Source organism: Lepeophtheirus salmonis, chromosome 13 (genome assembly GCF_016086655.4).
Source record: "Lepeophtheirus salmonis chromosome 13, UVic_Lsal_1.4, whole genome shotgun sequence".
Classification (NCBI taxonomy): Eukaryota; Metazoa; Arthropoda; class Copepoda; order Siphonostomatoida; family Caligidae; genus Lepeophtheirus; species Lepeophtheirus salmonis.
This window is the reverse complement of record NC_052143.2, coordinates 23436305-23488458: the sequence shown is the minus strand read 5'-3', so window position 1 is coordinate 23488458 and position 52154 is coordinate 23436305. Positions and strand designations below refer to the sequence as shown.

The 52154-nt window shown below is 31.5% G+C and overlaps 4 protein-coding genes and 3 long non-coding RNA genes across 9 annotated transcripts; 5 read left to right on the top strand and 2 right to left on the bottom strand.

Moving 5' to 3' along the window:
• The first annotated feature begins 3878 nt into the window (after positions 1-3878).
• LOC139906956 (uncharacterized) lies at positions 3879-5043 on the top strand. The gene is made up of 3 exons (XR_011783223.1): positions 3879-4567; positions 4620-4759; positions 4822-5043. It is a non-coding gene; the product is annotated as an uncharacterized lncRNA (long non-coding RNA).
• A 7941-nt stretch (positions 5044-12984) lies between these two features.
• On the top strand, positions 12985-17128 carry Aldh7A1 (aldehyde dehydrogenase 7 family member A1). The gene is made up of 4 exons (XM_040722718.2): positions 12985-13599; positions 15414-16637; positions 16695-16914; positions 16971-17128. Exons 1-3 carry the CDS (start codon positions 13333-13335, stop codon positions 16905-16907), a joined length of 1704 nt encoding a protein of 567 aa, XP_040578652.1. The 5' UTR covers positions 12985-13332; the 3' UTR covers positions 16908-16914; positions 16971-17128.
• LOC121127382 (heparan sulfate glucosamine 3-O-sulfotransferase 1-like) lies at positions 13831-15384 on the top strand. Its single transcript, XM_040722720.2, has 2 exons — positions 13831-13965; positions 14102-15384. The coding sequence occupies exon 2, from the start codon at positions 14214-14216 to the stop codon at positions 15045-15047; it is 834 nt and encodes a 277-aa protein (XP_040578654.1). The 5' UTR covers positions 13831-13965; positions 14102-14213; the 3' UTR covers positions 15048-15384.
• Positions 17129-17533: 405 nt separating the features above from the next.
• LOC121127799 (urocanate hydratase) lies at positions 17534-22409 on the top strand. The gene is made up of 12 exons (XM_040723317.2): positions 17534-17755; positions 19663-19947; positions 20014-20376; positions 20437-20589; positions 20677-20941; positions 20991-21123; positions 21177-21292; positions 21358-21533; positions 21610-21709; positions 21778-21859; positions 21925-22035; positions 22094-22409. Exons 1-12 carry the CDS (start codon positions 17630-17632, stop codon positions 22230-22232), a joined length of 2049 nt encoding a protein of 682 aa, XP_040579251.1. The 5' UTR covers positions 17534-17629; the 3' UTR covers positions 22233-22409.
• A 9289-nt stretch (positions 22410-31698) lies between these two features.
• On the bottom strand, positions 31699-38560 carry Set1 (SET domain containing 1). 3 transcript variants are annotated; one of them, XM_040724235.2, is made up of 9 exons: positions 37772-38560; positions 37586-37693; positions 36287-37526; positions 35158-36219; positions 34764-34899; positions 34464-34703; positions 32600-34216; positions 32256-32513; positions 31699-32199 (listed from the first exon to the last, which is right to left on the bottom strand). In XM_040724235.2, exons 3-9 carry the CDS (start codon positions 36982-36984, stop codon positions 32026-32028), a joined length of 4185 nt encoding a protein of 1394 aa, XP_040580169.1. In that variant the 5' UTR covers positions 36985-37526; positions 37586-37693; positions 37772-38560; the 3' UTR covers positions 31699-32025. The 3 variants fall into 3 exon arrangements, with proteins under 3 accessions (XP_040580169.1, XP_040580170.1, XP_071749158.1); XM_040724236.2 differs by having other exon boundaries at positions 36287-37523; positions 37772-38428; XM_071893057.1 differs by having other exon boundaries at positions 37586-38462.
• LOC121128647 (uncharacterized) lies at positions 38502-39608 on the top strand. Its single transcript, XR_005868231.2, has 2 exons — positions 38502-38632; positions 39059-39608. It is a non-coding gene; the product is annotated as an uncharacterized lncRNA (long non-coding RNA).
• A 1750-nt stretch (positions 39609-41358) lies between these two features.
• On the bottom strand, positions 41359-42521 carry LOC139907075 (uncharacterized). Its single transcript, XR_011783392.1, has 3 exons — positions 42387-42521; positions 42035-42263; positions 41359-41978 (listed from the first exon to the last, which is right to left on the bottom strand). It is a non-coding gene; the product is annotated as an uncharacterized lncRNA (long non-coding RNA).
• Positions 42522-52154: the final 9633 nt, after the last annotated feature.

The following is a 52154-nucleotide window of genomic DNA, read 5'->3' as shown; positions in this document are numbered from 1 at the left end:
TTTTGATAATATACTCGTGTGATAAAGTATAACTTGCCTTGGCGAAATCCACAGCCATTAACGTCAGCTCTTGTTCACTTTCTCTATGCGTATGTAGAGTGAAAGAAATGCAGTCCATTAGCCTATGTTTTAAGAAGCCATACTGAGATTCACATAAAATTTTATCCAAGACGTTGTTTATGCGATTTAGAATAATGTATATAAAAATCTCGTAAAGACAGTTTTGCATAGTAAGAAGCCTAGATTTTTTTATACATTTTGCAATTTTATTTTTTCGAGGAATCAGTATGATATTTCCTTCAGATGTATATTCAGGAAAATATCCGACGCTAATTATCTTTTCGTAAAATTGTAATTAAATAGGAGTATATATTTTTTGTAAAATTCAAAACCAAAGGGTCCAGGAAATTTATTAGATTTAGCGTTTTCTCTCGTTATGATTTCTTGTATTGTTAAATGTTTATCGAGGAAATTATGATCATCAGGAAGAATTGTGAATTTACATTTCATTTCTTCACAGAAGTATGCAGATCGATGGGTACATCTAGATATTTCTAAAGAGTTCTGTACAGTCGAAGCATTGATACAGCTCGGAGAAGAAAGTTTTTATTTCTTTACATATTTCTTTAAGATTTTCAGATATTTCTCCACTTGCTAGCATGATTGACAAATCCTTACTTTTGTTTCTTTTTTTCTCCATCATACCACATTATAGTCTTGATTTAGATAAGTCTTCGATGTTGTTCATTTTTAATCAGGTTCTAAATGCTAGGTCAGAATCTAGAAAGATTTGATCCAGTTTGAATTTATTATCACGATCTGAAATGTCCTCTTTATTTATATTTTCAATTATATTAATTTTCCTATTCTTATTGGCGACTTCTCGGGCTCCAGCCTGTTTGCATATAGCTTTAATCTTTGACAGCATCTTTTGTACTTCATAGAAAGACTTTGCATCCTGTCTTGACATTATATCTCGTGGTCTCAATTATTTCTACAATCTCATCATTGACTTTGGGTATATGTAATAATGAATTGAATTTCCAAGCTTTTTTATTTCTATGATTGAGTCCCTGTTAGTTTCCAATTTTATATTAAAGTCCCAACTCATAATTGTTGGCCTGTGATCCCAAATTGGTAAAAGTTTTTACTATCATGGATAATCAGGGATGCCCGAATTTGGGCCATACATTCCCAAAATATCATAAGTAATTCCTGAGAGGTTGCAGGATACCTTTATAATGTTCCCATCCGATTCTCGAAATTGAATTGTTGGTTTGAAATTCTTGTTGATCAGCAGAGTGACTCCTCGTTTCGGATTTGAAAGTTGTTTGTCGAAGGCACTGAAAGTTAAATAAAAGTCTGGAACACAAAAATGGTTTTATAAACAACGCCTAGTATCGGACAGTGTTACTATGTCCGAGTAATCAAGAATAATAAGAGTTGGGCAAGTTAATGCAACTCAACTTATCTTAAATAACTTAAAAAGTTAAGTTAATTAACTTTTTACTTAACTAGTCAATTATTTCAACAGCATTATTTTAACTTCAACTTAACTACTCAATTTTTAATTTATCAAAATTAACTTTGAACTTAACTTGTTAATGGTTTAAACTACATTATTTTAACTTGATTAAGCAGTTAATGTTAAATTTATTTTGTTATTCTCAGTTGAAATACTAAAAAAACTATCTTTCAGTAACCGTTAGTTCTCCGATAATTTAGTTAAACACTGTGTCGACACTATTTGTGTTATTTAACCTTTCAATTGGGTCATTCCACATCAAATCGATAAAAAGTGTCGTAGAAAATGTCGTTTTTATATTATCTCCGATATTTTTATAATTTTACATATAGTTTAAAATGAGATAGAAACTCAAAATCTAAAATTATTTGACTTCCATTTTAGTAGTAACTTGAATATACATCTTTTTCTTGATTGTTCAATTGGAAGTTGAGAAAATTTTAGCCTGAGAAACCGGCAGAATAATCTTTATAATAAACACTTGACCAGTTTTTCGATTAACATTGATTCATTAACTTGCTTGTAAAATATTATTCACTTCATTCATTCTGTTTCCAACACTATGCAAGAGACTTTTTACACCTCATTTTTATTATATATACTCAAACTATATATATATATATATACTATATTTAATTATGTTTGTTTTTGTGTAATTTCATGTTATACTTTATTTATCAATCATAGTGTAGAAAAAAAATATTTTTTTAATTTTATTATTAACTATGCTATATTTCCATAAATGTTTTATTTGTTTATCTTATTTATGTAATCATTAAATATTTACGTTATGCTGACAAACTCTAATAAAAAGTTAAATAAATGCTTGAATATAACAAATGGCAATTTTTACATATTTCTTCCTGTTGTAACATGTCTAATCCTGCCCTGTACCATGTATCCTCCTGGTGTATCAAGTATCCTACTTTTAGTTAGTTTCGAAAACACCAATAAATGGTTATTAATTATTGCACTGCATCAAAAGTACTTTGGAATTATTTGTCTTAGCTATTTGTCTGAGGACCGTGGCCCAGTCCAGTCCCTCTTGTCACTCCTTAAAGTAGGTAAAATCGATTTCTTATAACGTCATTGGTAGATTTTTTCCCATTTTTAATTATTTTATATAACTAAGTGCTCTAAATATATTATCGACTTTTTTAGGACCAATCCCAAGGATTGAAAGTCTTAATGACTGGTCTTAAAACTAGATTGGACTAAACCGAATAGATGAGTACCTACACAGCACTACCTATGAGTCCTGACATCCACAAACTAAAAATACGCGAATCAACGAAGAAACGTTTTCTTAGGCAAAACAGGAGTCAGTGGGACTAGAGGCGACTAAAAAAGATATACTTAATGCATTATTTAATAAAACACTTGACTTCTCTCCCCATTGTTCCATTTAAAATGTGATTGGAGGCATTCCAGGTCAAGTGTACACACCCTCACGGTATGAGCATCGCCGATTTTGATTATTTTTGGTCAACTGGCTTTTCTTAATAAAATAAGAGAGTATGTGAAGTATTATGGTTATGTGAATCACCTGGATTGTTCTAGGCCTGATCAAAGTTGGTCCTAATGCGTTGGAGTGGTGTTGTTTAGAAAATCATAATTCTACTTTTAATGGCTTGATGTTAACAATAATGACGGCAAAAAATGCACAAAACACAAACTTTAACTTATATTCCATAATAATCGTATTTTAATCAAAAATATAACATTTGGTGCTCTAGTGCGGCTCTTAAAATGGTGCCATTGCAAAGAAGGAAAACTGATTTTGTTTTAATTTTGGTACAAAAAGTCATGGTATATGTTTTCAAACATATCCAAAATTCAGAGTTGGGTGTTAATGAGAGCATTAACTATAGTATGTAGGACCGCTTTTATAGTATATTAGTATTATTGTTCTATATTTAAACTCATATTTGATATAATATGCATATTTTCCGTAGCAACACATAGTGATTTTGTTATTTCTCAAACTCTTATAATTATTCTTTCATTTTTGAGAAGAGAAGACGTCACATGACTGATGAGTACTTTAGTATTTAGCGCGCTGACTAGCAAAATTCATTTTAACATAACAGTATTTATATTTTGTTCTAATCTTAGCATGTACTGTAAATGCATATGAATTATGATAGACATAAGGTACCAATAACAAAAGTAAAGAGAAACTGTGCACTTGTTATTTATGTACATGCCTACAATATTTCATTAACACGACTGCATTTTTAATTTTTATATCAAAATATGTTTATGATATACATCTTGGAGTATTATATACAGTGACTTGTTGTCTCATATATTCTAGGGGCACCCGCAGGGTGGGACAGAGCAGAGCCCTATAAGTAAGGGTGATAATTTTGGTAAGAATAGAAAAGCGTGCGAGGAGAAGAGAAGAAATACTTATGGCATCATTGATTAAATAATATACATCTTCTTCTATCAATCATGAACGTTATCATTCCCGCCTTTATTATTCAATATTAATATAATAATATTGGATGGGGATAGTCGATAGAGAACTGAATAAAATGCCTAAAATAACGTCGCCTTCTGTCTGGATTTCTGAAAATGGAGGCTTAGGAATTTGGAAAATACTTACCGGATGAGAAACAGATGGTTTGTCGGATTTGTCGATATAAATGTGCCTTTAGTTCCCTGTCTAGAATTACACGCCACTCATTATCCTCATCTCATAACAAGAGTATGGATATTCATCTAAAAAATCAAGTTAATGATGAATACATCAAGTTAGACTTTAACTCTGATCTCACAAAGATGCTTATTGCATGTAATATAACCTTATCCATTGCTAATCATCTACGTTCAAAAAATTTATGGAGAAATACAAGGGTAAACATATCCCTTCCCAAGGAACCATCATTAAATTAATGGAGGATGTTGTTACTGATGTCATTTATAGAAATACATATAAAAATGTTTTGAGTCATCCACACCAAATGACGATCAAGTTATCAGTAAAAAGTATTTACGAATATCGAAATGGAACTCTGAATTTTGTACTATCTCACAGTAAGTATTCAATTTTTTTTAAATCTAACCATAAAATATGATTCTATTTTAGCTTAACATATCAAGAATTATGATACACAACTCAGTAAAGGGCAAAAACAACTACTTAAATGGTCACAACAACGGGGGTAGTAGCTTTGGATGGTTTGCAACTAGTTTGTCTGAGACTACTTACTTCGCTTTAAGACTTGGGTATGATAATTAGGTTTTCCAATATTACATAGTCAATAAATATTACTTTTTTATCACTTAAGGCTTAGCTATGGTTGATGGGCTCCAAGAAATGGTGTTCAGAAAACTCATAAAAGGCAAAAACAACTGTTTAAATGGTCACAACAACGAGGGTAGTTACATTGGGTGTTGCATTATAATTAACAATTTTGTATATCCTTCATGATAATAGTATGTTGTTATATAAGCATACCTAAATAACGGGGGGAAATCTTTTTTGATACTCTTAATAGGGAGTAATATCGTCGGACATTACTACATAATTAATAATTAGTTAGATCTCATCGGTAGAGATATATCTATCCTGTGCACAATTGTATATAGCAACTTCCACATGAAGAAGAGGGGTGATTATCTTTTTGATTAAACTCTACGTCTCGCTTGTGTATTGCAACCTAAAGTTATGACATATTTAACTGAATTCCGATGTTAGAACAAGAAAAAATTATCTGGATCAATCTATTATTTCAATATTCTGTATTTATAATTTATTATTATTAATAGTTATATGATTTTAATTGTTTAATTTTGTATATTTAACTTAAATGTTTAATGGTTTATTTTTAGTATGTAGATTATATTTAATTAAAGCCTTCTTTTTTAAACTTTGAGCTTCAAATATATTTCAAATACTCTACTTTGTCGTTTCATTAGCTATTATTCTGAGAATAAGGTTCATAATGAATTACAATTTCATGGAGTGTGACGTTTTCAAATCTACTGTAACGGATAAAAAACGTTGAAGTCAATTATACGTAGTATATCTTCATTAAACATTTTGCTAATAAATACATTCGTTATACCCTCAAAAATCATAATAAAGCAGGCAGATGATAATCACATCAGCATTTTAAACAATGATACCATATGACTTTTTTCCCCCTCCTCCTTGCACGCATTTTTCTCTACAATATTATCAACTATACCTATAAGAAGAGTTACGTCACGAGATTTCAGCGCCCCCTTGTGGCCCAAAAAGAACTTAACACAGTAAATGGATTCTAAAAAAATAATTTTATTTTGCTTAATTATTATGAAAAAATGGAATAATAACTTTAATAATAATATCTTTAACTTACTTAATTTCCATACACATTCTTCGTCTTCCGAAAGTAGAAGAAGCTATTCTATTTTCTTTGATAATTGCATTCTTATACTAACATACACAACTAATAGACACGGTAAAAAATAAAATTTTATAACATTTGGCGACATTTATAGACGACTTAATTAATGGAACCTCTTCATTTATTGTGCTTACAATTTTTTTCATTTTTTGAATTGATATACATAAGATTTGAATAAAGCCTCTATTTTTGCAAATTGATCCAAACAGTTCTTGGTGCAATAGATTAATTCCTCAACAAATCTTAACTGTATTGAATTTTCGAGGGTTTCATTAGACCAAGGCGATTTTTGAATGTGAAGACTTGAACCTTAAAAATTTTCTATGGTTTGAATTAAATACGGAAGAGAGGCGCAAGACTTAAACTTTGATTCTGCGTCCCAAAATTTGACATCTTTCTCCTTCAACTTCTTAAATTCCTTTATTTCTGATCCATAGACTCTAAGTTGGATTTTTATGTTCGTATTTATTTCCTTTAGATGTTTTACCTCAGGAGAAATATCTGTAATACATACAATTATTATTTTCTAAGGATAATGTAACTAATGCAAGAAAAAAAAAAATATATATATATATCACTTTAAGAGTTTTCATCTTCTATTGTTGATGAAATTAGATTCGTGTCCACTAAGTATATTTCTCTATTTTCGGAAGTAGGAGGTTCCAAATAAGGAGTAAAGTATGTATGATCCTGAAATTGTGGAGATCTTTTTTTACCTGAAATGCAAAATAAAAAAGTTGCTTGAGATTTCCTTAATTATTAAATTTTCTTAGCATCAGCATTGTTCTCTCGAAGGAAAATGGGTTTGTTGGAGTTTTTGGTGAGCCTTTAGGTTTTAGATGTTTAAAACATGTTGGAATGGCTTGAGAGTTGGGATTCCTTATTTCTTCAAAATGTTTAGATCACAATCGAGTATTATATTATGGTTCCAAAAGATTTCATTTCATTTTCAGGACCCGTTACTTTCCAAGTAATTTGTCCCTTGGAAACGAAAAAAGTGTCATCCTCTCAGCTCTGGAGCAATTCCTGCAATCCATGGCACTAGAAGAGGGTATACTTGGGGTATTTTAACAAAATATATCGCCATGTAGAGTTTTTCGAACGAGTGATATTTTAAATTTAAATCAACTAATTTGAAATTAGCCACAACCCATGGATTCAAAAATAAATAATTCCAATTATAACTTTATAAAAAAAATTAGGCTAAATCAATACGTTGAATCAGATTTTAATATACAAAAATGAATTTAAAAGAACCATCTGGAATAATCATAAACATATGTATTAAATATTTACATTCTATAAAGAAAAAAATAGTAGTCAAATTGATAGAAAGTATGAGTCAAAAGTATCTAATTAAAAATGTTTTGAAATTGACAAAAAATTATTATAATATCAATATTTCCTTTTATTGCACAAGGGATCCGTGGGATCCGATAAACATAGTATTTAGGGTTCTATAAACTGTATGCAGAGAAAGTTTTGATATATATGCGTCTGTTGTCGTTGCTTTTATTTAGGAGCTAGAAACTAATAATTCCTAAATAAAAATTATATTGACTTTCATGAAAAGAAATATTGGTCATTATTCTGAAAGCTCATCAAAATGACTGTCATGCAAAGAGCTATATTTACATTAATTACCCATTAATGCATGTAATAAGTAGTAATTCATGAATGGACTATATTAATTTAATATTCTCTTGAAAGGTTGTGAGCTCTTCGTTATATTTGTGAGTCAGTACTTGATCGCAAAACAGAAAGATTACGAGGGCTGAACTTCTTTGATATGACCATCTAAATGAGGATGTGAGCGAGTACAAACTCATCTAAGAACTCCGAAGTAACAGGGGACGAATGAGTGAACTCCTCCTGGTAGTGTAAGGTCGGTCCATTATCGGCCTGAGTCTATCACGTGATCAACTCACTCGGTTTTTCTAAAAAATGAACCGATAACAACCCCCAAGTGACGTGATTCGGTTCTACACCGATCTGCAGACTGAAAACGTAGACAAAAAAAAAAGCTTTTCAAATTATACAAACGGCCTTCGGAGACAAAGGAATAATGTCCGATTTGGAAATAGCAATTAAATGAATTATCATAATTCATAAATTATGTAATATTTAAAAAAAGTGTGGGACGCCACATATTTTCTTTTTCTAATTTTTGTCGGTCCAGACCGTGGTCCATCGACTCACTCAGTTTAGACCGATGGTTAGTCGGTCCAGTTGATTCAGTGCACACCAAGCCAACACTACCTCCTGGGAAGTGAAAAATTAATTACAAAAGATAGATTTCTAAATAAAAAGTTTCAGTTAAACGAGAGCTTTGGATTTGTAATATCTATTAATGTACAATTACTAAGATATAATTATATTACGTAGCAAACTCCACCGTCCTTCTGGAGACTTCCTCAGAAATATTATTCACAAAATGAGCCTAAGGCAAATAATTTAAGTTAGAAAATTTTCAATATTAAGCCTTTTAAAACCTTATAAAACAACCCATCTATTTTATTTTTACATCCCTCACATAGTAAAAAAATAGTTGATTTTATTTTGTACTCAACAATCTCTTGAGACTTTAGTTAGAGTCCAATTAGCAAGTTTGGTAGCATTTATTCACAACTTCCTTCTATTTGTGTTTCTTGACATTTTCATAGATGAGAAGCCTGGATACTGTAGCAGATCTATTTATATAATACGCTACACATTCGACATTACCATTATGAAAAATATTTAGAAATTATTAACTAATTATAACAACTAATTAAATTAAGACCATAAATAGTAAATAAAATTTCTCCAAGAACTTTCAAATAGATATTATAGCACCTCACAATTTTAAGCCAATCGACAACGAGAAGGAAAAAACATGCCCTTCTTCTACTGAGTATCCGCTGTTAAGTTGAGTCATTTAGGGTAATATAATTTAGACAGGAGAAACTTCTCGTATCTCTGGAAATTTTGTTTTAATGTGTTGAATGAGTCTTAACAAAAAGTTATATCTAATTTTTTTTGTTTGATTTTTAGTAACTTTCATTTGAGGGATTTTTTCTAATATTTTTTAAAACATTTATTGCCCTAAAAACAAACAATTAATTATATAAATTTGATGAAACCTATACTGTTTTATAGCCCATTAGTATAGGCTACATCTAAGTTTTAATAAATAAAAATTATAATATTTGAAACTGAACAGTTATGGTTCAAAAACTAAAGCAATTCATTGCAAGCAATTTGATCATTAGGATTTGATTATGATACAATTTCTTAACAACCAATTTGATAATTTTGTGCAATTTTATTAAATTTATATTTTATTCAAACTATTGTATGATAAGAAATTGTCACGAGATATAAATATACTTAGGCCAACAGGTTGTGCAAGTGGACAACTAGTCCCCCAGGGTCATCAAAACCTATCACCCCCTCCCATTATCTTAAGTATCAAGGACCTAATTATATACCCCGCCCTATGGATTGTGCAAGTGAACTTTTGCATGGAAACCCCATATATCACAACCTAAGGAATCATATGAGAGAGCCAATCGAGACATTCAGGGCATTCTTATGATGTAGCATCGTGACAATAAGGCAAGTAATTGGACTGATTGACAGTGGTATGTTCAGTATACCAAGAATCACCGTTTTCACCCTGGTATTGGGCGAAATCCATAACAAGTAATGTATGCCCATCGATAAAGGTCGGGGTTTAGGGCTTACATTCATCCAAAGAGTGTGATATAACCACGGAGCAGAATAGGATTAGAGATATATGGAAAATTCAGACCAGGAAAGTCCCAAAGTGGAGTACAGAGAGAAAACATCGGTTGATGACAAGAAATGTGTATTCTGTATCCAGAGAACAAAATTGTTCCATCTGCAGCCTTAAATGTCACACTTCAGAGCTTTCCAGCGTTGCCATGGAGGAAAATGAAGATGATTGGACATATCTAAAGTGCTCACATTGCCAATCAGCTCAAGACCGCCAAGAGCAACAGAGAGGAGCTAATCACATACAAGAAGAACAAACAACAGGCACATGCAACTCTCCTCACGGTAGTTTAAGGAGGCTGAGGTAGGACAGCGTGTCAAATTTCAAGTCCCAAGTATCGATCGTGAAAAGTATATCTCCAAAATGTATTGCCTGTTGTGATCCATGTAGCAGAAAACGGATATTATAGATTAGTGACAAGAAATGGTGTCTCAGAAATAGCTCAATGTAAGAAATCCGTTTATATCTTGCAAGGAGTCATTCCTCAGTGTTGATGAAGTTCCCAAAGAGAAGAAAGGTACATTGTAACTGACCGCATCCATTCTGTTGGATGGAAATGGACAACGCTTTAAGCGGTGCAATTGCACAAACTTCAAACAAATAAGTTTATCTGAAAAAAAGGGACACCTCTACAATAGCAAGTGCCCTAATAGCACAACATGCTACAAAAGTAGTTTATTTCGTTGATGTGTTGATCTTTAGGATATATTTTGTAAAAAATTAGGTATTGTTAGGTATATTAGATATGCTCAAAAATGTGATTTTTTTGAAATTATTACATTTGATGCGGAAAAACATTTTTAAATAAGTTTTTTGTTTTTGTCTATTTTGAAGAAACTAATAAAATGTATATGAAATATATAACCAATTAGTTCGAATATTGTTAAATAGAATAAGAGATTCGAATGTAAATTTTTCTTTGATCATTACTTGTTACTTCAATCATCCTGATATACCCACATTTTATCAGATTAATTCAAAATGCTCACGTTTTTGGCTTGTATTTTAGAGATACAAAAAACTTGAAACCTAGGGTTGCAGAGGTGGCGTATGACGTTCATTAACCATCACCAAAGTTACAGATACTTTTTCAGAGCTCTCTATGTATAATACGAAAAAAAAATTCAAGCCCTTGAGTTGTGAGAATAACGAGGGTCCTTGATGCTCAGGGAAGTGGCAGCAGTGGGTAATGACCGACCTTTTAGACCATCGGTTCACTAGCACAACCCATGGGCCGGATGTATTAAAAGGGGCCCTTGATGCTCAGAGAAGCGGTGGCGGTGGGCAATGACCCACATTATGCACCAGTAGTTCACTTGCACAATTCCTGGGACGGCGTGTATCATAGGATATTAGAAGGGGTCCTTTAGACTCTGGGAAGCGGGGGATATAAATACATATTTAATTATAACAGAAATTGTTCCTAAAAATATATATTCAATACTTCATGTAATTATCTAATTTTGTTAATTGGGGTACGTATGGTTAGGACCAACTCTATGGCATGGTTACAGGTGTCTTATATTTTTCTAGACGGTGTTTCATTTTAGATTTTTTTCCCCTTGCTCGAGCATTTGTGAAACTGTTTTATCTATCTTATACTAATTTTACCTTCCAATCATAAAGAAATACGATCTTTTTTATTTCTTTTGATCATAGGTGGTGTTAGTTTATTTTTGGGAATTTTAAACATCCTAATCATTTTTCAAAGACCCTTAAAATTTTGTTTCGTGAATAAAATAATTATCATCAAATCAATGATTTCGATCATTATTTTTTTTCCATATAAATATCTAAAAATGAGTGACGTCACTTTTTAAATGCCAAGTTTGTCAATGTTTCACTGAACTTATGTAATTAAAAATAACGATGTATGAGAATAATACAATTCAAACTTTCATTAATTATTAGTTTGGTTATTGTATATGAATTAAACTGGTAATATTGCGACTAAACAATTATTATGATGAACTTAAATCAAAGGAGTGTTGTTTATCAATTCAGCTAAAAAATAAGCTTAAAAGGCAAGATTCCATATACTTATATACCTACATCAAATCTCTATATTTGCTTTAGGAATAAATGAGTACAAACATCTACTCAAAATAAGATCTCACGTAAAGAATGTATCATTCATTTTCCAAGAAAGAATCTATTCTATCATTAAACTAAATATTCGATTAAACTCTTAAGATTGTTTAAGTTTTCAATTTGACAAAATATATGTGTACAACATACATTTACAATAATATATACTAGTATAGTTATAAATATGACAAAAAAAAAACTTGATATTAAGAGTGATATAGAAGGTCGAAAGTTCATGAGCCAACAGATGTTGTAATATGAATAAAAACAGTTGTTTCCTCTCGTACGTATGTATCAATAAACAATAAACTCAATTAGCTGTTAGAAATGGTCGGCAAAATGTTATCAGTAACTTGGAAAGATTTTAAAGTATGCATGGTTCAAATTAAATTTTTCCATAATTTGTTGAATATCCGTCCAGATATTCCGCAAATAATATCAATCTATAATATTCTTATAATTTGTATCTTTACAAATACAAGCATATACAAGCTATATTATGACTGAGTTATGTTATGTAGATAGTTATTAACTACGCAATATAGGATTGCAAAGGAGAGTTGCGTGATTCATTACTAAATGTTTCGTAGATTTTTCTGATGTGCACAATAGAGAATCCTTAGTAGTCAACATGCCTTTGAGGTTCAATACTACTACGTATTGTTAGCTATTAAGAGATCTGTTGTTATAATAAAATATGTAATCAAGAATTTGCTTTAGTATTTTATGAATAATTTAAAAGTTTATAAATTGAGAGTGTTGGGGAGAGGAGAAACAAATAATATGAACATTGCATAAAAAAGTGACTTGAAGATATATTTATCTGATAGTTTAAAAATATTCCATGTTCATCCAAAAGATAACCAAGATTTATCTTCTTATACTCTATAACAGGGGTCGGGGAAAAGGGGTAAATTAACCAAAATGGGGTAATTTAGACAATTTTGGGAGTATTACTTCCTAGTGTTAAATGAAATAAACATAATAAATAACATGCCATTAATTTAGGCTAAGTTAATTTTACTACAAGTTATTTTGGAATAACGTTTAAAAAAGTTACCCGACCCCTACTCTTTAATATAGCAAATTAATTTACACAAAGGAATAAGTCGTGGAGTTTCATAACACATTTTCCTGCGTCATATTCCACCTAAAGGGGAAAGCAGGTTTTAACTCTTTCAAAAAATTTGGTCATTCTCCAACATATATTGCAGTGTTACCAATTCCCATTGTCCTGTTTTCTTTGTGTTTAATATGTTTTTGTTGGTTTTTCTATAACTTACGCTTTTAATAAATTAATACTTAAGTAAATTAGTCAATTAGAAGTTGGCGTATGTGTGTTTTTTTGTTAAAAAGGAGAGTCCAAGTTGCAAATAATGGCAAGTTATCCCCATTGATGTATCTACAATTTTCCCCTTCTCCCCCTACATTTTCCCTTTACAACTCACTTTTTCCCCGGTTGTGATTTTATCTTATTTAGGACATAAGATGAGGAAGTTAAGTCAGTTTCCAACTATCTGTAATAGGAGCAAGGGCTGAAGATGATTTTAACAAATTCAAATAAAATAAAGCACATTATGGGGCGTGCGCTGACTCGTCACCTCTCCTTGCTTTCCTCTAGCTCTAACAGTTCGTTCACTCTCACAGGAAAATTCCTTCAAGCCGGTCCATCTACCACTTACTGCATCCTTCGAAGTATGTCTTCATCATTCCTTATCAACGATCCCAAATATGCTTTCCTCAAGGATTTGAAACTTGAGGAGATGAATCATGGAGCGTATGATGGACAATGGTTCGGTTCAGATAAGGTAAACGTCGTATAAACAAACATATTTATGTCATTCATTCTCTTCCAACGAGAGTGTTATTTTAATATTACGATTTAATGTACTACAGTGTAGAACGTAGAATTGTTTCTAATTGGAATTGTAAACCGGTTTCTGTTCTTGTTTTTTATTTTAAAGAAGAGGCGGGGATCTCTTATTAATAATATGCACATAAAAAATATGTAAATATTATCGCTCCTTAGGTTCCTGAGATGTCAATCGGGAGTTCAATATATTAGAGAATGAGAGGAAGTTCAAGAGTCTTCTGCTAATTTTTTTTTCCAAGGCACCCACGGCCGGGTGCGTGGGTGAAGGGGGAAAAGGAGTGAGCAATACTATCCGGGGGAGGTAGGGAAACATGTATTTCCAGAGTAGATCAGTTGAGTACCAAGATGTGTTCTCCTAGGTTCTTTTTCCTTCTGTGCTTCCTTGTATTCTATCTTCCTTTAAATGAATCCTGTAAAAATAAACCTTCTCCTCCTAGAACAACCACCACGAGCACTGCTCCGCCCCCACCTCAAGTGGCTGATGACGATGAGAACGAGGAGGCTCCCGATGAAGATGAAGATGATATTGATGAGGAGGACTTTGATTTTATGTGCGATGATTTCCGTACTCCAATTCGGGAAAAGCGTTTGCCAGGAGTAGTTGTGATCGGGGCTCGAAAGGGAGGAACTCGTGCACTTATTGAATTCCTTAAGTTACATCCGTTGCTAAAGTCGTCAGGTCCTGAAATTCATTACTTTGATTGTCCTAAAAAGTTCTCTCTTGGTCTATCTTGGTATAGAGACCAAATGCCCATCTTGGAGGAGAACCAGATTGCCATGGAGAAAACCCCGGGATATTTTCACACACCCCATGTTCCTGATCGGATTAAACAGACTCTCCCTGATGCTAAATTTCTTTTGATTGTACGAGATCCTGTGAAGCGACTCGTTTCGGATTACAATCAATTTCGATCTCAAAACATGGCTAAGGGAGAAACGTATCCCAAATTGGAGGAGTTCATATTCACAAAGTCTGGAAATATAAATACAAAATATCCTCCTCTCACGAGATCGATCTATCATCTCCATCTCGCTCGTTGGTACAATGTTTTTCCAAAATCATCCATCTATGTAGTTGATGGGGATACATTTATAAGGGAGCCTTGGGAGGAACTTAAGAAAGTGGAAAGATTTTTGAAAGTTTATCCTCATATCGAGTCTAGGAATTTTTATTTTAACGAAACAAAAGGGTTCTATTGTGCAAGAGACATACGCTCCAAAGGTATTTGGGAATGTGCAAGAAATAAATGCTTAAGTAAATCCAAAGGGAGACAAAAGCCACCCGTAGATCCTCAAACACTCATTACTCTCCGCCAATATTTTCGCGCACATAACAAAATATTTGAATCTATGATTAATAGGACTTTTACATGGGATGATTGAATTATCCATCATGTTTATCCTTTGCATGCTAATGCTGATTATTTCTTCTCTGTTAAATGAACAAGTTACTCTGTTTTAAGAGTAAAAATATCCTATAATTGAAAAAAATATTTAAGATAATATATTGTATTGTTTCATTTTGTTTTTGTAACTGCTCATTTTTAATAGAATCTTAATTAAACTGTTTCTGATTACGTAATCTGTACACGCATTGAAACATGACCATTTCATCTTTATAGTATTTGTTTTACCCCTTTTGAATTCTGAATATTACGTCGTTTACTTTATGTTGATTGTATAACAATAAAAGTTGTCATAGCATATTTTTTTACAAAAACTTGAATTTATGTTTTTGTATGAGTTTAGGTAGTGACATCTGTATGTCCAGCAAACAATCAACCCATTGCTCAAGTTAAAACGGGTTCTGTTCAAGACTTTGAACGATGTGTAAAGTCTGCTGAAGAAGCATGGCAAAAGTGGGCGGATCTCACCGCTCCAGCTCGTGGAGAGATTGTACGTCAAATTGGTGACGCTCTTCGTGAGAAAATTGTACCCCTTGGAAAATTAATTAGTATGGAAATGGGTAAGATTGTTCCAGAGGGTGTGGGAGAAGTCCAGGAGTTCGTTGATATCTGCGATTACGCTTGTGGACTCTCTCGTATGATTCCTGGTAAATACATTCCATCTGAACGTCCAGGCCATGCACTTATTGAATCTTGGAACCCACTTGGAGTCATTGGTGTTATATCCGCTTTTAATTTTCCTGTCGCAGTCTATGGGTGGAATAATGCAATTGCTCTTATTGCTGGTGATACAGTTATTTGGAAAGGAGCACCGTCCACTCCCCTCACATCGGTTGCTACAATTAAGATTGTAACCGAAGTATTGGAAAAGAATGGTATTCCCGGGGCTGTTTGTGCTCTTTGTCAAGGTGATGCAGATGTAGGTCAAAAAATGGCAGAAGATAAACGTATTAAGCTTGTGAGTTTCACTGGCTCAACCGAGGTTGGGCGTAAAGTAGCCGTCACTGTGCAACAAAGGTTTGGAAAGCATCTTTTGGAATTGGGAGGAAACAACGCTCTTATTGTAGACAAGGACGCTAATATCGATATGGTTATTACATCTGCAACATTTGCTTGTGTCGGAACTGCCGGCCAACGATGTACAACACTTCGCCGTCTCATTGTGCATGAGGACGTATACGATGAAGTTGTACGCCGTCTTACAAAAGCCTATGAAACTGTCATTAAAAGAATTGGGGATCCTCTTGAAGATGGAACTTTGTATGGACCCTTACATTCTAAGAATGGAATTGAAGCCTACAAGAAAACAATTCAAGATGCTGTTGCAGCAGGAGGAAAAATTGAATTCGGGGGAAAGGTTATTGAAGATAGGCCTGGTAACTATGTAGAGCCTACTATTATTACGGGCTTAGCACATGATTCTCCTGTTGTGATGAGAGAAACGTTTGCTCCTATCGTACACATTCTCAAAACGAAATCTTTGGATGAAGCCATACAATGGAATAATGAGGTTGAGCAAGGACTCTCGTCATCGTTATTTACTTCTGACATTGGTAAATTATTTAGGGTGAGTCTTTAAACTTGTTTGATATGTTCATTCTTTTTAAATTATCAATATTTTCAGTGGATCGGACCCAAGGGCTCTGACTGTGGCATTGTTAATGTAAACATCCCAACGTCTGGTGCAGAAATTGGAGGTGCTTTCGGAGGAGAGAAAGCAACTGGTGGTGGCAGAGAATCTGGATCTGATGCATGGAAGCAATACATGCGTAGATCAACATGTACCATTAACTATTCCAAGGAACTGCCTCTTGCTCAAGGAATCAAATTCGAATAAACTATTGGTTTGTAAAATATTAAAATATATATGCATCCATCAATTATATATTCTATTTTTTAGGTATTGTAGCATGGTCAACGCATTTTTAGACTCATAAACATCAATCTATACATCTTCTCATATATTTTTTACCTATTTATGTCTCAATGACTCCTGTTACTACTATATCTCTGATTTTATTGTTATTTTAAAACGAAAATAAATTCATTTTTCTATTGTTTTTGTGTTATGAATGTTTCTCCATATTTGAATCTAACTCAAGAAATTTGCATTACCTATTGATGAGGCCAATGTAGGGGAAGGGGGGCGTGTACCACTTTTATATAATCTCTTTTTAGAGCGCAGGCCTTCTGTCCAAGGAATTATAAGTATTTCTATCATCCTAGTCAGAACGAGAATTACATAAATCACGTTTATGGAATTTGAAAATATACATAAGTATGAAGCAAATAAGGCAATTCAAATATATACCTACTGTATATTTGTTACGTGAATTTGACACTCATGGACATATCAATAGTTCATAAAAATAGAACCCTCAAACTGTTTTCTATATTGTATGTGATATACGTTTAGATTTCATGTCATATCCAGTTTTAGCTTCAGGTTTTTTTATCTTTTCCCCACAATCTTTTGAACTTATAAAACGAACGTTTTGTCCCGTATATAGAGATAGTTGATTTCGAATTTTTCAAAAGAACACACCTTATCCAAGAACAATGTCATCCGTAAAGGAACTTTTTTGTGGACTTACAACCAATCCTTTACCTTCTCCTCGAAAGAGAACATCCGATATTGCCCATGCCCCTTTTAGAAATTGTGATCTGACAACACAAGAAAGAAAAGTAAGTTTTGATTTGTATTTATAATACATAAAGTATTATATTTTGTGTCTAATTATATAACTCATTTCCAAAGTATTTAATACAATTTCTTAACAATATAATCTGTTAATATTTTTAAGGAATTTACTTACTTGTTAGAGGTCTCAAATATTAAATAATAATTTTATGTATACTTCAAATATTTGACAAGCGTATCTAATAAATAATATTACCTATATATAAAATAGCTATAACTAATTATAGTTATTTGAATTGAAGCTTTCTTCCTTAACCCATATCTACCCAACCTACTATATAGAATAGTATATGTTATTGACGGCGTGGACGATATACGCAAAATATCCTTTTTTTCTTTTGTCTACAGATATTTTATATCAACACTGTATTAACCAAATTGGACTAAAGAAAATTGCGGATAGGTGTTAATCATATACATGATACATAATTTTATACATGCTGAAGGGATTAAGGAAAATTGATTTTTTTCTTGGTTCGCACTACAAGGAATATTAGACATTCTAGAGGAAAAAACAGAAGAAGGAGATTGAATTTTTATAACTCTTACTGTTAATAATCCTGAATCGGATTGCAATTCGGCGAATTAAGATAATGGGGATTTAACTGATAACTTAAGTCCACGTCAGCTTCAAAGTGAAGCAGAATAGATTTTGAAAAATGATAGAGGGGAACAAAATCCGAAGGGCACTAAAAAATCCGAAGTTAATACAAAAAAGGTTAAATCTCTAAAGTATTGTGGAGAAATAATGCCAATTTCAATCAGCCGTTGTGCAAGACAAATTAAAAATTGAACATCTTGAAATCAAGCGATCAAAATTAAGTTCTTATGAAAAATTCATTTTTTTCATAGCTGAGATTATTATTAACATAATAGTCTCAGAATCTCTGAGATTTGCAAATCCCAGATTGGATGGGCCAAAATAGCAATAATTATAGCATTCACATTCGATCAAAGAAGTGGTGGGGGCAATTTTTACATAGGTAGTGGATGTAAGCATTCAATATATCTGGCCTTGCCATGGAAAAAAAGAAAACATTTCACAACTTGAGTATAGAAAGAGTATTTCCAGGACATTGATCATGCAAATTCCTCCCAGAGATTCTATTGGCCGACGTAGACTACTAAAGTCTTTCATCATCGAAACAAAATTTGACAATATAGGTGATTTTGTTGAGGCACTTGGGAAACAAGGATGGAAATATAGATGACATGACAGCAAATCAATGCCTTCACAAAAGTATTGCAAATGCAATGTCCCGTTATGTATAAAACACTTCAAAAAATACCACAGCAAAAATTTATTTAAATATTTAATATTTTTACAGGATAAAAAACTAATAAGTAAAATCCTATTTTTTAAATATCTATATACTTCGTATCTGCCTAACATACTAAATATAGTAGGTACTTTATCTCTAGTATAAGCATGACCCATACAAAACTAGAACTTTTTTTTGGAATACTTTACATCCATATGCCATAATTGAAGTACAAAACTTGGTTTTAAAAAATGGGCATTAAAGGGTTAAGTTCAAAGATCTGGTTATAATCCAGAGTTTGGAGATGCTGTTCTTTGAAATTTTAATCGATTTTATCTTGAAACTGGTTTTGTTTTTTTGTGAATAAATGCATCCATATATATAATTTAGTGAACTATACGTATTTATCAGTTAACATCTTAAAGTTGTAATAAATATAGTATGTATAAGTATGAAATTTTTTTTTTTATTTTAAATAGCTTGTCCAATTTCTATGTGTGTACAAAAACCCTACTTGTTTAAAATAAACAAGTCTATTAATATAAAGTTTTGATAGGGAAAATATTGTTGATTGTATTGTAACAAATAATGAACTTCTAAAAGAAAGTTATACTTCTTTATTTCTGTAGAACGCTCTCTTCAATGCACTTCGATACTTTCCACCATCAACTCATGCAGAATTAGCTCCTGAATTTGCAAAGGAACTAGTGGACTATGGCCACATATATATGTACAGATTCTTACCAAATGTACCCATCAAAGCTTATCCCATCTCAGATTTACCATGCAAACATCAACATGGATCAGCTATTGCTCACATGATACTCAATAATCTTGACCCAAAAGTTGCTCAATTTCCAGAAGAGTTAGTTACATATGGAGGGAATGGTCAAGTTTTTTCAAACTGGGCACAAGTTAGCAGACTCCAAATCATTATATTGAAATGAGAGGGACCAATACTTTTTTCTTTTTTCTTATAGTTCTGGATTGTTATGTATTATTTGTCTATAATGAATGACGATCAAACCCTTGTTATGTACTCTGGACATCCGTTAGGGCTTTTTGAAAGTAACTCATCATCTCCGCGAGTTGTTGTTACTAATGGAATGGTGATTCCTAACTATTCCTCAAAGAGCGATTATGATAAAATGTTTGCTCAAGGAGTAACACTGTATGGGCAAATGACAGCGGGAAGTTATTGTTATATTGGACCACAAGGAATAGTTCATGGTACTGTACTCACAGTGCTTAATGCTGGCAGGAAATATCTAGGCCTAGAATCGCTTAAAGGGAAAGTTTTCTTAACTTCTGGCCTAGGAGGAATGAGTGGAGCTCAGGCCAAAGTATAAAATAAATATCAGTAGGATTTTATTCATTTTTTCAATTAATTTTGATATTTATAGGCAGCAGTTATTTGTGATTGTGTTGGAATCACAGCTGAAGTTAGTTATGAAGCTTTGTACAAACGTTATGAACAAGGATGGGTGACAGAAATCATTGATGCTGATTTGGATAAGCTAGTTGCAAGAGTAAGACAAGCACGAAAGAATAAGGAAGTATGTTTGAATCCTCGTATTCGTAGTTTTATTTAGGGTTCCTGATTTCTTGATGTTTATATTGTAATTTGTTATTTTCTTCGATAGACAACCGCCATTGGATACCATGGAAATGTTGTAGATATTTGGGAGAAATTTGTAAATATCTATGAGGAAACGGGGGAAATGTTAGTAGACTTGGGATCTGATCAAACCTCCTGTCATAATCCATTCAATGGGGGATATTACCCTGTTCAACTTGGATTTGAAGAATCTCAACTTGTACTTAAACAAGAACCCAAAAAATTTGCGTCATTAGTTCAAGAAAGTCTGAGAAGGCAAATCAAGGCAATCAACACACTAGCCGATGCAGGTAATTTAATTACATGTCTTTTTTTTCATGTTTTTCATTAAAACTATAGGTCTTTTTTTCTGGGACTATGGAAACGCATTTTTATTGGAATGCCGTCGAGCAGGAGCTAATATTGATCCCAAGGAGTCTGGAGCATCTCCCCTAGCTTTTCGTTATCCATCATATGTTCAAGATATTATGGGGTATTTTTGTTAGTATACAAGTGTTATATATATTTAATTGTTTAATGTTATAGGGATATATTTTCTCTTGGATTTGGACCATTTCGGTGGGTATGTTCTTCAGGAGATCCATCTGACTTGGTCGAAACAGATAAATTAGCTACTGAAGTTATTCTTGATATTATGAAAGGTAAATATCATCAAAGTGTATCCATTTAATTTGTACCGGTTTTTTTTTTTTTTTTTTTTTTGCAGAAGGAATTCCAGCTTCTATTGCACAACAGTATAGAGATAATTTAAAATGGCTTAGAGAGGCAGAAGAACATAAAATGGTTGTGGGATCTCAAGCAAGGATATTGTATTCAGATCAAAAAGGAAGAGTTGAAATAGCATTAGCTTTCAATCATGCTGTCTCAATTGGACGTGTCTCAGTCAGTAAATCATCGAGATATTTTTTTAGTTAATGTTATTAATTACTCATAATTCATGTTAACTATATTTTTATAGGCTCCTATTATCATAAGCAGAGATCATCATGATGTCAGTGGAACAGATAGTCCATTTAGAGAAACTTCGAATATAACAGACGGCTCAGCATTCACAGCAGGTACGCCTTGAATATCAAATCTATTATAATTTTATGTAATAAATATATATATTTATAACGAATTATAGACATGGCTGTTCAAAATTGCATTGGAGACTCGTTTCGAGGAGCTACATGGGTATCCCTTCACAATGGTGGTGGATGCGGCTGGTAATAGGGCGAACATTATTTAATGTAATTAATGATTAATTTTAGCATATAATTAAATGATGTAGGGGTGAAGTAATTAATGGGGGATTTGGTTTAGTGTTGGACGGAACAATGGAAGCACACGTTAAAGCAAAATCTATGCTGAATTGGGATGTTTCAAATGGTGTTGCAAGAAGGTATGAATGCTATGTCCTTTTATAGAATAATTAGTTATCTTAAATTTATTTTTTCTAGATCATGGAGTGGTAATCAAAATGCTCAAGAAACTATTATAAGAACCATGGAAATGAATCCCAAGCTGAAAGTAACTCTTCCAAATAATGTTGTTCTTCCGGATCTTTTAGATAATGATAAATTACAGAAACTTTTCTAGGTTTTATTAATTTATATAATCACAAATACTTAAATATATACAAATATATTTAATGTATATTTTTAAAACATTAATTATTAATATAATATGACTAATATTATCAATGAAATTAACATGACACTTGCAAGTCCTTCAATATACTATATACTCTATACAATACTACAGTATACTCGTAAATCGAACAACCATAGTTTTTTCAAATTTTCCTTTGGGCGCAGAGTCTATTAATTTCGGATTTTCTTTTCTTTAAAGAGACGGGGTTTTTTTTCAATGCTCCTGGACATAAATAATATTTTTGTTACTGCTACGTATTAAATATAAATTCAATAAATCTGTATCTATGTTACGGGCAATGTGGAAAATCGGGTATTTAAAAAAAGGTATTTTAGAGCGGGCAATTTGAAAAATCCCCGTGTAATCTATAACATTTCTAATAGAGTGGGCATGTTACCTTCATTTACATTGTCAGGTAAAATGATTGTGAGTAATTTGATTGTTAAACAATTCATTGCAAGCAATTTCATCATTAAGGATTTGATTATAGTACAATTTCATTGTAAGCAATTTAATAATCCAGTATAGGGATGTCCACCCTGTGGATCGCAGATCACATTTTGGACCACCTAATGTTAAGTATTGCCCACAAACTCCTTCTCACTTCAAGTAGTATTTTTTAGCAAAGTTGTCGCAATATCATCAAAACACGTAGAACACTCATAGTAGGTACAAATATTGAAAAATATTTGACTTTATGTCGTATTTTCTGAGACAGAGTTGTCAGATTAGCTTTTTTAAGCATTTTGACCCTGAAAAATTATATTTGACTTTTATTATAATTGGTCTAAAACTGAAATAAATTTGTATTCCATAGTTTTGTTTTATATACTCCTCTTTAATTTAACTTAATAGGTTCTTCGGCACATTCAAGTATTTCAAGTAGCAATACGGCCCATTATATTCAAAGGAGTCTCTGAAAATACAACAACCGTCAAACATTTTTCTATGTTTGTACGTGTTATGAACATTCTGCGCGTTTTGATGATACTGTGATAACTTTGCTAAAAAATACTACTTGAAGCGGGAATAAGTAGTGGGGTACACCTAAAAATTCGGTGGGCCGCAATGTTGCCTACAATCCACAGGTTGGAGATCACTACACTAGATTTTTCAAATTGTTTGCAATGAAATTGTATCTTAATCAAATTCTTAATGATCAAATTGCCTCCAATGAAATGTTTGATAATCAAATTACTCACAATCATTTTACCTGACAATGTAAATGAAGTTAAAATGACCACTGACCCTCTATTGTAAATTTTATAGATTGCCTGTAACATTTGGTGTCCCAAAGTCTTAAACCTCTTAGATTTGGCAGACAAAATTTTGGCAGTAAAGTATACCTACTACCTGGAATCTGATTGGTTCTTATAAAATTTGAGCTCAATCCCTCTCTTCCGAAATAAAAAGAGAACCATTAAATATATTCTTATTCGTCAAGATGAATAATCGAAGAAAAGCAGTAGAGAGTCTTCATCGTGCTGCCAAATCATCCCTTCAAATTTATCAAATTTTGAGACTTTGAACCAGTCTCAGTTCTGTTAAATATAAAGTTAAAAAGATTCGAGGGACTAGAAACGTTAATGATACAACAAGAAGTGGACGCTCAAGGCCCACTTGGAACCCGAATAACGTCAGGAAAGTTAAATTAAAAAAATATACCGAAACCCTAATAGATCAATGACAAAAATGGCTAAGGAAATCAACGTGTCAATGACTTCGATGAATCGAATAATCTATAAGGACATAGGAATGGTTTCTCTGAATTTTCGTTACAGTCAGAATCTCATGGAAGATGCACGGATGAAATGGATTCAAAGAAGTAAAACGTTATTAGAATTTTGCACGCAGAGAGGAAATATTGTCTTTTCGGATGAGAAGAAATGGGACCTGGATCAAAAGAATCTTGGGCTCATCATCAAAAGATGTATCCTTAGACCAAGGAATAGTTCCAATACGGTTTAATAGTCGATCCCTTTTGGTTTGAGCAGGGCCAAAGGAGATAAGCTTCCTTTGGTTTTTAATCCGGAGGGCCTCTGTATGATAACGGGTGATTTCATTTCATATTTTTTGAGTCTGTGATCCTTCCATGGGTGAAAATCAATTGATGTCAAGCAATTGAGTTTTATCTATTAGCAAGATGGAGCTCCAATACATACCAGCGTGCAATGCCAAGAGTGGCTTAAAGCAAATATTCCTTTTTGGACAAATTCGAGTCCAAATCTTAACCCCTCAACTGCTTTGTGTAGGATTATCTCGAGTCGAAGGGAAAAGCTCGTCAATATTTAAATTTGGAAGATATATGTGCCTCAATTCTGATGGAATGGGCGAAACTTCCCAAATGTATGGTGTGTGCAGCTTGTGAAGTATTTCAATCACGTTTAAGGGAGGTAGTCGATAAATGAGGCACTTATATTGAATTATTTATAAAATATGTAATAAAATTTAATAAATTTTCTCAAATATTTAGTTACAGTGTTTTTATCAAAGATCAATTTATGACTGAAAAGATGAAATTTAGAAAGGTTTAAAACTTATGCTCACCCATGTAAGTATATAATAGAGTTTGTCTATGTGTGTGTTCTTCATGCGTACCCACACCGTTGAACATAGGAGGGTGAAATTTTGTATAGGTGCCTCTTTTGAACCTGGTTAGGCTGAAATGGGGGTGTCAAATTTCTTGTGGGGGAGGGGTTATATAGGTGTGTCTTACTCCATACTCAAGACGTTTTTGGAGCTCAGTGAGACTAGATAGGCGTTTGAGTTATAAATTGAAAAGTGACTGGCGTCTCAAAAAACAACTTTAAGAATAAATATGTTTTCTAAATTTATTCAAAATCAATAAAGTTAGGGGCAAAAAATAAATCGGTGAAAATTATAATTCTATTCGATTTCAGGTGCACAAAAATGAACTTCCAATGAAATATAGAATTAGTAAATAAAATAAAGTTTGTACAAATTTGTTTGAATATAAATCTGACTCATAAAAATTGATGTTTAACTGAAATATTTGCCGTTTTCTAAAAAAAATTCAATTTTTTTTCATCAAACGTCAATTTTTAAGAAGAAATTCATTTTGTACCTACAAATTTATACTTTAACACAACTTGATGGTATTTTGAATTGCATAATTTTTGCAATATTTGCAAAAATGAACAAGTTATCGAGGGTAATTTTTTTGAAGACATTAATTGTTTTGTTTTTTTACTTTATTTGCAAAATAAGTTACAAACAGCTTTTTGCAAAGTTCTTTGTGAATTTGATTTGGCAAATAAAGGATGGAATTATCATCTAAGCAATATTTTTGATGTTAATATGTTGGTATGTTATTTAAAGTTTATAATACTTTTTTTAAAAATTCATAACGATCAATTTCATATAAATAATATACAAGCGCTCTATTTTAATGATCGCCGGCATTGAAGGGGTCGAAGCACTCAAAGACATTTTTTACTACAGGACATGAATGCTAAAAATGAGTGTGTGTATTTTACAAGTACTAAGTGCTATTCATTTTCTTATTAGTAGTTACTAATATAATTTATATCTATATTACTTAATGATAAATCAAACTGTATAGCTATTCTATTAATTAATTATCGTCATTATCCATTCACTGTTCCTCAACCACATTTTTAATTGAATATTAATTTTATTGTAGTAAAATTCTTAGTTAGTATTTTTTAAATATGATGATACAATTCACTTAGAATCAGGAAACAATATTATATTCATATTATGTTTACAAACTTTCTTAGGATGGTTTTTATGGATAAGTTTTCGTGGACAAATAATGATTAATAAATATAAAAAATTATTAAAACTTATTAACTGCATTAGTATAAATATGATTATTACTTAATAATATTTATCCAGAGTAAAGACTTAGATATTAAAAAGTAAAATTTCTTACATTTTGTTTACATTGTGACCAATTTTATTTTGTTTTCATTGTAGTCCCGTGCATTACTTTGTTTGTCCTCGTAACATAAATATAACTCCATAATCTGGCAAATTTTTATTTGATTTATTGTTGCCGTTTGTATGTTCTTTAAAGTCAAAGAACAAGATCACCTTTAAACCAAAAAAAAGGGTCTTAAATCATAAAGTAACATAAGTAAACAGTTTGAAAATGAAACTTCTTTCAAACTAACTGGTATCATTTTATTGAATAAGTATTTCAAAGTTTTGAAGTGAGATTAATATCTAATAAATTCTAGCCCAAAAAAAAATCTCAGTCATTCCATAGACCTGAAACTTTACGGTTTATGTTTTCAATGTAAACTTGAGACAAATGCTAATAAGTATGAAGTTCTAAGACATGAGTGGCAGATTCATAGTACACTTGACATGGAACGGCCTTACATCCTTGGGGGCATCTTAATGGTTACTACAAAGCTCTGAAAATGGTATTTTATACCATACATAACCACAATAGATGGAATCTACAACCTAATAGAGATTATCAGTAACTAATTCCAGCCAACAATGAAGAGAAAATGATCTATCGACGATAGGCGGTGTTTGCGGAGGGGCCACTGGCCTAGCCCCCAAACTCTCAAAATTTATGAAAATGTATATTTTATATGGTAACGCAATTCCAAAATATTAAGCACAGACTAAAAATTAGGCATCCGCAGACAGATTTTTTTTTGTTTTGTCAATATCATGGATACACTAACAAGAGATAACACACACAAATACATTAGTCGTCATAAGAAATATAGCCACGCGCACAAAATAAATCATATTATTTTTTTTTCGAAATTTGTATATTTTGAAAGTTTTTTGTGAAATGAGATCAATCATTAAAGTCAATAATGAACAAATATAGGTCTTCTTTTTTTTTTCATATACTACTAAGAAATATTTAGTATGTATTTACAATGTAGCAATTAATTCTGATATTTTTTCTTTTATTATTCTATTTATCAAAGTTTTTTTTGCTTATTAGTTGTTACTTATAGCTAACATTTATAAGGTCGAACATGATCCCTCTTTTCTGTAACACAATTATTCATCAATATAAAGAACATCTTGTCAGCAAGGTTGTTTGTTTTGTTACGTACATAAATTTTGACCAAATTCGCATTTTTCTTTGATATTATATTTATTAAGCCTTCTACCTCTAATTGCTGAGTAATTGCTGCAGCAAATACAGATTAATTACTTTCCAAATTTATTATAAATTTTTGGTGGATATGGTTTTTCCAAATGTCTTCATAGAAATGGCTGACCAATAAAAATATTAAATAACCTTTCTGATGATGAAGAGAGGTCACCCACCTCTATAAAGTTACTCTGCATAAGAGGTTTCTTCATATTTGAAGATTAATTCTAAACGGCCATAACTTCTTTGATGGCCTTCCGGACTTTATTCAGTAAGAAGGTAAAGAAGGCAGTGGGACGTTTCCAGGGAATGTGAATGTATGTATAGTCTGAGCTAACGGCAATTTATTTATGGAATGCCAAATTTATGTTATAATGTTGTTTTTTGTAAGATTTTTAATAAAATCAGTTAAGAAATAAAGTCAAAGAAGCATTTACTTTTTTTCTCGGCTTACGAGCGTTTACATAAACCACCCTTTTATATTATGCAATTAGCGGGTAAATGCAACAATGCAAGGAGAAGGGAATAATTTAATCGATGAAATTTATATCGAAGTGAGATATATGGAAAATATGTAATTTATTTGGCGGCCTAATACAACGAGGAATCTTGTGGTAGGCCAATCTTTCGGGTTAAAAGGGTGTATCAAGCGGGAACCGATATAAAGATAGTCTTCAGATTTCTTCCGTCAATCACCCTATTTTCTGTAAGCTAGTGAGCAATAAATGCTTTACAGTTACTGATAGCTGCTCAACCAATTGTTTTTGCCTCATTTGAACTCTACTTCCTGTTTAACTGAATACGTTTTCCAATATATTGGTTCAAAATTTAAAATATGTTTGGAATTTAGTAATAAAATATATTTTATAATTTTCAGGACTGAACAATGAACAAAAGCATGTTTTATAACGTTGTATATTCGCCCACAGTCTTTACAATATAGGATAACACTAATCAAACTAGTCGATATATGAAACTGGGACGTGAATTTCCGCTCATCGTTGATGCCTTTCAAAGAAAGCATAATCCTCCAATCCCATGTTTGAGGAAGATTTAAGTTCCTTATACTTTTATAATCCTTAGTGATAAGATATGAATAAGTAGATTTCAAAATTTAGCTATTTAGTATTTTAGATACCAAGTAGTAAGAGGAAGATTACACTTAGCTGAATTTTCCAGTATTATAAGAATCGATTTGTGGTCCGCCCATATCATGAAAGATTATATAAACAATGACGGTGTTATCAAGGGTGGCTGCATGATTTATTTTTTATTTTTAGGGGGGCTGGGCCGTTGGACTTTTATGACAGTTTTGACAGAAAAGTTTTTTTACATTATAAATGCCAAATTTAAGAAATAATTTATTTTAGAAGAGACAAAATAATTTTTTTTTAAATTTCAGAGTTCAAATTTTTCAGAAGGAATGAGATTTCAAGAAATAACAATTTTTCGTTCACATTATTGGGAAATTGATTAATGTTTCTCAAAAATTGTGACATTTAAAATTTTTTACACAAAATGATTTTTATTGATTGTGATAGCAATACAAATTCTGCAAAAGTGTGAGGGAGGGGAAATGGGCACCCTACTTCTTGTGAATATATAATTATCATATATATCATCAAAATTATCTATTTTTTCTTCATTTATCATTACTAGATTGGAATAAAATATGATCTAACCGGAATGTAAAAATAAAATAAACCGAAAATTAACGTGGTAATTAGTGTCGTGTCGGTCCTTATTTGTAATGGAGGACCGTTGTCCAGTCCGTTTCCATCCAGTTCCACTTCTAGGTACTTAAAATAAGGTAAAATTGAAAATTGATCCCTCGTTATGTCATTGAGGGTGTTTTTCCTTTTTAAATGATTATGTTATATTGTTTTTTACTACGCTCTAACAGGATTACCTTGCGATAATGCGATTTCTCAAGTTAGTAAGTCAATAAAAGATTCTTTTGCTTATAATAAATTAAAAGAAGCTGTGATTTCCGCTTTTGAAAAATCTAAATCGCAACTTTTCGATGAACTTATCGCTTCTAAACAACTTTTTGGACGTCTTTCTTTATTCTTAAAGGACCTTAGCGATACTGCACAACTAATGGAAGTTTCTGAAGATATCATTCTTCATAATTTCATCAGTGTATGTCCTTCTGAAATCGCATCCGTGCTAGCATCTTGTAGTCAAGACTCCTTGGAAGTTATGGGTAAATTGGTTTATCAATTATACGAAATGTTAAAGGTTAGATTAGTTTCAAGCGTATTATCTAAAAATGATAATCAATTTCATCGCCGCGAGACTCCACAACGTCCTCGTTCTATGACTATGTCCTTTTCACCAAGATCAAAGACCTAAAGTTTGCCGTGCCCATATTTTTTATGGCCCGAATACTCGTTCTTGGTGTTGTTTCCTTAAAAAAGATAATATCCGGTTGGAACCTTCTTCGAGATCAACTTCACCTATTCGCTCTACTCAAAAAACTAAGAGGGCAGGTTTATACGGCTACCGAACACCTGCTGCTTCTGAAAGTGGTCGCGGAAATCGGTGAAGCCCCTATCCGTTATGATATTCTTATAGATATAGGAGCTTCAGTATCTCTTTTATCTATTCACATTATGACAATATTACAGGCGAATCCTTCGCCTGTAAAATTGGCCTCTGCAAATTGAACTAAAATTAGTGTAGTAGGTGAACTAGCAGCTTCAATTTCAATTCTCACTTTTCGTATAAAATATCATTGGACATTTATAGTAGATGGAGTGTCCGATAATCTGTATGGATTTCTTACATTACTATAAATTTATTATTAACTGTAGCACCTAACGTAACTGTGACGGACCTTGCTGAACATAGACTTTCTCTCTCTTTCAGCAGGAACTGACAACTCTTCTAAACCTTTGTATATTTCCGATAATTTAATGAAATCAGATTATGCCTGGTTCCGCTTGGATCGGGTAAAAAATCTTCTGGAAGCACCTTATACGGGTCCAGCTAAAGTATTATCTCGGAATTTAAGTACATTTTATGTGGAATTATCATCTGCTAAAAAGAACACTATTTCTATTGAGCTTCATAAACCCGCGATTATTAAAGAAAATTGTAGTCTGAAACGATCCCCCACAAATATTGAAAGAATTTCAGAAAGTATTTCCAGTCCGAACGAGACGACTCCTTTCGAATCTACTGTATCCCAAACAACCTCTCGAAGCAGAAGACGAATCCGATTTTCTAAAAACCCAGATTATCATTATTTTTAATTTCCTAATACTCCGCTTATCTTAGGGGGAGCTTTTATAGCGTCGCCTGGAAGAATAATTATATAATTTAAAAAAAAACGTTAAACAAAGTCAAGTATACAATATTAATTAATAAATGTTAAAATAAAAAGAATATACTTATATGGGGTGTTAAAGCAAAAGTCTATAATTTATTCCTCCTTCCTTTAACCTATAGGTTAAGGTTTCTGATTAAAATTATCATTTCGTCAAGTAGGCTTAATTACTAATGTAGTTCTATTAAAAATCTTTTTTTATCTTCAATTAGTCCATATTTATTCACAAAATATCCCTTCCATTCCGAGAATTTTATTTCTTCCTTCCCATCTACTCCTAGTTCCCTTTTGGATGTGTCCACAAGCTAAGTAAACTCTTCAACAGAGGCAATCATCAAATAAAGTCACAGTTGAAGTCTATAATATAAATGATATTTTTGAAAGTAATTCTAGATTAAATATTAATTGAAAATATTTTTGAGAAACTTCCAACTTCTTGAGCTTTTAGACTTAAGAGGAAATAAAATTTGGTAGGGACTTGCTATTATAAGTTATTACAACCCCGAGGAAGAGAACAAGGTAAAATTTAACTATGTACAAGATCTCCATTTACAAAAATAAAAATATAAGATTTACGATTATTTTGTAAAAATTGCATTAGGCGATAATTAATTTATTGAAAAATTATGTACAAAGAAAGAAGAGCCTTTTTAAAAACTTCCAGAGCTAACATGTATTGAGAATATATACATCGTCACTTGAATGACTCTTTTGGGGAGAATTCTCATATCACTGATATCGAAATAGAAACAACCTCAAGTTAACAATTTAGAGCCCACACCATATATTACATCCGTATAATGAAATAATAGTTATTATGTTCTCAATATTATAACATTGTGAAGGGATGTAATAACGTAGATTATATTTGTAAATTGTACATAAACTAACGATTATTCATTTTGGAGAAGTTTAAGGAGATGAACCCATTATTATCATATAGATTAAGACTGCAAGAGAAATTAATATATATTTCATCCTTTAGAGTAAGATTTATTATAGAACCTCAAGCTTAAATTTACAAATAACAATATCGATGACTTAAAAACTTTAGTTCCTGTTGCAAGAACCCGTAATAACCTCTTCCAAGTCTTATTGCGTGTGCGTATCTTAAACTCCGTTCAGAACAATCAGGGCAAGCCTAGTGAAAATTTCAGCAAGGGAAATAATAATAGATAAAATATGGTGCGTTTAAATATGCGTTGTTTTCTTTCTTATGTAACAAATTATAAAGTATATAAAACGGAAAAAATAATGCTGCTTGAAAGTAAACGACTGTTGTAGAAAATTTAAAACTAGTTGAGATATTTTCGACAGTTCTTCGATCCGCAGAGACATCGAATTTTTTCGTCTTCAATAGGAAATTTATAATCATACGTTATTTCTTCACCAAATGCAATAGGTTGTCTTGAATATATAACAATTTTCTTTTCCCCGTCAATTGTTATAATTTTTGCATAGCAATTAGGCTAAAAAAATATATATGAAAAATATAATTAATAGGACATTGGAATTGAATACTTACATCACAACTGTGATTGATAAATCTTGCCAGATTTCCACATTTGGTAGCGTCAACAACATACTCAGAATCAATTCTAAAAAGATATGATGACCCAATCCCTTGTTTTTCGTAACGATTTTCTCGGACGTCTGACAAAACGGGCCGAATTACACTCCCTACATATTCTATTACCATTTCGTCTGCACCAATGTCTTCCATTGCAAATAATCCCCAGTCGTGAATGGCAGACTTTCCAAAAGTCATCTGCTTCCTTCGGAACTAAAAAAAACAAGGAAAATATATTGCATACATTTACTATGTTCATATATCTTGTCCTTTTCATGAAAACGTATTATAACACATACCTTTAACTGATTGAATTTCAAAAGATCCGAATTAAGGGCATCATCACCAAGAACAGCCAGTTGACGTCTTTGATTGTTTCTTGCTTCGCGAGACAGATTTTGTGCTGAAACTATTTTACCTCGAGTCGCAGCTCCTTCCAAATTAGTAATTTTGTTAATAATCAAGGAATTCGGATCCCTATGTAAATGATACTTTGTTCGCATTTTTTCCCGAGGATCCATTTTATAATATCCCTCAGTACGACAAGATCCAGAAGTATGCATTTTAGAAAAATCGTCTTTCCGACGACGTTTATTGGGAGGAGCTGTACCAAGATCAGTTACGGGATGATCAACCCAATGCGTATCGTTCATCCACATCATATTTTTATTATTTGAATGCTGGTTAAGCATCATTTCATAACAAGACTTCAGGTATCTTAAATCTTCCAAATCCAATCCGTGAGTAAGAAATCGATAAACTACTTCAAATTGTTCTTTAGGGTCTCTTAGACTCCATTTAGTATCTGCTGAAGATGTTGAAGTCTTTATTTGGTTAAGTGGTTTCGGTTTCTTTTCCTTAAGAGGTGGTGGAGCAGGATCAGGTGTAGGAACAGGAGAAGGACTACGTGGTTTGGTATACCCATGATCATTAGCAAAATCTTCGGCAAACGAGTTTTGTCTCTTTTTAGAAGATGAATCTGGATCTTTGGGAGGAACTGCGGCATAACAATGATCAATTATATGAGGAGGAGATTGTTTATCTTCAAGTGCCGAGTCTGTGGAAGACTCAAACTTCTGAGTAGCAAGAGCAGTTGTAGAGGGCTTCTTAGTTGATGGTAAACTTTCTTGCCCTTGATCAGAAGAAAATGAAGACGACTCTGAACTAACTTTAACATCTTGTTTCTTTTTACTTTTTAGGGATATCTTATCAATTTTACGAGATAGTTTCTTAGAATTAAATTTGTTTTCTTTTTCCTCTGAATAATCAGATTCTGACGAAGATTCAATATTAGGAACAGATTTATCATCAAGAGATGCCTCATTAACCTCTGACGATGAACACACAACAGTTTTCTTTTTTGATACATTCTTTTCTATTTTATCAACAGTAGTTTCCAAGTTATTACCATCTTTGACATTCTTAGTTGACTCTTTTTCAATTTCTTGTTCATTGTCTGAGCTTGAGGTGTAAATTGTTTGGCTTTTAGACTTTAATGATGGGAAGGAGGTTTCCTCTTCTTTTGATAAAGCTAGCTCACTAATTGAAGTCTCAGATTTGTTTTCTTTATTCACACCAGAAGGAATGGTTTCACTAATTTCTTCACCAGACTTATCTTTGAGACGTTTATCCCTGCGAATTTCACGTTCTCTGCGCCTTTCATTCTTTGATGACTTTCCAACTTTACTAGAAGACGTTTTTCTGGACGAACTAGACTTGTCCCGAGACCTAGACCTATGGCGTTGAGAAGACGAGTCCTGACTTTTGTCTTTAGTACTTCGACGACGCTTTTCTTCTTCTCGCCTACGACGATGTCTTTCTTCTCTACGTCTCCGACGACTAAGATAATCATCATCTATCTTTCTTGAAGAGTCATCATCACTAGAATCGCTTCTTTTCTTCTCAGTTGGTTTAATCTAAAATTTAAATATATATATATATATAATACTTGAAACTGCTCATTCAAAGATTTATGTTCTTTTACAAGGAATACACATTATTTTCTCAATTTGGAATAGGGTAATTGCAATTAATCAAATATATCTATAAGCAAGGAAAGACACAAATCCTAAATGCAGTAGCTCTACTACACATATGATCATGTCAATTCTTAATTATCTATGCTTGATTTAGTAAAAAGTTTGAACTATCATAACGTATTACTTTAAAAGATGGCAATTTTGGAATTGATCCCCTAAACCCAAACCCAAGTGATCCTCCCGCACCAAAAGAGCCACCACTATTTGCTACACCAGACAAATCTCTTTGTTTATCAAATATTGATGTCAAATCTTCAGCTTTTGGAATTTCACTATTTTCTTCGCATGTCGATGAATTTATTAGTTTATTCGATTCCGCTAATGGTTTAGTAGAAGAAGGACGTTTTTCCTTCGACTTAATTCTCTGAAAAGACAATGATCGTTTAATCTATAAAATAGTTAAATGTTTTTTTCTACCAAGTACCTTGTTTTTGAGTTCATTTTCTTTTGATTGCCACCATTCATCATATAGATTAAAAGCAAATGTTTCACCAATTTTTTTACTCATATCACGTCGAATAGTTCGTTTTAAGTCACGAACAAAGACATCTACACTTTCACTAATGTAAATAAAAAAGAATAATATAAATCCTCTGTATGTCATTTAAAAAAAAATAATAATAAATAAATTGGAGTTATTTCAAAAACATAATTTCAATAATAAATAAAAAAATTCACTTATTAGATAAGTGATATTTAGAAAAATTAGATACCAATCTGGTTAAATATAGATGAATAATTAAGACGGTGCATACAAATATAATACAACTTTACTTAAATGGATAATACGGATTAAAAATCTAAGTAACCGAACTTACTCTAGAAGCTTTCTATATTGGTCTGTAAGATTAATTTTGTTGTTAAGATTATTTTTCCTATTTTCGATTTCATTTTCCGCCTCAAAAGGCAAAGGAGGAGGAGGAATACCTTGAGGTGGATATCCGGGTAATGGAGGCATAACTGGACCGTGCATTGTCCATTGTTGAGTATAAGGATCAAATCCCCAACCACCTGAATAAGTGAAAGTAAATGGAGCAGAACCAGGAGGTGGATATGGTAAGCAAGATGCCATTGAAGGATAAACACCAGAAGCTTGCTGCTGCTGCATAATTTTATCATCGCCCGATGACAAACTTGATAGTGACATTTGATCTGACTCTCGAGACGTCGGTCGCTTCCCAGAACTAGGATGCGTCCCATTATTTATACAACTGCTTGTATCTTTTTGCGAATTTTGAACGTTTACATGAATATTCTGAGCTAAAATATTAGAAGCTCTTTTTTTAGATTCTTGCCAAGCTATGCTGCTTGATTCGTATGCTTCAACAGATATGAAAGGAGATGGAGGGCGACTAAGTTCAGGTTGTATTGGTTCGGGATTTTTGAATGGATCTATTCCATTCGTCCTTAAATCCACATCAGTTGGTACTTTTTCAGTTTTGTCTTCCTCCTCCTCTTCCTCTTCAGAATTAAGCTCGTTGAGTAAAAACGCTGGTATGAGTCCACTACCTGAGCCTTTTTTCATTAGGAGTTTCAGTCTAGTATCCAAATCCATTTTTTGATTACTATCGTGTAGATCCTCATCCTCATTTGGGACAACACCTTCTGTTTGGGACAGAGGGGTTTCCATGGACGAAGGTGTTCCTTGATCTTGAGGTGTATTAGGGTATACTGACGAAGGGTGTTGCCAATACTCCATGGGCATACTATTATAAGCTGCGTGCGTTTCAATAGACCCATGGGAACCCGAAGGCGGAGGAGGATAAGATGCATGAGAATGATGTAAATGAGAGGGTGTATGTTGAGATTGTTGACTACTACTGGGTTGTTGTGGAAGGGGAGCATGGTAATCATAGTAAGATCGTTCCTCATTCCTGTCACTGAAATGGAGTATAAAAACTAAAGCATTCTGCTCCAAATCTGAAAAAAAGAAAAGAAACTATTTACCCTTCATAAGAATTACTTCTTTCAAGAGCGTAGTCAAGGGTTGTAGCACGATCCCGAGAGTAATAAGGGTTATTGAGGTTTCGCTTATTTGATGGACTTTGATCATTTGTGGGTATAGGAGGTGGCTCTTCCTGCTTCTTTTCTGTCGTAAGTTCTGCATACATCTTTTTGGCGGAAGCAAAGAAGGGATCCACGTAGCAATTTAATTGCTTTCCCATCACAGATTTGCCGTGTAATTCTTTGACACAATTTTTAGCAGATCTGACGAGTTCAAAGACGATTCGGGCGAGTCCTAAATGTTTCCGTCTCACTGGGTGGTAATAAATTTCTAATTCTTCAATATTTCCGAACTTTCGAATCATTCGTTCAAGAAAAGTCTGATCTACGTTATCATTGAGATTCTCCACCGTCACTTCCACGGGTGGAGGATCTCCAACATAGTTCTCGTCAATTTTAAACCGGGGAACTGAAAGCTCCATACACTCCAGCCGCTTCCATCGCACCAAGGCAGGTGGCATCTTGGAGCGGGGGTCACTTGGGTTCAGGTTCACTACTCCTCCAGGACCTCCTGGAGGAACTGTCAGGCACCCGTCGTAGCGCACCGTCTTCCGAACTCCTGCATGGATCTGGGGGTCCAGGATCATCTTGAAGGAATGCCATTTCAATGGAGGACCCCCGCCCAGGCTACTCTCGATCATCTCCACTCCTCAACACGACTCTGCCTCTCCTCCCATCACCACCTCTCCCATGTCTACTACAACTTTTCTTCCTCTTCGATCCGATTCCAATACACAATCAATGCACATCAAACTAATAGCTTATGTACAATTCGATCATGGATCAAATCACTTCTTTTCCTTCTTTCTTCTTCTTTTCTTTTCTTTCTTTTTCTCTCTCTCTCTCTCTCTCTTTCTTTCTTTCTCTCAGATCGTTCAATTCCGTCTCACTTCTCACCCTTTCTCTCTCCCTCTTTCCCCCTCTCTCTCTCTCACTACCCTACTATCGCTACTGCTGCTCAAGGTATTACATATACAGAGCTTGCTGCTGCTGTCTACTTGTCATCAATCTGCAATCGTTTCATATCAAGTCAACAACAACCATTTCATTCCAAATCTTGTTTCTTCATTTTCTCACTTTGACGCACACTTTCCTTCATGAGCTTCGAAGCTATCACTGAGGGAAATATAAAATGACTCAACCATCGATTTTACTCTTGTATCATCTTCTCCCTCCACACCTACTATAAAAAATAAATAGTTATTAGTCTGAATTATTAAGTGATTTTCGACTATTGATTACCATTCATTCATTGAATTGCAAGACCTAGTACAACATTGATTTGATTTGATTCAAGTATATTTAATTAACTTGGACACGGAGGGAGGGAATGAACGATGGGGACATTAGCTTTGATCGTTAAAGAAATAGAAAAACATTATGAATAATGATATATTATGTACTATCAAATATCAATGTATTCATTACTAGTGGCTAGCTCTGTAACTCACGTACGAGACCGCAGGAGTGGCTCTAGGAAGACAGAAGTCACGTGACGTCAGTTTTCATTGTACAACATCCCTTCCGATCCAAGCTACAGCTCGGTTCTAGCTACTCAGCTCATTTTATCGTCCCATTCTCGCGTCTGTTAGTTGTTAGCACGGCAGATCCGATGAATCAGGATTAATGCCTCCCTTCTTTCTCTCCGTGCATTATGTACAATCAATATGCAGGCGTAGCTATCCTGTACTTGCTGAGATAGTTGCACATGGATTCCCCTCAAGAGTCTGAGTTAAGTAGACCTTTTTTTACTTTATCCCAAGGGCCAAAGCAAGACTACCCGTTAAAGTGAATAGGATCAAGTCATTTGATCTTCTGGGACTCTTGACTTCAGTGGGTGGTGGTAAGCATTTCCTTGAGTGACTTTGTATTCTTCTGGCTGTTTGTGGACGACTCCTTTCTAGTGGACATCATCTCCATCTTGATGATGATACTCCCCTTCCATGGCTTAAAATGCAGCCTCCATTCCCTCTTGAAATTAAGCATGAATAATGATAATTGATAACAGTAACTGTCCTGAAGTTCTAGCCAGGTTTTAAGTAGATTAAAACGAGGTACTAGCTTTGTCTACGCTACTCTTCATATATAGTTTTCTACTTTTCCTCATTTTCTTCAAATGAATAATTCCTCCTCTGCGTACATATTTGCTAAAAAGAATCCGCATGACATCCAATGACGTCATTGGATATATCGCGCTCTCACTTCAGATATTCTGGTCTATTATAAATTATAAACAAACAATTGAATGAAAGATCATTACTCTTTGGGGTATTATGTCATTTATACCAAGTAGGTATTCTATTAATTAATCATTACTTTAATTATTTCATTTTCCATGAAAAGCAATGAATCTTCTATATCTATGAAATTAAAAGGATTAAAAAGCGGATTTACTTCATTCACTATCTATACATTGATTGTATAGTGTTTATTTGAATTACAAGATTCAATATAATTTCCCATTTTTACTTTGCATTATTCTGGCAAACTCCAGTCTAAGAGTCAAATTTCAAATGAATTTTTGATTTAAATGAAATGATATAGAATCAAATAAGATATTTTTTTTACTAAACAAGGAGATGAAGTACAAAATTAGCACATTATTCAAGTTCAATTTAGACACACAATGTATTATATTAATTAAATCTTATTATTATTACAGACCTATATTATAAACTTAATGAAATACTTAACTTCGTTCCTTTCTTTCTTTAGATTAAAATTTCATCAAATCAAGGCGATTTGAAGCAAAAAGACCAACAGTTCATTCTATTTTGAAGTGCTATTCATCGTACAAATTTTCATCACTTGATTGCTTTGATTGACGAATTATATAATAATAAAAACATAGTTTAAGTTGAAAACTAAAAACTTATATTACTCATAGTAGTTCCTCTTTTATTTAATAAAATTTACCATTATCTCTACAAATTCAGAGATTACTTAAATCATTTATAGCCAATATATTATGTATATTTTTAGATTTATTAATTATAATAATAGATACACTTGCATCGCTCATTACGAATATTTAAATTGTTGTATCGTATTAAATCTTGTTTTTGAGTATTTTGATTTTATTTTTTTGAGTATTTTTACTCTTTTTCTATAGGTTTGAGTCAATTGTTAAGTTAGGAAAAAGAAGATATCTACATCAATTTTTTTTCTGCTAAACTTTATGCTAAATCAAAGTATGGATATAAATTCCTTGTATATAATTGCATCTTGAGAAAAATAATACACAGTTGAAAAACTCCTTTTTTTATGTCTTTGTTTAGGAATGATTAACACTTCGATTTGTTATCTGTTATAGCCAAAATGTAGTTACCGATAGTAAGTAACTAATTAATCATTGAATACCTGAAAAAAAAGTTATGTTTATTTTTGGATGTTGTTATTGTACTCTCTGTTGGCCAAACTGAATATTATTAGCGAACAGAACACTCAGATTAGTGATAATTGATAGAACCTACTTAAATTAAGATAATATTATTCTTACAGGTTAAAGGAATATGAAATTTTGGAGGTTGCGCTCCTTTAGTAATTGCAATCTGAAGAAGATTTTTTATTTTTTGAAGTTGTTATTTATTTATTTTTGAAGATAAAACAAAAAGTATAAAGTAAGTGTGTGAAAGATAAAAGGGAACCATGAGGATTTGTTGGAAGGTTATAAGTGTAAGTCCTTGCTTGACTTGGAATATAATTGAGGATCAATATTGTTGTAATTCCTGTCTATAAGATATATATGGAGTGGAAATTGTAACTATTTCTCTTATCTCATAGCTGCTGGCAGCTAATCTAATGAAACTTCATGTAAACTAAGCTGCTCTCCTCTTAAACATTCTTAAAATTATGAGTGCGACAGCGTTAATTTTCAGATTCGGCATTTCATATAAATTGAATCTATGATTATTCTACTACTAGTAGTAACCAGAATTATATCATTTCATATATATCTATCTTAAATTATATTACAAGTTAAATATAAACTTAGCTCTCTGAGTTTAATTAATTGACATTATTGATCTTATATTTTCATTGAATATTTAAATTTAGTAATAAAGTTAACAACCAACCTTTGAAGGCTGCCTAATAGAGAATTTGTAGGTTCAGAAAGGGAATTACCCCTCCCCCGATAGAGGTGGGCAGAAGTATTTACACTAGTTTTGTTTTAGACGTACATTTTTATGGAGTGTTTCTTTAATGATTGTTGTTGACTCTCTAATTGAAGCAGATGGTGGTCACATCGAGTAAAAAAATGTCCTGAAATAGCTGCTGCTAATTATTATTGTAAAAAAACTCTGCTCAATAAAGAATGATGGAACTTTAAAGTGTAGTGTAAATACTTCTGCACATCTCTGTTTATCTTACAGATGGAAATGAGTAGTTTAAATTTATAATTATATTGCTTTGGTTATTAAAATAAAAATTTACTGTCTTGTTAAAGTCAAATTATCACTTATAAATGCATTATGAAGTCAGAACATATTTTATTTGAAACATTGGGAAAGTCTGGAATAAATGGTTTATACTTAATAATAAAAATAATAATAGAATATATTCTGATTTACTTTTAGTGAAGTTATACTGTAATTTAGTTTTAATTAATCTTTATGTTTGCTTACAAAAGATGATGGTTATCACTGATAATGATTCATAAGTTAGTAAATAATTTTAGACTATCACTCCTAATTTTAATATAAGTCATCATATTAATTAAATAGTTGGCATTTATGTTTAGATTTACAAAATTATATCTTGTGAGCTATTAGAAAATAAATGTATAAAATAATTATCTTAATTTCCATATTTTTTTAGTATGGCAATATAATTGAAGTTTAACCACCTTTTAGCTATAAAACTAAACTCACCCTAGATTAAATACTCAATAAGCATTAGATATTATTCACATCTCTATATTCATATATTCTTGGATTAAAAAAAAATATACCTAAATTTAAAAACAAAACAAAAATAAATACTACAAATAAATTAATGTTTGGTTTATTATTAATAACAACTAAATATAATATTTTATTAGATAAATAACATAAATATGCAATAAAATGTTCGTATTATTACGATAAAAAAAACAAAAAACTATGGAAATATTCTTGTAGAATTCGTATTACAGTATAATCCCTTCATCTAAAATATCATATTCCGAATTGCTACAATTTCATTAATACATTAACCTCACAATGGATTTAAGTGAATAAATAATTCATAATATAAAATAAATAATTTTTTTTTCTTCAATACATTATTTAATGTTATTTTCTTTTGTATTTTTACTATTAAAAATACTAAAATTAAAATAAATTTGACACAATTAATCCATTATGGGGTCAATAAGTTAATTAGGACCTTATGAATTGTTATAAGAACATTTACGGCTAATTATCCATTTATTAATTATTTGAATAGAACTAGCTTACGCACTATCTTAATATTCTAAACTACTTCATATCAAGAAATATCTTCAATCACAATATGTCAGTGATCAAGAAAAAAATTTCTGACTATTTTTTAACAATGTTAGGAATGACGTAAAATGCGTAGATGAACAGAATAAAAACGAGCACACTGATATCGAGGGATAATTGCCATTTGTTGAAAATTCGAAATGTAGAAGCTAGAAATGCAAATTATTAATAATTTTGTCCCGTAAGAGAAAAAAACCATATTTACATAATATGCACATTAACTTTATCCGGAGGTTATCAGTTGTACTTCGTACATATAAATCTTTTGCAGGATTTTTTCAGATATTTTTTCCTGCAACGTTTGCAAGTTACACATTCTTTTATCTCCTTCTTCAAATATTTAAGTGCACATCACACCCATGCCATGAAAAACACTTTTTCTTTCTTTTTCCATGTGATAAAAACATATCAGTTTCATATTCATGTGAGAATCCCTGTTTTGGATAAAAATGAGTTGATAAGTTAATTGTACAATCAAAATAGCATGCTAAATCTGATAACAGAAAAGGGGTGGATTACTAATTAATAAAATTAAATAACTTAATGTTGAGGTATACCTTGTAATAATAAACTAGCTGATAATGTTGAAGGAGTATCCACTCCCAAATAATTAGATGACAAAGATAAAAAAAGATGAAGAATCTTTGGATAAAGTGACGGATTTAGGAGAAGAAGTGAACGTTGGAAATAAATCTTTATGTTGACAAAAATGAATATTTATTATTTCTGTATTGGATAAGTTCGTTTCATTTAGCAAAAAAAAAAAAAAAAAAGAAGTTATTTCTTTTCTTTACAAAAAAGCAGTGGAACTACATTCTTCGTAAGATATTCCATTCTTTCCTCCGATTAGTTTTTTTCTTTAGAATATAGTCTTGAGGAACCGAAAAAGGACATGTGATGAAATTATGTAGCGGAGCAAAATTTTTAAATTTTTCAGAAAAAACAACAAGCCTTTATATCATCTAATTTAATGCTGTGCCATCTTTAAGATGCTATTTGAGCTACTCTGTAGCATTATACTTAAAAACAAACAAACATTCAAAGCCAAAATTACGGGGTGCCATGAATATCATGTATGTATATACATATTTATCTTTCTTTCCAAACTTTTATATTCCGATGGAGACTCAAAAAGTTTGGTTGGGAAATTGTGTGCTTTAAAAAAAGAAAGAAGACACACATAAGCCTCTAGAGACTGGACACTCCTGTCCGGAGTAGCACACGGCCTCTCCTTCAGAAGCGCCTAGATAGAGTAGTCCAAGAGGTTCACGTCTGGAGAGGAGGGTAGCCACATGTTGAGGTCCCAAAAGTAACTATAAATATAATTTATATCTCTAAATGATTACTGCATCAAACTGTTCAATAAGAAACGCTCATAAAAATATTTTTTGATTGCATACTAAAGGTAAATTGTCATTTATTCATGTCAAAGATGATTAAAAGTGCAATTGGACTCATGGGCATTTAATAGACTAATCTTGTTTTTTCAATATTTTAGAGTGTATACTTATTTAACGTTAATAATTCAGGTTCAATGTAGAACATGACTGCCAATGAATTACAATCACATTTCATCATTCAACTAGCAGCAAATTCACTTGTCTACAATGTGTAGGTTTATTCTTATAGACATTGCATAGCTAGGCTTGTTACATGAACAAACGTACTCTTTTGCACGGATATATTGTCCACTTGGAGTTTGAATCATAGCTTTAGCTATACTATTATATGAACTTAAACTAACGAATATAAACTAGGGGGAATATTAAAAATCAATCTAAAATCTAATTTTCACGATTAAACAGAATTTATAATTAGCCCACTCTACTCTATATATTAAATGTATACTCTTTTCTCTTTCCTCCTATTTTATTATTTGTACGAGTAAAATGAAAGCCGGGAATTGAATTAAAACAATCGTGTAATACATGTTTTAATGAATTAAAAAAAAAACTTAATTAATTATTATTTTGATAATATAAAGTGAAAATATAAAAAATATTCCTTGAATTGCTTAACAAATTAATTTAAGGATTATTATGAAATTAATTTGGTATTAAATAAGTAAATAATAAACTGCAATAATATTACGGAAAGTCAAACAAAAGTTATAATTACATCAAAGATGACCTGGCATTATGTCTGGAAGGAGTATCAAACCAAAAATCAGTTGGATCTAATTTTTTAGTTTTAGAGTCTACCTATATGTAACAGACTGATAGACAAACGGAAGTCTACAAATATCTATATGTTATAACAATAGAAGAAAGATTCAAAACCCTCTCTGTTCATATAATCATGTAGGTACTAATTGATACTGAATGTTTTTCCCACACCCCTGGGCAATTTTATCATAAGGAGGAACTGAGGCAACAACAAAGTGTATGTTTCCTTTATTTACAAAAGAAAACATATACAAGGCCTCTATTTTTTAATATTAAAGCGTAGAGACCAGAGTAAGTGACGCCCAATCCCCCTAAAACCCACTATAATTACTCCACCGCATCTTTGATTTCTACGGTAGTTCTTAAGACCATAAAATAAATATGTCCTATGAAGTTACAAAATATTCTATATTATTTAAGAACTTCTATGGAAAATCCTGGGATCCTTATTAAGCACCGATATTTCTTTCAAAATTACAAAAAGTTCCCTCAAATGAAAATATCAATTATCTACTTGAAACCAGGCTCAGTTCTAGACAAAATATTTTGGGGCAGTTCCGTATCTAGAGATTAAAGTTATACTAAATTGCTTGACGCAAAAATTACTAAAAAATTGTAGTTTCTATATTATTTAAAAATAGGGTAAGTCTAATTTCGAAATAGAGAAGGAAATCTGGGTCCCAAATTACCCTTACGATCGGCACCAACTTTGAGGGTAAATAGGATTGGTGTTTATTGCTATTGATCAATGCTCAGGTGTTACTACTTCCTAGTAAGTATCAACAATGAATACTTTCTCAAAGGTAGAAAATGTCATTTTCTGTTCGTATTCAAAAACAAAAAAATGGTCATTATAAAGATATATTATAATTTGAGGCTTTGGTTTACTACACTGAAAATTGATTTCCTGAAATGCCACTTTTTATACATATAAGTATAGTTGAAAATCGTTTTTACCTCTGAAGAATGAAAAATTGAGCACAAACATAAAAATTAAGATCATTAGTAAAATGTGTCTCGATTTCAATTTTTTTTTAAATAACCAATCGAACGCTTTTGATAGTATCTATGATGTGCGAAAAGAATAAACTAAGTATAGAAATTAGAAAAGGAAAAACGGTTGACTTGTGCTTTTTGTTCTTTTTAGTCATTATTGAATCAGTCGTGTTTGTGCCAACATCTCCCTCTCAAAGAAGAATTCTCGGATTTCTTTGCTGTAAATCGATTTAAAAATGCATAATAAAATAGATGTATATGAATTTAAATATAATTATAATATTTTCCCTGCAATAATGCTATTTTAAATGTAGCATCTAAATCTCTTCTCCATAGCAGTAGTTCCTTTTCTCTCCCCAAAATCATATAAAAAGCAGCTGATATTAACAATGGTTTTAATTCAGGAATACCATATGTCTCGCTCCTACCTTTTCCTCGCACTCTTTCACAAATCCCATCTCGGATCATAAGAAATTATAAAGATATTTTATTGTAATTTTAAAAATATTTATATGTTTCATATTTTGATAAATTCACTTCATAAGAGGTTTGAATAACAATTTTTAAACCCCAGAAAAGTTTGTACAACTTAAGATTTGAATAAAGATTGAAACTAATTAAATAGCCACTTATATGTAGTGTTGTATTTGTCCTTATTTATTCGGTCCAATCCCGTATTAGGACTGTTCCTTAAGACTGTTGCTCCTTCGGACTGTCAGTACTAGAACTGATTTAAGTTGAGTGACGTCATCATAGACAGAACTATATAAGTTCTTATAACTGATATGCAGGACTGAACTGGACTGGACCGATAGTGAAGAGGACAGACTGCACTCTTCATTTCTAAATAAGAACTGATAAAACACTAGCAACATAATTGCCGTAGGTTTGGTATAAGCAAAGCTCTTCATAACTCTTTAGACTTATTAAACTTGCTTTGTATGGTGGTCACTAAGTTTTGAGTCTGGATATTGTTGTGTGCGAGTTAAAAAAAGTTTTTTTTCAATAAAGGTTTTATATATTTTAGAAGACCTTTAATGCTTTTTTTAGGTGATGGACGGAAGTCTTCGAAGCTCTTTTAAAATCACCCCTACTGTCATGACAGGATTTCTGTAAGCAGCAATTTGTCTCAATCTTAACATGGGATCATTTAAATTATTATTACACTTATAATTGATTTCACCTTTTGAATATGAAAAAATAAATCTATGCACATTTTCAAGCTGTAGAATATATCCTGTAACAGAAACGGAATGAGGTATAAATGAAGTGGTTTTCAAGTATCTAAGAAGCCACTTGAATAAGAATACGGTATTTAGCACAATTGAATTATAAAAGAACACATTTTATATTTTTAGCATTCTACTCCTAACAGTATAAATGAATGACCACATTTGTCTCAAAAATAATTAATTTGATTTAAATGACTTTCATCACCCTGAGCTATGTGTAATCTCTCAAGGTCTTCAATACTATAAAAATAGAGACACCATATTATTTCATATCTCTAAATATGTAAATAGTAGGGATATATATCTAACGTTTACATGTATTATGTATAAATTGTAGACAAAGTGTTAATTTTTATGAAAAAAGAAGTATATCATTTAGATAAGGATCGAGTTGAGTTTCATGTTTCTCAAACTCACGAATTGTAGTGATAATCTCATCGTCATATTTTTAATAATATATATATATATATGTAAATACATGCATATCTATGTACAATATACATATACTTATAATTACAATCTATCGGGGTACACTTTGTTCCCTTCAAAATGTAGACACCCAATAAATGGTCTTCCTTCCACAGCAAACTTTTGAATGAAACAGAAACGGAATAAATACAAATGAATAATTTCAAAACGTATCGTTATTATTTTTGGTGGGTTTCCACAACTAAGCTACGTGTACACGTAAACAATGCATTTGGGAATAGACACCTCGATACTATTGTTCTATCAGCACTTATGTATTCGTTCCATTCTAGTCTTATGATTGGTCCTATCAGTCCTTGGCACCGGGTTTTAAGACTGTAAGTACTAGAACTTTTAACAAAAAAAAAAAAAAAAAAAAAAAAAAATGTTGAAAATTGCATCAAGAACGGAACTTTTTAAGTTTTATATGATATGTGTGACTAAAATTGACCAGACAGAGACTGAACTGGACGAGATTGCAGTCTTCATTTACAAATATGGACTGACACTCGTTACTAATATTATGTATAAAATGATATTCTAACATTAATCCTTTTCATTCTTGGAGATGAAGGTTTTATGATTTTTTTAAAATGTTACTTTAATTTAATAGTTAGAGTTGCACTGATTAAGTATAATTAAACATTATAGTATTACATTTACTCCATCAAAGCCCATATACATAAAGTATATTTATTTCTCTAGGAATGACCGAGGCGCGAACCTACGCACATTTAGTACAAGATGATAATTTCTCCCGAGCGCGTTGTCCATGAGCTTCTTTGATTCCATTATGGCTTAAAATACTTGGATAATTTAAAATTATCCTTGTTATATATATTTTACTCTAGCAATAATTTTATAACTTAACCACACTACCATACATCAAATATGATTAAATTACTAAATATGTACATTACAATACAGTATAAATTTGAATCGAAGTAAATGTGTTAGAAATGATGGATATTGATATAATTTTGATCAGAACATATCCGTTCAAGTTTTCTAACTTTATAAGAAATTAAAACACAGCCATTTGTATTTTCAGAACAACAGAATGGAAATTTAACTTAAACATCTTATTTTTTCAATAATAAATTCTAAAAATTCCTAAACATATGAATTCTAATTCAGAACATATTACGTAAGAGTTAATTAAAAGTTGGATCTTGTATCAAAATTAAATAAATAATATTATTACTAAAGATCTCTTTTTATGTACAAAAAGGGACTTCTGATCTTATCAACACTCAAACACATTTATAAATGTACTACAAATATTCATTATGTTTTTAAACAGTCAAGCATCTTTTTGAGTTGTTCATTTACAATTCTAATTGAAAAATTTATTTGAAACCATAAAAATTATTTCTCTCTTATTAATATTAGATTAAATACGAAACAAAAAAAAATTGACTTCTTGAACCAAATCACATTCATGATAGTTATAGACTTCAAATAAGAACACACAAATAAATAGTTTTCACGTACAACGAAGGACGTATTGACTTGCGAACTCCAAACACAACGGCGTACCTTTTATCACTTTGTTGTTTCGTCACTATTAAAAAGGTGTCTCACTCTTTAGGTACAAATCCCCGAACTAATGTAAAAAAACTTCACTTCCTTCACTCTCAAAGTGGGGTAAAAAAATAGTTGAATTGAATTTGAGTCTATTAAGATACTTCTCTAAAGAAATCAGTCAGAAAAAAAAATAATTCTGAAGCACACCCTCTGTTCTGAGGAAAGTGATCCAAAGTGCTTGACTACTTCTTAACAACTGACGATATTTAAAATTTGAATATTTATTTTTTTAATTTCATTTCATTTTCTACAAATTATATTTTTTTACCAGTTATTTCGTATAAATTATGTTCATTGAATTATAACAGAAATTTAAGATTACTTAATTGTAAGGAGATCAGATTTATATACATATAGGACTTGCTCATTTTTTATTGTATACCCCATACCCATAGGCATATATATAGGTATTTACAATTCAAAGCTCCATGAGGAGTCATCTGTATGAAACAACAATTAATAACATGTAAAATATACCCGAATATAATAATAGTATTAGTACATCATACAATATTTTTATCCAATGAATCGAACTCGTACCTATTTTTGTTGATATTCTTATTCAACTCCCATATTTTTTCTTCAATTCTTCTATAACTATTTGAGTTACAACAACTTATTCTTCCTTCTCAACTGTTATTCCACAGATTCTTCATTAGTGAACCTCCTTTAAAATAACTTATTTACTACAAGATTTTATTGTCAAATATATAAGGTTGCCTTCACTGATCTAGGGACAATAATCTCTACAATAAACTGCTAAAACAACGCCTTTAGTCACTCTAATTTGGTAATAGCTCTATGGAATATATCCTTGCATACGTTCCAAAATAGTTTTAAACAGTCACCCTTTATAGAGTCTTATACTTCATATTATATTAAAGTAATAATGTGCACGTTAACAATGTGTTTGGGAATAGACACCTCGCTTCTAAGTACTATGTATAAAATTATCTTTAAAGCTGAATCATTTTCATTCTTAAAAAGAAAGGTTTAATAGTTTAAAATAATTCTTGTTTTCAGGAGTAAAAATGACAAAAAAATATAGATTTGTAAACACGGTAGTAACTAATAATTGCACTCTAGAACCACGGAGCTCAATGGACAACGCACTTGAGAGAAATTATTCTCTTGAACTTAATGTGTGTAAGTTCGTACATGAATATTAAAAAAAATATCCTACTTACACAGTTTGATTTATGTTTAGCAGCAATTTCACACCCGGTACTTAAAGAGTTTTAAATGACAGAGCCTCTTCAATTTGAGGTTTCAATTTTTATTATGCAGGATTCTTACAAATAAGTTGTCTATTGGTTCGTTCTAAAATTGTTTACTTTGTGGGTGGGACTGATGGTGAAACTCACATATAAATAATGTTGGATCGGTATAAAAAAACTAAAAAGACTGTAGTCCTATCAGTCCAGTTATAATAAAATTTGACCGTCTTAGGACCGGTCATTATCCGTCTTTTATGGAATATAATGATTGAAATTACGTATTTGCTACTTACTAGGTCATTTGAGTCGCTAAATTTTCTTCTAAATTCATAACTTCTTTCAATGAGACAAGATACCTGAACATAAAAATATGAGAAGTGTGATTAGAACGTATTATTATACGTTCTAGCCAGGTCTTCAGCCCCATCCCCCCTGGAAACGATCCTTGCCGCGAAGGAAAGTTAAATTAATGATGAAGAGAGCTCAGTCACACATCTATTTATTGAATAAATTTTGTTGAAATTATATTGTTAATTAATAAATTAAATCTTGTTGAAGTTTAAAGTTCAAAGTGTTCCAATTTGAAGGGACCACTCGGTATGCAAAAAAAATCATATCTTTGATCTTGGAATAAATCAAAGATCATATATGGAAGCTAATATTTTTTAGACATTATTTTAAATTGGTTTATATAATAAATAAAACTGGAGAATACACTTATCTATATGTTTTAAAAGATTTGTTGTCAAAAAAAAAAGTCAATTTTGATTGATTTTTTCAGTTTAACTTTTAATTTTCTTTTGGAATATTGAATGTAAGGTTGCGTACAAATGGTTCATAATTATACATAATTAAGTCGGTTATTTGAATAATTATAATAAGTGATTAATATTTTAGAGGTATTGAGATAAATACCAATTTAAATAGTCTTCTTATATAATGTATTTTATTAGTACTTAATATTTATTTAATCTAATCAACTGGTTATATTTAAGTTCGGAACTTTTCTCACAACCTTTTTTTTTCTTGTTTAGTAAATATTCACTAAACCCAAAAAAATCGATCAAAATTGAACTTATTTTTAGGAACAAATCTTTTAAACTAGTAATAAATTGTTTATGATGAAGTTTTAGCTATAATAAAAAACAATCGAAAAGAAAATGCAAAAAAAAAAAAAAAAAAAAAAAAGAAGAAGATTTTGAATACATATTCATATTACTTGATTTTTGAATGATTAGATACATTTGTAGAAAATGTATTAAAGATAATTAAGCAAACTTTTTTTTGTAAATTCTCAAATGTTTTTTATCAATTGCTTTTCTCTTGACGTTAAAAATATCTAAATAGTTATGAAAATATAGTTCGTCAAGTAAATGGCCTTTGTATACTACAAAATATCAAATACTTTGTATGTATGCAAATACTTATGAAAATATAGAATTATAGAACTAATAACTCATGTTATGCACTTCCGTATTTACCATCAAATTTACCTCAGGGGAGAAGGGAGTAATCAGCTCCTTTAACTTATTTTCCCACCTTCAATAGTCAAATAAAGATAAGGACTAAATATAGACGTAGATATGTGAAGAGTACCTGTTTAAGGAAGTCATTTTGTTTCAAATTGTCATTTTATTATAACACACAACTGAGGCAGGATAATAACAAAAAAATAAAAATAAATAGTACAACATAGTGTAATAGTAATTTTTAATAAATAATTGTATAACACAATAATAATTGAAAAAAAAAAAAAAATATGTAATATTTTTCAAATAATCTAATAAACATATATATATAATATGAATACATAAAAAACAACGTTTAATATTAAAGTTATACCTATTAAATTAAACATAATTAAAGTGATAATACAAAATTCTACATTTTTCTTTGAAGGTTTTTTTGTTCTTTTTTGAAAAATAAAAATAATTTTCATAACATAAAAAAGGTTTAAGACCTTTCAAGCTAATATTTGTGTTTCAGAAGAAAATTAGTGAAAGTAAATAAAAGCTGTAAAATCAAAAATGCATTATACTTAAGAATGTAATTTTTTTAAAGAAAATGTTAACACAAGGAGAATATGTGAGCGAGAAATATGGTACCCATGTCCCTATCAGCTGATTGTTAGATGATTTTTTGAAGAGAAAATGAGTTATAGCTAAATGTAGGAGAACCTTCTGCCTTTAAAATAGTATCAGTGTAGAGAAAGTATTATTTTAATTCATAAATATATATATATGTATATTTATTATACATTTTTAACACCATTTAGACCAAAGATAGGAGAGAATGTTTCCTTCAGAGAAACACGCCAACACAATAAAGACCTATTAAATAATTCTCAAAAAGGAAAAATAGAAAACACGCACCAAATATTTTTCTTTTTAAATTTCTAAAACATAGTTTTTTCATTACAAAAATTACATCCTTAGTCCTTATCCTTATATTTCAAGCTTGAGTACACTTACCATCCTCAACGAGTTGAAGCTAGTGCACCCCTTTTTATTAGGATTGTGCGTAGATGTAAACAGGAATTCAAAAGAGAAATAATTATGAGTAATGTCTCTTTTAGTTTATTAACCAATCAAAAACAATAAAATATAAAACGAAATGTGTATTTTTGAAACAAAAAAAGACTACTTTGAAAAATATGAGTC

Bases quoted from the DNA above. Each gene is read 5' to 3' on its own strand.
- Aldh7A1 (XM_040722718.2), top strand. From the start codon at position 13,333: ATGATTTTAACAAATTCAAATAAAATAAAGCACATTATGGGGCGTGCG. The intron at 13,600-15,413 runs GTAAACGTCGTA...GTATGAGTTTAG, and splicing joins AATGGTTCGGTTCAGATAAG to GTAGTGACATCTGTATGTCC. The intron at 16,638-16,694 runs GTGAGTCTTTAA...CAATATTTTCAG, and splicing joins ACATTGGTAAATTATTTAGG to TGGATCGGACCCAAGGGCTC.
- LOC121127382 (XM_040722720.2), top strand. From the start codon at position 14,214: ATGTGCGATGATTTCCGTACTCCAATTCGGGAAAAGCGTTTGCCAGGA.
- LOC121127799 (XM_040723317.2), top strand. From the start codon at position 17,630: ATGTCATCCGTAAAGGAACTTTTTTGTGGACTTACAACCAATCCTTTA. The intron at 17,756-19,662 runs GTAAGTTTTGAT...TTATTTCTGTAG, and splicing joins TGACAACACAAGAAAGAAAA to AACGCTCTCTTCAATGCACT. The intron at 21,710-21,777 runs GTACGCCTTGAA...AACGAATTATAG, and splicing joins CGGCTCAGCATTCACAGCAG to ACATGGCTGTTCAAAATTGC.
- Set1 (XM_040724235.2), bottom strand. From the start codon at position 36,984: ATGATCGAGAGTAGCCTGGGCGGGGGTCCTCCATTGAAATGGCATTCC. The intron at 34,704-34,763 runs GTACTTGGTAGA...TTGTCTTTTCAG, and splicing joins AAAATGAACTCAAAAACAAG to AGAATTAAGTCGAAGGAAAA. The intron at 32,200-32,255 runs GTAAGTATTCAA...ATATTTTTTTAG, and splicing joins TTATCAATCACAGTTGTGAT to CCTAATTGCTATGCAAAAAT.